Source organism: Astatotilapia calliptera, chromosome 6 (genome assembly GCF_964374335.1).
Source record: "Astatotilapia calliptera chromosome 6, fAstCal68.1, whole genome shotgun sequence".
Lineage (NCBI taxonomy): Eukaryota > Metazoa > Chordata > Actinopteri > Cichliformes > Cichlidae > Astatotilapia > Astatotilapia calliptera.
In genome coordinates this window covers 5,668,891-5,740,979 of record NC_137427.1, presented here as the reverse complement: position 1 = coordinate 5,740,979, position 72,089 = coordinate 5,668,891, and the positions used below count along the sequence as shown (strand labels likewise).

General features: G+C 42.0%; 1 protein-coding gene and 1 long non-coding RNA gene across 5 annotated transcripts; one reads left to right on the top strand and one right to left on the bottom strand.

The window, feature by feature from the left end:
* Nucleotides 1–42,102: 42,102 nt before the first annotated feature.
* LOC113023649 (axin-2-like) lies at nt 42,103–58,657 on the bottom strand. Of its 4 annotated transcripts, none has more exons than XM_026169872.2 (11): nt 58,518–58,657; nt 56,176–57,119; nt 53,503–53,643; nt 50,725–50,827; nt 48,767–48,907; nt 47,741–48,162; nt 47,506–47,655; nt 47,186–47,419; nt 46,946–47,050; nt 46,440–46,565; nt 42,103–43,917 (listed from the first exon to the last, which is right to left on the bottom strand). In XM_026169872.2, the coding sequence occupies exons 2-11, from the start codon at nt 57,006–57,008 to the stop codon at nt 43,791–43,793; spliced, it is 2,382 nt and encodes a 793-aa protein (XP_026025657.1). In that variant the 5' UTR covers nt 57,009–57,119; nt 58,518–58,657; the 3' UTR covers nt 42,103–43,790. The 4 variants fall into 4 exon arrangements, with proteins under 4 accessions (XP_026025657.1, XP_026025658.1, XP_026025656.1 ...); XM_026169873.2 differs by lacking the exon at nt 58,518–58,657 and adding an exon at nt 58,197–58,336; XM_026169871.2 differs by lacking the exon at nt 58,518–58,657 and adding an exon at nt 57,989–58,193.
* A 1,031-nt stretch (nt 58,658–59,688) lies between these two features.
* Nucleotides 59,689–64,712, top strand: LOC145429367 (uncharacterized). The gene is made up of 2 exons (XR_013909596.1): nt 59,689–60,027; nt 64,332–64,712. It is a non-coding gene; the product is annotated as an uncharacterized LOC145429367 (long non-coding RNA).
* The last annotated feature ends 7,377 nt before the right edge of the window (nt 64,713–72,089 follow it).

Here is a 72,089-nt window from a genome sequence, read left to right as displayed (position 1 = left end):
TGTTGGGACCGTCCATGGTAACCTGGGAAATCAAAGCTCCCTTTTATCTCCCAGTACCACCCCAGTGGTGAAGCCTGAACAACTGGTAGCACTACTGTCAGCACCTCGCTTTATTTGCCATGGACTGCTCAGTTCAGCTCAGCCTTGTGGCAAACATAGCACAGATTAGCATGCCAGCAGTTCTCTTCCCAAACATCTCTGACAGCATTAGCACATGCTCAGTGTAGGGCGTACGTGAGAGCCAGCTGTCAAGTGGAGGGAATTCCTAGTGCTTCAATGAAGGTCGCTCCCACCATTCAAAGTAATGGTGCTCTGCCAGGACTCCCACGCAAGGTGTTAACTTGGTATTGCTCACAGTTTAGCTTGGACGTCCTGGCATTTCTAAGAGAGACTTAATTGCTGCTTTACATTTACACAGCAGGGCTACAGTGTGCGATCGGCACCTGTCGCACCACACAGGGGGGTCGCAGCAATGGCATCTGCAGCTTTATTTAAGGAAAAGCAGCAAACACTAAAAGGTAGATTTAAAAAAATAAATCAGCTAAGTGCTGATGAATAAATATTACTCCCAATAACCCATATGGAAAAGAAATAGTAAAAACGTATATGATTTACTCATGAAAGTGACCACTTTCTCAATACTTTCATATATTGTTTTAGTAAGTATCCACAACATACAAGTTTCATTATATAATTTTTCAAGGGATCTTATATCTGTTTTCACTCTTGTATGCTTTTCATACAAGTTTCACACAAGACAGATACAAACTTTATAAGATTTATATATATCTTTTCCATATGGGAACAAAGCACAACTGAGAGCATCGTCTACACAAAACAGCAGACACTGCTGAATCTTTAACCTGCCTCCGTTAGTTTTTTGAAACACTAGCTACCCTGGATTAGTGTTGGGTTGTGTTGATTTGTCCAATATATCACTGAGGATAAAATTGCTAATCACAAATGTGTCTTTTGTTGGATTCTGTACTTTCAAAGGTGACAATCTTTACTTTGCATGCAAATCCAAAAAACAAAGCTCGTGTGGTATGTTAGGGTGTGAATAGAGTGGGGGGGCCTTTGGACAAATTCAACAATTCACGCTGATTTTAATTAAAGCCAACAGGGTACTGCATGCAACATTAAAGGCACAAAACACACAGGGCTACGTTTCAGACAAGTCGTCCTCTCTGTATTTTTCTCCTTTGTCACTCTTTCTAGTCCTCCCACCCTTGGTTGCCCCCTCCTTCACTTTAATCCAGTGGCAGAATTTCACTCGACAAGTGATCAAAGACCAGTAGCACGATGCCAGGTGCGGCTGTAGCTTCAACTGTTGACAACCACCAAGCAATTTTTCCCCCCTTCCTTTTTCTCTTCTCAGAAACCTAAACAAAGCTGGGCGAACTGCTGTGTGTGTTTGAGTCTGAGAAAAACAGTTTCTCCTTTTTTTAAGACTTTATTCGATTTTTTTTCCAGAAGGAGAAGTAGAAATGTTTTTTTTTCTTTCTTTTTGACGGTGATCTGTATTACCTAGTCTCCTGTCCCCCTCAGTGCACGGTGTGGTGGCCGGTTTGAGGAGTTCTGTGACAGTAAATTACAGCACTCTTGAGACAGACGAGCAGCAGGAGTTGAGGTACAGAGAGAGGATGCACGGCGGGGATTAGGCTTTATTAAGACTCAGCCACCACTCATAGGCACAACAACACAACATGCAGGTGTGTGTGTGAGCGAATAAGTGAAGGATATACAGCTCAAAGCATCTTTCTCAACCTATAGGTGGTCGGCAGTGAAAAAAGATACACATCAGCTCTAATAGGGATCTCATGTCTGAAAGTGTTCACTACTTTCTTGAAGAATGTTTCCAAACTGTACTGTTACATTGCTCACCAACATATACTGACAGTATATATGGAGTATATGGTGATTTCTCATTATGTTTAGGCCTGTAAAGGATTTGTGTGTTCTGTTAGCAATTTTTACTTTTATTTTGTTTAAGTCTCATAATATTTAAAATTGTGATACATACCTATTTTTATTTAAATAGCAGAACATGAAAAAACATTGTGAGGCCTCTAACACTTTGAGCAATGCTTTATTAATGCCATTTGGAGTGTATTGTTAACAAAGGAAAAGCTTCGTTTTAAATTACTTTATACAGTACAAGTGAAAAATGTACAAACACTCCAAGCAAAGTATGACAGGTTTCATGGACAACAAGAAAATAACCTAATTGGCTTCTTAAAGTCACCTCATCTGCCCTAACAAAGAAAAGAAAAAGAAAATTACGAGTTTTCATAAACACAAAGCAATAATTGTGACTGAAGTAACTACTGTAAATATAAACTCTATTGTTTTACATTTTACTCATTAAACAGAAATAATGGGAAATTTTCACAAAATCAAATTACTTAAAGTCAGTATTTTGAGCATAAATATTATTTTTGAGTGTATAAGACACAACACCATCACAGATGGGAGCCAATAATGCAACAATCCCATATGAGAAAAAAAAATCAATATAAGCACAAACATCTGTTGGCTGTCAAATCTGTCTGTGATAAAATGCTGTTGGTGCAAACGGTGTAACATTATTACAGCAATACTGTACTGCAATAAGAAATATTCTAACTAGAATGGATGGAAGAAGCCTGGCTGACAATCTGGGTGGAGAAAAAGGTTCATCCCAAAGCAACAAAAGGAAAATGCCTCAGACCCTTCATGTGATAACTGCTACGGCCATGAAGATGGTTTGGGATGAACTGTGATGCACGAGTATAAAACATTTGCACTTTTTCAGCAACGCTGCAAAGACTTTTCCAAACAATGTTTCATTTTCTTGATGAAAAAAGAGTACTGCACGGTGCTGCTGGATGATTCCTTTTGATTAAATTTAGATTTTGAAATTCTACAATTCCTTTTTTAAAAACTTCTTCAAATTCAACCACACAAAGGTAACCCACTCTGTAACAACATTAAAAAACTGCTGATGTGTATCACAAAGTCTGCTCTTAATCTGCTGTTAACATGCTTTGTGATTTATAGAGAACCTTTGTATGCAGAAATGAAAAGTATTTTTAGGTGCTGCATATATTGTGGAAAAGAAATGCTGAAGAGGATCTCTTATCTGAACGTCCTGTTTTGAGCTCAAATTTACAAGAATTTCACTGAGACGTACATGGTGGGTATACAAATTAGAGTCTCCCAGGAGAGACTACAGCTTGGATATGGACACAATTTGCAAGTCCAAAACCCATACTTGAAATAACTCTGTTATAACTTGACTCTGATGAAGCTCTGAGTTGCCCTTTGCCCTTTGTGATCAATATGCATACGTTTGTGAATGAGCCAACACTGCATATATTTTCATATTAAAACTTTCTTCATGTGCATGTGGGTGGATATGGGGACTTACTGACAGGTGGGAAAGCAAGTGAAGCAATGTCAGGCTCCAGCTGTCGTGAAACGCCTCCCAAACACTCTTTAACACATCCACATCATCCACCCCCTTCCCCCATCTTTGCTCTCATGCCTTAACTATCCTCTCTTGTCCGAGCACCGCTGCGTCCAGCTGGAAGCTTTGAACTGGTCCAAACACACACACACACACACACACACACACACACACACACACACACACACACACACACACACACACACACACACACACACACAGATGGATTGAAAAAACAGTAGTAGAGATCTGTTCAGACTGATCAAAAGATCAAAAGAGTGACTAAAGAAGACATTTATTTCAAAGCCTATTCCACTATTTCATGAACAGTAAGAGAGTTGTAGACAGAGATTTGTATCTGTGATGATTAGAACTGTCATTTAGTGGTCTGGGGTAAATCTCAGCATTTGCTTCTTAGTCACCACCATGTAGATTTTTTTTTTTGAACTAGTAGTGACCATATTTAGATGAATGAGTGGACTCCCCGAGCTTGATTAGCAAGCTGTTTCCATGTTTTATAAGATTGTCCCGATGCCTGCAAATTAGCCCCAATTAATGGAGGGCTGCTACATTCACATCCACCTACCAGTCAACGCAGTGTTATGTTAAAACTCTATAAAGTTTAAAAGTGAAGGAGTTACAAATAATAAACCTCCTGTGTAGTTGTTAAAAACAAGGCAATAGTTTATACTCAATCAAACTCAATCAAACAAATACAGCTGAACCTAGCATTCCTGATGACTGACACAATTTGCACAGTGAGTTTCACTTTCTTCATCCTGGACAAACGTTTCTGGTACCAAAGTGCAAAGCAAAGAGGTTTAAAAACAGCTTTGCTCCAGCATCCATCACGCCGATGAACAATTTATGTCTATATTGTTTTATCGGTAACATGATGATGTGCTTTCATGTGAGGTTGGTTGATTCATGACTGCAGAACAAATCAATTGATCTGATCGAGAAATCGAATACAGACCAGGTTGTAATGTTTATTTTTTTTTGCCTAAGTTTTTAGGGATTTACTCTCTGTCGGAACTAACCTCAAGTGGCCATTAGTACAATAGCAATTTTTTCTGTGTTGGCTTCACTTTTCAGCCCCAAGTGTTGCAGTTTGAGTGGCAAGGATTAGCTGTGACAGAGGCGTCTTCATTAAAAGTCACAAGTTTGCAGCTCCTCTTGACGCCATCTCTTTTCTTGAAAAATGAAGGGTGGACTACTTCCAGCAGAGCAACTGTTGGTGCTGGAAATAAATTGTCTGTTCCTGCATCGTCTAGTATGAGCATATATAATTACTACAGACACAGAGATGGTCAGCATGTAGGCTTACCACAACACAGGCCTTAGAATGAGCCTCATCATTTTTAAATATCTTTGCTGACTGACAATTTAATGGAGGCTGCCAGAGCTGTTTGACCCAGTAAAAATAGGGTTGAAAGAAACCCGGAAACTTATTTTCGGAGCAGTTGAAGAAGTCTCGTGCCGCATATGAAAGAAAAGGTTACCCGAGTTGGTTTAAAGTGAAAGAAAAGGCGATACGCAAGTACTGAAGGTTCTGTTGTCCTTTTGAGAAAATCACTTGTTTTCTCCCTTTGAAGAATTGGTTATGAGAGTAAATCTGACAGAAAATTATCTGACTAAAACAATATAACTCCAACACGCTGAGCGACTGGAACAGTGATGATCACATTAAAGAAAATCAAGCAAAAATATTCAGCCAATTCCTTTCAAGTTGATATGAAAATGGATTGTTGCGAAAAAGAAAAAAGGGGGCCAAAGAAGTCTTTTCTGGCTGTTAAATTGGATGTGCATATGACAAATTTCAAAGGCTGTCAAAATAAAAAAAATGGAGGGGGGGAGAAGAAGAAAGGGCTGGAAAAAAATACATTTACATCATAAATGCACAGGTTCCCTTTCAATAGGCCTCTTCAAAACTCTGTCAGGCTTTTAATGGTAGGCAAGTTCAAAGTGGCACTAGACTCCCACTGCTTCCACAGATAGAAGTAGAACAGTGTGTGTGAGTCCGGATCCCTATGTGGACACACACACACAGTGTAGCATGTGAACTATTACCTCTTCTGTCCGAAGTCCTCACACCAAACCCTATTGTGTGTGTGTTTGTGCATGCACTTGAGTGTACAAGCGTGCGTGTGACTGACAGGTGTATACGGAGAACTGATAGCGGGAATTCTTCCTCTTCCTCCGCTCTACCTCTTTGATCCACCCATCTCCCTTTCTGCTTTCTTCCATCCACTTTTCTTTCTCTTTTTCTGCATTTCTTCCGCTTCGCTCCTGGTTTGTCCTAAACTGTTGGCGAGAGATTGCTCGAAATGGTATCTCGGGGAGCATTGCAGACATTCTGAAAGCGCTCCGGATCCCGGTACCAGCCAGCCCCAGCCAACCAGCCATGCCCCACGGTGATATCCCTGCATCAAAGCCACAAATCTTCCCCTCTTTCTTTGCCTCCCTCCCCTTTTCTCTGTCTCTTTTTCTACGGTGGCACTTCCAGCAGCTTCGAATGTTTAAACTTCATATATCAGCCTCATTACGGAGCCTCAAAGCCTTCCATCGATTCTAAAGGCGCTCATTTGAATTTTTAATCACACGTATGTACGAGTGCTGCGCTCAGCAACTATCCGACGCAAGCATGCACATACACACCCTCGCGCTCTCATCTCCGCTCCTTCAGCTCTTTCAAAGTGCTCTGCCTCTGAAGTTTTGGAGTTCAAACTTCCACTTAGAAAAAGTCTCAGTTAATATTGCTCCGATGAGTTTGAATTTAGAGCGATAACTGTGGGCACACAGTTCAGGCTCCATTGTGGGCACGGTCGCATTGCTTGTGGGCGGCAGGGTGCTTGACTTGAGTTAACACAGGTGCTTCTTTAGACTTACTTTCCTCTTTGATGTCAAATATGTAGTTCGAGCGTAGAGAATATTATATAAAAAATATACAGTTATACATCACTCGGTCCTCTTGGTGCACATACTGTAGCTATGTAGGGCCTTCTCACGCTCAGTTACAATGTGCATACAAAGTCCTGGCTAAGCTACAGAGAGACTTTGTCACTCAAGCAATAACAGGGAAAGGGAGAAAGAATCCTTTAGATCTTCCTGCAAGAAGTACACCTTTGAATCTGAATTTCCTTGCAGAAAAAAGCACTTTGAAAATCTAATGCATAAACATTATCTTCTTTCCCCCCACTTCCACCCCTCTTCTACTTCTTCCTCCCTCCATTCCCTCCCTTCACCTAAAGCGCACAAGCTTCTGAGCGACTTTGGAATAACTTCCCTTTTTTTTAGAGTCCTCAGTAACTTAAATAAGAGGCGGTCGGGGATTTGGATATTGTTACGTCTCATCAAAGGCAGAGATCTTCAGCTATCCTCCCTTGCCTGTTCGCTTGTTATCTGTCAACGCCCAGTCTTCAAGAAAGATGCTTCTCCTCAAGACTGATGTACTGTAATTTGATATATCCCCACCCCCACTCCCCACTCCACCTCCCCTACTTTTTTGAAAAAAATCTTTGTTAGGGCACAAACTAGCTCAGGGGAGCACAGACGAAGACGTTAGCACTGGTTCAATCAGTTAGTTATCGTTTTTTTAATGACAAAAGTAACTAAAAAACACAAAAACCCCTGCAGTTGGTTTCTTTACCTGCTGAATACTCTCACAAACGTGGTCTGTTTTCACAAAAATATGAAATTATTTTGTTTAAAGGTTAAATATCTAATTTCCACGTGCCTTAAAAGGTTCAAAGCCATATTTCAGAACCAAATTGTAGAGCTTCATGCTTTGCAGAAAGGCAAAAGCAGAGAGAAATGGGACTTTTGTGGCTACATGGTTCACATATTTCAAGCAACATGGAAGATTTATGGCATGTGATTCAACAAAAAAAAGACTGCACTTACAATCTTCAGCTAGGTCAAAAGATATTTCTTGATGTGCCTTTTGACAGCCAGTCGCTGCTATCTGCGCTGTTTACCTTCACACAGCGGGCAGCAGACAGCAAAGCGTGTGCCTTCCTGCTGTCGGCGGTGTCGGCTCGAATGCCGCTCGCAGTCCGGAGCGTCATCAGAAGTTCAATGGATCATAATGAAAAGCTTCACGCTAGCACAAAATCAAACAGGGATTCTATTTATTGAAACCCATGTGGGGACTCCGTCTCATTGGCTTATAAGCAGTGAGTATGATTTAGTGAATGCTACCCATATGTTACCCCCCCCTACCCACGAACCCATCACATGCTCTTTTTTCCATTCCACAAAACCCCTGAACCCCCCCTCCCCATCACTTCTACCCCCTTCCTTTCTCCCCTTGCACCTGCTGCTGTGAACAGCAGGATCCCAGTGTGTGATTCTGTTCATCCCTCGCTTTTCTCCCCTGCGCTCACCACTCCATCCCTCCATCCCTTTCTTTCATGTGTGCTTTGCTGTCAAGCCCAGCTGGATCAGGCCTGCCAGTCTAGTCAGATGCAGTCTTTGTTGGTGTTGAAACAGGCAGTGCTAAACCCATGTCTTGCAAGGCCTTTTATGTCTGTAGCATTTATGTAAGATATTAGCATTTATGTTAAAATGATACTCACAGGGTGCATAATAGACACATTTTCATTTCTTTTTTATTTATGATAAATGGCAAGTTTGGACTGAGAAAAAAATCTTTCTGTACAGTCTTTAAGGGAAGTATCACACAGGTCAGTGTTTTTGCTGAATCAAATTTCCTGAGTCGCGCAACTAACAGAAACTTTTTATTCAAAGCTGCTTTAGTGCGCTGTAGACATGTAGGTCAGCAACACCTAGCTGTGAAAAGTTTTAGGGACTATTTTCCACGAAACTACATCCATCTGTTGTATCATTGTGTGTAAGGAAGTCGGTGCCTACCCATGAGGAAATCATGGCAACCACAGTATACTTTGTTTTTTGGATGATAAAAAAAGGTACAGTCAGTTGTTTGTTCAGTTTATTCAAAGAGAAAAGTGTATTCCTGAATATACAATTGGTTAATGTGTAATTAGATTTTCCAGTTTGTGGAAACCGCTGTGTTGCCCCACCATCTTAAATACAGTGACCGTGATGGACACCTCATCTCATTTTGTGTATGTGGCTAGAGCCATAAAACATCATCCTGTTCCTTTTTGACTCGTCTCTTAATCTGAAGTCAGGGTTCCAACACACACAAAAATCTGCATAAGAATGCTTATTTGTTTCTGATATTGTCACATAGTGGCAGCAGATGAGACATGCGACCCTTCCATTTTCAGATAACGAGTTAGCTTATAACCAGCAGTTTAGCTAACACTATGCCAGCAAATGTTAGCTGCTATTTAGTGTCCTAAAAATCCCACTTTCTCTTTGATAAACAGTTTGATTACATTCTCTCATCATATAAGAGTTTATTCCCGAAATGTCCAACTATGTTAGATGTGCTTCACTAATACTGGGTAACAGCAGCTAACAATGGTAACAACAGCAATGCTTACCAACAGAATAGTTCAGGATATCCTCAACAACTCACCTTAGTACATATCTATCATCAGCCAGAACTGAGATTCACTGATTTATCAAGTTGTATCAGATTTCTTTTTACAAAGTTTTACAGCCTCCTCCTGAGATGTGGATACTTCTCACCCAGCATATTGACAACTGAGGTAAACAGCCTACACTAACAGGGAAAAACTCAGATCCAATCTGGACACACCTCTGGGTACACTCACCTAGGTGAATGGTGGACAGATTGTTTGAAAGGCGACCGGGATACAAGCTTAAAATACCATAAAATATTTGATTTACATATATCTGTAATTTATTCCAAAGTTATTGCTAAGTGTTGATATTATTAACATATGTTACAAAACAGTGTGTACAAATTTTGTACATAAACAGAAGTAGAAACACACTGGCTGGTCGCGGCTGTTATGAGGTTATGATCTTGGCTGGTTAAAACATTGTTTGTCATATAGCGGCCGCGGTAGCTAAGAGGATACACTTGAAAGTTGACCAAAATCTGCAATCTGCTGACATCTAGTGGTGACATTTAAACACTGTAACTTCAGGGTTACCGTTCTGTAAGCAGCCAAGATTTTAAAGATTCTCCATCAATGTGTTTTTCCATCTATTCCTACTGTAAACGGAATGCTGCATAAACCGTCCAAGAATTCTATGCTCCAGTTTTTGGTGAGTAAAATCTTAGTAGGTGATTTTTCTTACGTATCACTATAGGTATCTGTGATATTGCGTTGCATTCATATAGTCAGGAATAGCTGATAATTTAACACATTAACCTCATGTCCAAATACGGTAACTTCAGGCTGCTGAAAAACCAAGATGGCAGCAATGCATCGCAGTGGTTAGTCCATCGTTTATATACAGTCTCTGGATGTTCCGTCTTTAACACACTTTCCCACCTGATTTAAAAACTTTACACTCATACATGCACGTTAGTAGATGCTTACACACACACACACAATCCCCTTTCAAACTTTGTCTTAATTCCTTGAAAACACCTGCCACTTTCTTGATGTTAAATTAACATGGGGGGAAAAAGGAGAAAAAAAAACATCAAAGATGAACACTTCAGCAATCAGCTATCACTCAATTAGTGCTCAACAATTTTTTGTCTAATGCACTGCAGAAGGAACGCGTGGAGAATGTTGAAGAGAGGAAGAAACCTCTTTGAAAAATCATATTTTTTCCTTTATTGCTTCATCTCATAGCAAAACAATTTCTTCCTATTATCCTCCCAGTAGGTGGTCCACTGTCCTGTAAAGGGGTATGGTAATGCTTTATAGGCAGAGAGGAGAAGATTCCTTTTTTCTTTGCACCTTGTACCCTGGATACATTAAACAGAATCAAAGACGACATTTACATACCATTTGTGTTTCATGTTTGAGGAGTTTAGACAGAAACAGCTCTCATCCTGTGTGAAAGTAGGGATGTTTTGACTTTCTGAACTTTTTGCAGAGAGATAGAGAGAGGCGGGAGGGATGATTGAAGGACAGAGGAGGAGGAAGGGAGATGAAGAGTGAAATAACTCTCAAAGTTTTTCGCTACAATTTTCTTTTGTCATCTTGTCACCGCTTCTCCTCCCTCTTATCCAACTTTAGAGTGAACATGTCATAAATTAGTGACAAAAGCCTTTGAATGTGATTTTCTCTTTTTCTTTCTAATCATTTGTAATCTAACAGAGCTGAGCATTCTTCATGTCTAGTATAGTCACATTAGCAGTATCTTTATCTGACTAATGTCTGAGTTGGCGTTAACAATTACAGGAAGCCTACAAAATTAGAGCAGCATGCAACTGAGCTTTGACCTCAGTATATGCATGTGATTAGTCTGCGCTAGTGTCTGGTCATATTACCAGTGACCTGCAGCGTCATCCAGCTGCACATGAAGCTCTTTTTTGGATTCATTTTGATCAAACAAAATTGACAGGAGAAGATTTCTAGGTTTCCTCATGAATCTCGATTTCTCTCTTGTGACGTGCTCACTCCTCATCTTGCTTTGCACCTAAGCTGCTCTGGTGTTGTTTCAAAGCCTGCCATTTATGAGCTGGCGCTGTACATTCTCCATATGGAGTGACTGTTCTGCTTATATCCCTCCAGCTGTTTGGGGATGGACTTTCATCAACAGACAGTCGCAAAGGAGATCCCTTTAGTCCATAAGTGACCTGCTATACAGTTGAAAGCGCGGTGCCGCAGTGTTTCATCTTTAAATGTTCACTTGACAGATGAGGTGGTGGTATTGTACCCTCCTCCCATACATACATGCGTTTTTTTTAATGTCTGCATTATTCACAAAGTGACGTTTAGAAGATAGTAATGATGATAGCAGCTCTGTAACATTCTGTTTTATTTCTTTACAGATATAGTGATTTCAACCTTATTTGAAGTCACTGTTAATATTTATACTATTAATACTGGGAATATGTTACTAAATGGTACTACTAAGTAGTACCAAGGGGGCAATTTTCACTAGCTGACTGACCAGGTTTCCACCCTTGGTGTGTCTCAAGATGTGCAAAAAAGCCCCTTAACCCAAACTCAACCCTCAGAGGAAGTCTGACATTTTGAATGTAAGATGTACTTTTGGTAGTGTTTTCAAAATCAAAAATTCTGATTTGCTGTCATTCATACTTTTGTCTATCTACACAAAACTTTACATGCTTCATCAGAATCAGAATCTGGAGATATCTACTGTATATGCGGGGAAATCAGCAACAGGCAATAAACAGTGTGTAATCTACATGAAATTTTCATTCATGTTTTACACAATAAAATGACATATATTTAGTTTATGTTCTAATAAACCATCCACGGGGCACAAGATGTCATGAGCAACTTGTTTGTGCAATAGCCAAATGAGAATTGAGGGTATAAGACATCTCATTGACTGCATGAAATGCCTCGAACGCACCACGCCCGACCCTCAGCACACTTTCACCGCAGCATGCCTCAACATGTGCCGAGACGCGAGGGCCCAATCATCGTTACTTGCAGCTTTAATTACACTTGCAATGACATCTCAAAATGTCAGTACATTGGAATTAATTGACTGAAATAAGCCTGGATAAGAACAGAAAGCTGGTTTACAGTCTTATGGTTAAGTTAAAACTTAACAAATGCGACTGTTGCTCACATCCAAATTGTTGTTTGGTGTTGTGGTTATTTCAGTCTGTGCTGTGGAGCTATGGTGTAGTTTACAGTGTTTATGTGGCAGTGTTAAAGTTTAGTTAGTAGTGAATGAGCAGCTACAAGTGTACAAATACATACATACACACACCATGGTATAATCAGGTTAATGAGACAACCCCTCGGCAGGTTGTGAGACTGAGTCAAATTCCAGTGCTGCTTTTATATCCTGGTCTGTCCATGGCCATATCTGTTGACATATGCACACAGGACTACTTTCTTCTTCTAGAAAATAAATGGAGGCAACTGCCTGCCATGTGAACTTGCACCTGCTGTGCATCCACTGTAACCTTGTCTCCTCTGTCCTCATATTGTTACATTAGTTTTCATTCATCATTGAGCTCACTACAAGCTCCTTTTCCACTCGCCACATTCCCCTCATTCGTTTCTCCCCCCACGTTCCCTTTCTCCTCCACGTTCCTGCACCTTTTTATCTTTTCCTCCCTCCATCCCTCCATTGCCCCCTCACGTTTAATGAAGTCTGCTCTTGTGTAATCTTACAGTGATCGGGCCCTCTCACCTCCCCTCTGTGACTCAGGTGTGTTCTCCAACAGAGAGCCATTGTTCTCAGGATCCTCTGCTGAAGCCTGCCTGGCACAAGCACACACCTGCAACCAACAATGATACCTTTATTCGCCTCACACACACACACACACACACACACACACACACACACACACACACACACACACACACACACACACACACACACACACACACACACGTATGAACTCTCAGACAACATGCCGACATGCAGAAGAACAAGCTCTCCCGCAACATATGAATGTTGAGGGTTTGAAATCACCTCTGGTTATCTACGGTGAAGGAATGAGGAAGAAAAAGTAGCTGGGTGAGGAGGGGTGAAGGAGGGGGAGAAAGAGAGAGAGAGAGGGGAGGAAAATGGCACAGATTACATAGCCAAGTTGTTGTTTGCACAAGCTGGTGTCATATTTGATTACATCGGACAGAGGATCAGCTGTGTTGGTGTACAGAAGAGGGGGGGAGGCAGGATCAGCGGTGCATGCTGGAGACATTGCACCCCACGGCGATGGGCAGTTAATGTTTAGTGCACAGTGACGGAAACATAACTCTATTTGCATTCACATGCTCTCAGGCGATGCGTCTCAAAAATCAAAGGTGATCTCTGCTGCACAAAGGCACGGACGGGGTATTTCCAATACACCTGCTGCAGTTTATGTTTAGGGAAATGGCCAACTAATCCTTTTATTTCCCTGCAACTGCCACTGAAACCTGAAGTCACCTCTTGCCTTAGGGTGGAAAGAAGGGAAGGGAAGATCACAAGCAGAAAGGAAAGTAGAAGGGACAGAGTCAGGAAAGGGGGAAATATGGCTGAGATAAGGCAAGAAAAAATGTGACTATAATAGAAACAGAGAAAGGAGAGCTGGGGAAGACCTCTGTGGCTTGTAGATGAGATGTCATGCTAGAATCACCTGTTAACGGGTGCAGGCCTGCAGGCAGGCCTCTCAAGGTCTCAGATATCAGTGTTTGTATGCATGTTTGTGAGAGAAAGACGGAGTCAACTATCATTGCGATAGGATTTCAACTTACCGTGTACAGTAAATACGCCATCTTGCCCAAGGATCACACGCACAAACCAAGTAAACTCTGTCCACCCATCCCTTGGGTTAGATGGAGACTGTGTGAGCTGCAGGTTTCCTGTTATAGCTGCACATATTTACAATAACAGAATCAAAGTTGAGGGTGGGGGATTCAAGATGACAAATCCTTCCCATAACACAGTTATCATGTGTACACAGTGTGTGGCACAGTGGAGCTACAGTAGTTTCCAGTATGTGGGAATGTCTTGGTTTAAATTGGGAGATGTGCTTCATGCTTCAAACCAAAAGAGGTTCACAACCTCAGCTTTCCAGTTCCAGTTCTTTGCCTGAACTCCAATTTGCGGCAGCAAGACTGTAAAGTTGTGAAGTATTTTGAGAATAATCTAAGTGGGTTATATGCCTCTGTGACGTTGGAACATGGGGAAAGGGGTGGAATATGAGTGAAGGGGAGGTGTACGGGTTGGGGGGGGGGGTGGAGGGGTATAGGAGGCCTTTTGTAATTTTACATGTGACAGGAGCGAAGCGAGGGATGGAAATAGAACAATGGAAGAAATGCTGAGCTTCTGAGAAGGCCCTCAAAGACTTCCAACTCAGAGGCTGATAAAAGCCCTTCTACTTCATATCCCAGCACCCCCTTTTCTGTCTCTCAGACACACACGCACACACACACTTCTCTCTGAAGAGAATATCTTCAAGCTTTGTGCGCGTGCAGCTGAGCGACAGATCGCCAGGGTGTGACAACGATGACGGTTTCAAGCTGAGGAGACGTCTTGAAACAGAGTCACGGCAGTGTCACATCCTGATCGTGGTGTGATGAAAGTAGAGTAAACATGGTAAACATGCCAGGAAATTTTGGTCAAAACTCTGAAAGCGAGCAATACAATGGGTGGACGTGAGCGTCTGAAAAGTGAAACAGTCTCTATCCACAGTCAGAATGACAGTGTCAGTGACACTGTATCTCAGGAGGAGTCTGCGGGTAAATAGGAATGTGATGTTTTTTGAAAATCATGTACAGTGACACAAACAATGTTCTGTAATTACAGAAGAGGCAACAATAGCTACTCTTTACTTTATTATATTTCAATAATTTTTTACCTGTACTATTTTTTATAGAGAGTTTTAAAATGCACATAATTTACTTGCAAAACTAAAATTTAGATCAACAAATATCACATGAGAATTATATGGTAGCAAGTAGAAACAGGCAGTAGATCAGGGATTAAACTTGTGTTTTTAGTCAATGGGGGTTTAGTGCAAAACTTACATTTGGGGCTTCTGTGAATGTTCCTCATGTTTTTCTTCACTGAAGAAGAGAAGAATTTGACATATTTTTCATATAAAATGTGCTCAAATTTCGTTATTTTTAGGTTAAGTGAAGTGGTGAAATGTTAAAGACTTGACTGGCTTTGGAGAAAAATCTTTTACTACACTGAATATGAACTTGTTTTTTTCAGTTCTTTAGTATTGGCCTATATTAAAAGCAGACCTTAACAGAGCACTTTTGTTGTGCGGTGGTTAAATCACTAATGTAATAGTTGGTGAGATGGTGAGGTAGCGACCCTTAAAGGGAGCAGCTGAAAGAAGACTTTTGTTTTAAGCTTTTGGGTTTAACCTGCCTAAAAGCTATTACAAGGAAGTCTTAAACTTGGAAGGCTTCTTAGCAATGTATTTTAAAAGCCACTGTCCAAATGATTAAAAAAAAAAAGACATAGCTATCGAAACTTTTTTTCAGATTTTTTTTACAATAATTTAAAAACTTTTAGTCCTGTTTGCGTGGGACTGCTATAGCCAGTAACTCTATGTAATTTAGAAATTTCTCATGTGTTTTTCCTGTGGTCCGTTTTACTAAAATTTGAATCGAAGACTACAGACCTAACATAAATGCTAGTATGCTGACAGATTATGCATGCACTCACAATAAAACAATAAAAGAGACAGATCACTAAGTTTTCAATTCACACAGACTAAAATAATCACATGTTGGGTAGTTGGTAATTTGCCATTTCTGCTTTACAAGTTACAGAGCTGGCTGCTTATTATTATTATTTTAGAATTATTAGGAGTCCAGACATAATGCTAGTCCTGAAAGAAGAGTGCTTTCCCCCAAATATGTTTAAAACTATGTGTTTCTACCTTTCCTGTTGAGCATAGTGTTGATGTGACCATTGTGACTGGCCTTAAAAGTGCAAACTCACGTTATAGTTTCATAACAATTTAATGGGATAATCTGCATCTTTGACATTGTATTTAGGAACCACGTGTCTGCCTTATAATGTCTCTGATATATTAACTTTCTGATTGCTCACAGGTATGTATTTACTCTCAATAGCTAGCTTTTTGCATGTAGCTTTAATAGCATTTAGCTCATCATCTCAGCTGAGAGCGTGTAGATAACTGGTTTCTAAAAGGAACATTTGTTCTCTTTTAGAAATATTTTGTACTAATGCTCCCATTTATTCTCAAACATCTGATTGTTGTGTGATAGAGTGATAGTGTGTTTCATGTTTGCGCTGCCTGTGAGTGTATTTAATGTTTGCACTTCACACCAATGCTGAAGAACTTTCTTCATATCTTTCTTAGTTCCCTCCCTTCTGAACCATGTTGAGAGAGGGAAGCTAATTAGAGTTGCGCAGCCTTGGAAGTTGAGGAGTAGGGGGGATAGTTAGCTGGCGGACTCATGGCGGCTCCCTGTGACATGATTGATTTGGACTGTCACAGCTCTCAGCTGGGTGTCACTGCATGGCGACAAATAAAGGATTACATCGTCTCATGGTAACATCCCCCCCGCCAGTGCCGCCACCATTGTTCGTCCTACATCAAAGCACAAAAGAGGCACATTAGCATTTTTAATCAGGGGAGAGGCTGGACGCTGTGCAGGCACCCAGCACTGGATTGTTACTTTAATCTCTGGGCGCCCCCTCTTCTCCCCTTAAAATGATCTCATCGAACACACACACAGACCATCGCTACATTTAGACAAACACACATATTCGCTGGCTTAAAAGCCCATGTCTAAGGTTACAGAGTGGCCCAGTGGTGGAAAATTAACAAGACCCATCTGCAGTCACACTTCAATTAGCACTCGAGAGTTTGCCCTCATTTCACTGGACAAAAAGTCTCTCCTTTCGAAATCTTTTTTTTGTTTTTTACAACTCAGTAAACGAGAGCCACCAGAAGGGCCGGAATACAATTGTCCTCCTCTGTCTTGCGTATAGCCTCCCTTGGAACATGCAGATGGATAATTAGGGCTACACTCCTGGTGAGAGTACAAAGATGATGCTAATTCCATTCATGAAGGGGTCTTCCGCTAATTACGTACAGAGTTGCTCTCTCTACTGAGTGAACAATTGCACAGCTGAGTGGTTAAGGTTAAAGGGAGCAGCGTTCATGTTTGGAATCAAACGAGATTAGCTCTGATTGGTGTGTCCCTTCAGCCCTCTCAGGAATAATTTACCTAATAAAGTACCTGAATTACTGCTTTCTTTTCTCGGAGTCAGGCTGAAAGGAGGAGGGGGGGATGAAGGCAAATTCTCTTTTGCAATTCAGATGCTTTCCAAACTTGGATTTAAGCAAAATGGCTTAAAGTGAAGGATTTTATTTCTAATTTGGCGCAAAGTAAAAAGCTCACAGTCTTTGTTTTGTCAGTGTTTATGTCTAAATAACGAGTGACTTGATATCATCAGGAGTTGGGAGAATAAAAGGGAGGAACACAGCAAAAGAGAGACAAAGGAGGAACTGAGACGGGAAATGTTTAAACAGTCCCTCTCTTTTTCTAAACTGTGGTTTTGAATCTACAAACCATTAACCACAAATGGTGTACACTGTGTATTAATGCTGACTGCTTTCCAAGACGTGTTGCTGGACTAATTTGGTGGGGAATCAGCTCATTCGTTTTACCACAGAGTGAAAATGTCCTTTCAAATCCTGAAATAAGCAGCATGTCTCATGCTGTGTGTGTTTGTGTCTGTGTGTAATATGACTGCAAACATAGGATTTTGTACCAATTCGTCTTAGTGATACATTCAAGTACGCTCTGACATTACAAGCCCTCCTTTATTAGCAAGCATTTAAGCTATTCAAAGTATACAAGAATAAGTTCATCTTGTGTTGCTGTGCGTTGTTCAGAAGCTGACTCCGAGATCTGGTTTAGAGGCACTGATAAGGACTTTTTTTTTTAAAGTTCTAGTTTGTTCCTCTGTTAGACAGGACAGGTGCTAGGAACAAATAAAACCAGTGCAAATTTGATGTAACCTTATTTAAGGCCGTATTAGACGACTTATATTTCCAGGTTTCTTTCCTTGCTTTGTTTCTTCTTTTGCTTAATTTCTTTTGCTGGATAGTTATAGATACAGTTACAGATATAGATATATTTACTGATGAATGCAGCTTCTAGACCTGAAACTGAGGCCAGAGCAGAAGTGCATTACACCCTCCAGCAGTGCGCAAAACCTTTGGTTTCAAAACAACACTCGGTTGTATAAAAGTCTATAGAAAATGTCTATTAGTCTACTTTTTCTGTGGCCTCAGTAAATAGCCGATGACTTTATGGTCTAAGCCACTTTTAAGTCTTACTGAATACATTATGTTAATTTCATTATTATGGTCAAATTAGGGTAAAGAAGGAAGACCGGTAACAAAATATTCAGCATGTGCTTTCACATTGGGATTTCACCTCCAAATCTTTTATACACAGTCTGTGGCTGCTACCTGAACTTAGTATCGTTGATTCCGTATCGATAAGTAATATAAATGAAATGGCTTGCTGTGCGATTAATAGTATCACTATAGAATTGGGATGCACTCATACACCTTATGGATGCAGCGTGGTAACCAGCCTTGCTAGCGTTAGCTGATAGCTAAGCACTCTGTCCTGCCTTCCAAATGTGGTCATTCCATGGCTCCAATAAGCAAACTGGCAGTAACTTTTCTTGTTGTGTGTTTGCAGCTTAAGCAGTGCTTTGTTATTGATGGCCTACAGTGACTTTCAGACTTTCTTTGGGTATATATAAAGTATCGCTGCTTTGGCTCATCGACACCTCGAAGAGAGGCAAAAATGAAAATTCCTTAACAATAAAAGCAAAGAAGTTTAGCAGGGCGGCTGCAAGAAACAGGCCCTAATCTGCATGATCATCACTATGGCACGCGCTAGTGATCAAATACTGAGGGGGCTAAATAATAGATCACAATGGGGCTGTCACTGTCTTTTGTTCTGATGTGTGCACTGTGATGAGCCAGAGAATGTGCCTTGCAGTTTAACTTACAGACTACTGCTCATCTACAGTAGTGTGGCACATTTGCCCTATCACCCGCCGCACATGACTCGATTTGGGAAGAGGAAGGAGCGGGATAAGAAAGAGCTGTCACACAGAGAGACGATGCAATCTCGTACTAAAATTAGATAGTGGCAAGATTTTCTGGAGAGAGAGCCTGAATGAAAGTGAACGCACTGAGGCAAAGGTTGTCTCACCCCATCGCAACTGGTAAGATGACTTTGAAACAGTGACTATGATGTGTGCTCAAATGAAAGAGACAAAAATACAGGAGGGAGCAAACGGGTGCTGATTACAATGATGAGGAAGAAAGAGAGAGGAGGGGAGGGGAGAAAACAAACCCAAGTCATCACAGCTAATCGTGTTATCATACTTTGATGTGTCAGTGGCGTACATAATGTACTTCTATCATTTATGACTTTTAGTGAACACATGATGGCAGAGGATTACATTTGTCAGTGGGGGAGGTGGTGGGGGGCTTTGAAAGAGATATGCTAATTTAGCCAAGGAGCAAAAGAACAACATCAAATATGTACCAATGAATAGCCAAGGGACTTTCAAGTCTTAATATCCTTCAGAAGTGCTTTATCTTCACACCACAACCTGCATTTACAGCACAAACAGGAAAAGAGCCAGTAGTGGCTTCAAAGCGCCGCTGGTCTGTGAGTTTAATTCCAGATCAGGCTTAATAAAGGTTATCAGCCAGACCACTAATGAAACAAAGGCGAGTGCACATATGCAAGCGGTGTTAGCATGTTTCGCATCGCCCCCTCTTTCTCTTCTCCCCTCTCTCCCTCTTCTCCTTTTCCTCTTTCCTTCTTTTATGGCAGACGTTTGATTTTTTTTTTTTTGCCAGCGTTTTAAGTTCTGCATCAAAGTGACTGGAAACAATATGCGACCCGCCTGACTCTGACTCTCTTCTCGCTCTCCCGCAGTCAGCGTTTGGAATCATAGCAGGGTGGTGCTTGTTTGATAGCTTGATAGTCATTTGTTTTGATCTGCGACTCCTTTGTCTCTGTTTGGGTCTGAAACAATGAGAGATTAGAACCCTCGACTGAGGGTGCAAGCACAGAGAAAGAACAAATGCTTTCTTTGTTGTTTTCCTTTCAAGTTTGCTTCTTTTTTACCACAAATCTTGCAAATCTTTTTTTGTTTTTTGCCTCCTAGTGACTCGCTGTGCTCTTAAAGCCCCCCAAAAAGCCTCTCTCAGAGGGTTGTTATGAGCCCGGGCACTAATGATTTTGAGCTGTTGCATACACAAAAAGGTCGCCTTGCTAACTTTTTAGCGCACACTGACAACGGGCAAAATTGGCTCCTGCCGTTCAGTGATGGCATCCCAATTATGAAACCATGAAGACAGGGAGAAAGGATGCATGATGTGAGAATCACAGAGAGGAGAGTGGTAATCGAATGGGGACCATATTAAAGGTCTTTTCCCCTCCGTCTTCTCCATCAAACATCAAGTCAAGAGACAAAGAAGAACAGGAAAGGAGAAAGTGCCGTCTTCCACTGTAAGCCTTGACTGAAGATGAAAGCTTTCGATTAATCAAAGAAGTCCCATCACTCATTATACCTTTACCTTGGTGGGCATGCTTCAGTCCAGATTCACTGCAGTCATGGTGCCGAATGCCACGCTAGGTGGACAGAGGATTCCAGGTGGAGGTCAAAAATTATTGAAATCTGTCAAAGACAAAGAGGGCATCTCAAATATTATGCCTTTAGGTACTAAAATTCAGAGAATTTTAGCCTTGCTAGACTGGAAAGTGGCTAAAAAATACCCAGAAACCTCCGGGCTGAAAGACAAGCCATGTGTGTAAATATCAAAAACTGTAGTTCTTCAAATGGCCACTCGAGGTTCCCTCCAAAAAGAGTCCCGCAGACTTCCGTGTCAGAATGGAAATGTGTCACACTTCAAATATTAAATTACATATTTACAGCATAGGACAAAAACAGTTTTGGTGCCTATAGCTAAATTCCCTGCTCTTTTAAATGCAATCAAACCTTAAAGTTATGCATCATTATGGACACGGTCACTCTGACAGCCAGGTTCTTACATAGGCAGCTGAAGATGATGGGTATCTTATTTCAGTACACTGATTGCTCAGCTGGTTTGGTTGCATTTCTGTCTTTTGATCATTTTTGATACAATTTTCTGACAAATATCTGTGTTGTTAATTGTGTCAATAGTATACATGTGATTAATGAGTGAAATTCTATTATTTTATGTGTACTTTACTGAGCACTTATTGGCAGCTATCTGCGTCTGTGTGTTATACCTACCCAGTAAGCTCTACCCTTTGCTCATTAGAAAAGAATGGGGAAAACATAATGTATCATAAAGCCACAGCATGATGGCTACTTCCATTTTTAATATGCCATCTAGGAAAATGTTAGAACGAGTTTGACAAATTGACAGTATAGGTAAGATAATGACTTACTTCTGTCTCTTTGCTCAGGGAGAAGGATGAGGCTGTAAAGAGAGACGGAGAGGTACAGCGAAGGCAACAGGAGTGTTGGCAAGAAGGTCAGCGCTTTTAATAAGCAGGGTACACAATCTGATAAGGATGCAACTCCACATTGACGCACTCACACAGTCTCTCGGGCGATGTTATGCTCGTCCTGGACAGTCACCTACCCTCCCTCATTTCCTCCCATCATGCACCCCCCCCCCCCCTCAACACACACACACACACATACACACCACCCCACCACGTCCCTCCCATCCCTCTGTTGTTTCGTTTTATCTCTGTGAAAAATAATGAAAGCAAGCACTTGCAACCGTGGCTCCATTGATGTTCGAATACACAACCAGCAAATTCAAAAACACATTCTGGGATCAAAGTAAAAAGGGGAGGGTGGGGGTGTGTGGAGGGGGTGGGGGGGAATCTTCTTCTTTCCAATGAAATTAGGAGCGCAGTGGAGTCTGGGGTGCAGAGCTCATTTGCTAAGACTGTGAGGCAAATAGTCGTTAAAGAATGGCCTATAAGTAGGCATTAAATGGAAATGCCTGCGATTCCTGTGGATTAGCATAAGAACCTTTTCTTGCCAGGCCAGCTAATAATATTCATTTAAAATAAATACATGGGAAACGAATCTGTTTGAAAAGCGGGGCGATTGCACATATTTACTGAAGGGGCCGTCGAAATGAAAGAATGGAGATTCACAGAGTGCTCAGAGGGATGTGGACTTGCGAATCGTCAGTTCTTTGAAGTTCCAGAAACTGGAAAATTAAAGTCTTTACAAAAAATTAGAGGAGGAGAAAGGTTTTATGATTCAGTGGGCTGGCGAAGGAACACAAAGCTGAAGATGTCAAGTACTTACAGTTATGTTGGATGAATTTATTCATCTTGTTTGTCATAATCGTGCTGTATAGCAGATGATAACCTTTGATCTTTCACCTATGGCAGCAGAGCTAAACTATGGGGGCTTAGATATGCTGCCACGGGTTTTTGTCCCTGATTCAGCATGATTCAACGCTAACAAGAGATGTGAAACTTTTATTTTGTTGGCAAAGTCTTAAATCTCTGACATGAAAAAGTGAGTTCTCAGTTGTCCAAACACATCAGGCCTCTGTTGCTCATAGGTTCTTTGATGCTCGTAAGTTCGTAGGCCAAGCCAATTAAAGTGACCCCCCTACCCCCCTAAAAACAAACACACTCGCACATACATACGTCCACGGGGCCTTGTTTATACACCCTGTCTCAGCAAATGTGTCAATGTGTGTCCTATGTGCGGCAGCTTCTAATGATGCTGGCCCATCACGATAGCCCAGTCAGACACTGACAGCCAAGCGCTAAAGTGGAGGAACTCCAGCCGTTTCTATAGCTACTGTGGAGTTCAAAGGCGGCCATCTTTTTCTAAGCATAACAAGAAAAGAAAGAGGCCATCACAAAGCAGGAGACCAAAACGACCTCCGGGGCTACACGTCAAACCTAGCCCCCTTGACCCAGAGACCCTCGCGGATCCCCCCCCTGCCTCCTCCCGTACCTCATGGTGTGAAGGCATTGTCCCGAGATGTGCGGCTGGGCTGTCAGAAGCTTCAGACGGGGTCAGCAGAGCCAGGTAAAGATTCTCCTATCAGTATTATATTAGCCCACTTTCTTAAAGCGCAGGCTTTGAAGTGACACCAAAGTCTGTTGCAAGTATCTCTCATCTTATGTCCTTTTTTCTAAAACACTGCAGTGTCGACATTTCAAGCATCTTTCTGCGTTTAATGTTGAGCCTTTGATTTTTTTTTAAGACACTAATTTTAACATCTTCAAGAGAGAAGTGAAGTCTCTGCGTTTGGGTCTTTTGTCTGCTGTCTTCTGCCCTTTCTCTCTCTTTATGATATGAAACAAGCTTAAAAGCAGAACTTGTTAAAAGGCGGATCTCCATCAAAAGTAACGCAGAAAGCGCTTTTTGGTGACATTTTTGCTACTTGGCCATTTTAACATGATGCCTGTCATCCCAGGGCTACTTTTTCTCCTCTCAAAAGGGAATTTTTACAAAGCGTACAGACAAACACTGCATTTCAAGAGGCAAACAAACTTAGATTGGGAAATCTTTGATATATTATCATGCAAAGTTGAACAGCAACCGCTACAGACAAAGGCCGTAAAAAACCTTAAATGCACTGTGAAATTTTAGGTATTCAGCATGGAGTGTTGAGACATCTGCCGCACATTTGCTAGAGAAATCATCTCAGTATCAGAGGAAAATATGGATGTTGAAACAGAGAAAGTCACATCAAACTTTCAGTCAAGTTTCCATAACTCTATCTAACCACAATGTGAAGACTGAATGCTCACACAATAGATGTAGATGTATTATAATCTTTTATGTAGGCTGAAAAATCAGACTTTTCTCCTTAATAGCAGTACAGAGATTAATCTCTCATTTTAAACCCAGTGAGGTCCAACTTGTAATAGGCAGCAACTCTAATCCAGTACTTTGGAGAATGTGAAAACTGTGACTTTTTGGCTTTTTTAAAAACAAAATGTGAGTAGTTTTTATCTTACCTAGAATCATTGTACTTGTTCCTTGATTTCCAGGATTTGGGAGAACTGTTGAAGAAGAAAACTACATAGGGTTCGAAACAGGGTTAAGCCTGGAGTCGTTACCGGTGTCAATGTAGATCTCAGAGGCGTCTAGAGCTTGGATGACCTGGATGACTGAGAACCTCCACAGACACGATAGATCTCAGAGGGTTTCTCCATTTTTAGGAACAATGGGACATCATTTCAGTCTATGATTTGTGCAACAGACTACTCCAATGATGCATCATGGACATCACCATTCACATATATTGAACAAATATTAATGGCATATATGCAAATGTGTGTTCCTGGTTCTTAAGGACAACACGGTATTTTTCTCTATAGCGAAAAGTCATGGTGATCAAATGATAGAAATTTTTTCCAGATTTATTAAATGCTGTGTTTTCTTTTTAGTTTATTGAAAAACTGACTTTTTACTGTCTGAAAAACCTTCATACTCATAGATCTGTTGTTCAAGCTGGAGTTCATTTATCACAGTAAATTGTTTTATTGACTGGTGAAGCTACAAAACTCCCCAGCAATGAATTCTTCTGGATTGTTTTGGGCTGTTTGTGGAGAACAGGGTACCTTTCACTTCCTTTCCCCTTTCCTTTTTAAGTCACAGTGTTTCCTTACAAAGCCACGGAGTGGGAGCAAACTTCCTGCTCGGTCACTGGATGGGGAGGTCATCGATAAAGCTCACAAAGTCTTGCAGCTGCCTGATCTGAACAAAGCAAAGCATTTGTATTCAGCTATTTTACAGTATAATTTCATTAGTAAAGGAATATTTCAAGGCCCATATGGAGATGACAAATGATTATAGTGATTAGTAATTCTTTCAACATATGTGACTGTTGGTGGGGGAGGAGCAGAGCTTTCCCTCTAAATCGTATTTGCCTTCTACTCTTGGCTCAGCAACACTCTGTAACAGGTGTGGTGCAGCTATAATGTCAGACCTGTCTTGTCTTTCCATCTTCCTTTCCCCTCTCTGCTCCTTTTCTCACTCTTTTCCAGCCAAGGATACCAGTTTGTATCTATGTATGAAATCATCAAACAAAAGTGAGCTTCACATCACATCAGATAAAGAAGGCATGCCTGGGCACTTCTAACAGCCTCCCAAAGATGCCTGTTTCAAGTCCTCACAAGAAGGCTGCCTCTCACTGAAGTTCAAATGGATAGCTCTTGGGCACAAGCTTTCCAGGGGGGAGGGAGGGAAGCGTGCTCACCTCTGTACCATACTCACACATCCTACCAGGGAGCTACGTGAGGGGGAAAAAATTAAAAGCGCAGCTCATGGGCAAACCAACTGATTCCCTCTTTTCTGTCTCTCAAGTAGCCCCCCTCCATCTCCTTTTATCACCCAGCTGCCCCACGCCACCCCCATGCCCTTGAGCTGCTACTGCAGTGTCAACAAAATTGAGTTTGAGAATATGGCCGTCTGATGAAAATCAGCTTTGCTCCATGAGATCTCTCTTTATGAGCCCCATCTATCACGAAACTGAACTAATCGCCTGGTTATTGGCCGCGTTATCCACAGTTTGCCCCTTCTGAATGGTCTTTTGCCACGAGGACATGCCATTGAATGAAGACAATTAAACTACAAAGGGCTCGATTACAACTGTACCACTTTGATGAGGGAACAATAATTCTGCCAATACGCATCCTTATGAGTTCCTCCGGGTTAAACATTTTGGGAAAACAGTGTTAAGCTGTATCAAATTAAGTCAGAAGGGGGAAGTTCATTTAATAGCTTGGAACTCCAGACTCAAGATTAAATATCTTTTCCCATGAGCCTTTGCCCACTGTGCCCCTCCTCCCTCCCTACAGTGAGGCCTAATTTTCCTGTTTTCAGCAGGAAGATTTCACGGTTCACAAGATCAAAAGCTCGCATAAGCTCTGTGTTTGTTTACATCAGCCTACACCCAGGCAAATAAAGCACTGCTGAATATCTTTCCTGGCTTGCGCTCGTCCGCCATCGCATATGACCGCCCACCTCTGTTCGCTGCACATGCTCTCATTCACTTTCATTTTGCACTTCTAACAATCCCAAGCGATAGATAGAATCTCAACTCGGTCCATATTCATGAAGGGATCCCAAAGAGTTTACAGCTAAGGCTAATGCTAAACTTGGATCCTCTGAAAATGCCGTCTCTATCCACGAGAGCGACTGACAACTTCTTCCCTGTCTCCACATGGTGCATTTTGACACAGCCCAAATGAGGTCCTTTGACATTTGAAATGGAAGTGTGACAAGAGGGACAAAAACAAGCACCAAATCAACACATGAATAAATAATCTGTTTGCCTTTTCAGCGTCCCATTTCGACAAACCGCAGGCCATCCCTCCTGAAAGATGCCTGTGACTCATTTGGTGCTGAACTGTTTTGAATGAACACGTCTCTTTGATGTTCGGCTGAGTTTTGACATGCCTTTATAGTTCTATTGTTTTATACAGTAATTTTCCAGTGACTGGAGTCATTTAAACAATAACAACCAGACAAGCAAGCATCTTGAACAAACTTGTTGAATATTACATATTGCAATAACTGAAGTTACTCACTTTTGCACATTTCGGTCCTCATGTGTATATGTAGTTGCTAGTCAAGCCACTTTTTTAACTATGGAAACTTAAGAAATTAAGTGAATCACAAAGAAATGTCTCAGGCTGCAGTAACATCTTCCCACAGTGCAGGTTAGAGCAATAAGTAAGTAAGTTAAAGACAACTTTTCAGTTTGCAAGACAAATTCTATTTAAATGCCTGTACGTCTGAGAACAGGGCAGCTAGTCCTGACTAGAGGACAAGCAGCTCTGCTGAGTTACAGCTGAACCACCTAACAAACACAGGAGGACAGGCATGATTACTTAACTCATTTCAAAGGTAGATATCAAGCAACACCTATGAAACAGTCCAATTTTACCTGCCGCAGAATAACACCTCCCGGTGGAGAAGGACTTCCAGCTAGCAGGAGACTAGGAGGTAAAAGGCAGACATGCTGTAGAGATTAAGTCTCTTGGATGACTTGGGATTTCTAAATAGGCCCTACAGCATATCAACACACTTGGGCTTGCTTTGCAGCCACAGCCATTGACTATGAACTCAGTATCAAAGTATAACAGGATATCATGCAACAAGATAATTATCCCATAGACACCACCAAAAGTACAACAGAATGGCTTAAAATGAAAGGAAACAAGGTGTTGCAATGACCCAGTCAAAGTCCAGACCTAAACTTGAAATCCTCTGGCATGGGCTGTAAATAGGTGAATGCCCACAAACCTCAATGAACTGAAACAATGTAGTAAAGAAGAGTTGGTCAAAATTCCTGCACAATAACGTAAGAGTGATGAAATAATAACCTGAAGTTGTTGCTGCTGAAGGTGGTTCCACTCGCTGCTAAATCACAGGATGCACTTACTTTTTAAATTCTATTTTTTCACATCACTGTTTGAGGATTTATTACTTTTTTCTTTCAGTCTCTCAAATTGATTTTAAATAATCCCAATTGTAGTTCAAATAAAGTATTATTTTGGACATGTACTTTTATTTGATTTATAAATTTATTTAAAGCAGTATAATACTTCCCAAATTTTGGTGTTTCAGTCATAATAATGACTTAATACTCTTGACCAAACTATCTCACTTATATTCAGGCTATGTAATCCTGGAGGCCTTGTCATCTCATGCAGCCCTCAATACTCTGCTTCTTACACAAATAGCCGTTACAGAGCTTTGAGATGTGATTTAGTGCTGGAAAACTAATGATGGTCCCATTAAGCTCAGACTAGATGGGATTGTGCATCCCTAAGCGGTGCTGTGGAAGCCATACTAGTTAAATGCTGCCTTAAATTGGCCTTAACCAACAGTCACAGCTCCTCCTCTACATATTCTACATATTCAAACGTTAACCTTCACCACTTCTCACAAAGACGCAGCATCTGTAACATGAAATCTCAAATTAGACCAAAAGACCAAAGTGCATGTTTCCCCGGCACAGATGTCCACTCCAGTTTCTTTGTTCTTCCTCAGCAGTGGTGTCTTTGCAGCAGTATCAGCCATGAAGGCCCGATCCGTGTAGTCTCCTCTGAACAGTTAATGTGTCGACTAACTGTGGAAAGCTGATTTGGGCTGTAATCTGAGGTGTTTACTTCTCATCAGAGGTAACACTTGTCCTTCTAGTTGTGGCCCTTGAGCCAGCTTCATCGCACTGTTTTATTCTTTTCTGACACTCAACTTGAGGAAACTTTGAAAGTTCTTGAAATTTTCTGTATCAGCTCTGTTAAAGTAATGGAAGAGATATTTGCTATTAACCAACACTACATGAATTTTCACAACTTTAATTCAAACAAGGCAAAGGCATTCACCTGTTATCAGTAAGAAGCTCAAAATTCTTCTTCTTTTTTCCCCCTTTTACATCTGTTGGTACCACATTTGTTAGCCTGACATGTCATCATCTGTTTTCAATCATCATGGATCTTTCTGCATGCAAACGTTCTTTCAGCTGTGAGCACGGAGATGTTTAACCCTGCCAGATTCCCCGAAAACAATCATTAGAAACAGCAGAATAAGCATTGCATGTGCATGGATGAAAATCACTGTTCACAAATGACTGATTGCACTGTGGTCTTTGCATTTCTGGTGTTTGTTTTGATTTGTGAATGTGTCAAAATGAGGAGAATCATCTCATGCTGCAAATTTAGTGAAATAGGTCCCAGGTTGGTTCCATATCAGGTCCAAAAGATTTTACTGTCATTGCCAAAAACTGAAACTTTGACAAGTTGAAATGATTGCAGATTTAGAGCTTAACTGAGTGTAGACTGATTGTAGACTGTACATCATTTTCAAATTACGGTAAGTATTTTACACCTGGAAACAATGTACTGTTAATTGGCAATGACCTATTAGGGCTTTTCCCACAATAGTCAGCCAAAGACTGTATATAAAGGATGGATGTAGATGTGCATTGCACAAATACCTGCTAATTAGTAAAAATGAATAAAATTAAAAGAGGCCACCTGCTGGTCATTAAAGATAACACAGAAACCTTTCAGTCTCTAGGAGTAATTTTATACTGTCTAAATTTTGAAGCCAAAATGAAATACTTGCTTAAAAGAACTATATTTTTTAGCAGGTGTGAAATCTGTGTTTTATTCTCATTTCAAATTAGAAGTTTTGCAGTAATTTCATGCATACAGTTCTGACAAATGTGACTGCAACTTTGCCATGCATCATACAGCTTTTGCTTCTCATCAATATCTTAAAAATAAACATATGCCTTTTTGTGAGTGTGTTAGCCCTCTTTTGAACAAGCTTTACTAACAAAGGCAACAAAGACAGGCGTAGCCATACGTGCCAGAACAAGCCCATCACCACTTCTCTCAAGAAAGAGACTCTCCTGAAACAGTAAATATACCACATTTGTTTTTTAGTTCTCCCGACACACTGATGGATATATTAATGATTTCTTAATCACAAACACTTTCTCTTGCCTAGGTCCAAAAACATATTTCCACTTCATCTGAAAGCCACTTGTACAAATAAAAGCTTTTCAGACATCAAAACCATGTGTAGTGAAATTATTTAGTGTCAGTCCCACATAATCAAGAACGGATGACTTTTGTTGACTGTTATTTGTGCTTTGATGTCTAACAATGATAAAGTGAGAACTCAATAAAAACCAATAAAAGTATTGATTTTGATAAATGATGCAAAACAGCCACACGGTTAAGAGGTTATGACTTAAAAAGGAAATCTGGTTTGATTTAAGGATCTTGAACTTTGAATCATAAACTGCTACAGGTGAAGTGCAGTAGGTAAAGGGTAAATTACGCAGCTTTCCAAACACTTTTGCAACACTAACACCTGGAATGCTCAAGGCTGCACTTCCGAATGAAACCAGGCATCCAAGATCTTTACCTCCCACAATCGATTTAAAGGATCTCATTGCATGTAAAGTCTGGTCCTCGGCAGATTACAAGCCAATTGCACAAAGGAAGAAAGCAATGCCTCCCACGCCCCGACTCTCACTACCTCTCCTACAAGGCAACTGGACCACCACCGACTGGTGTGGATACACCTCAGACACAGGAGAGGAAGAAGGAGAGGAGAAAAGTGTGTGGTTCTCATGAAGGCTCCTTAATGGCAAGGCCAGTGCCAGCAATTTGAGGTGCCCAAGGCAAGTGAAAGGATTACAGCAGGGGAGTGTGAACCGCTGAACTTGAGCCAGAGAGCGAAAAAGAGACACTGAAGCAATCAGAGTTCATGATAAGAAAACATGTTGACTTCACAATAAAACTAAAATATGTCTTTCAACAGTGACAACCTAAATTTTGGGTGCTTTCAACAAGATATACATACATGTATATGATCTAATCCAAATATCCCACATTAAGGACGACTCTATCAATTGCCAGGGGAAAAGTCAGATTTGAAGATGATTAGGCCAACGTACTTCCCTCTGCTCATCGCAGGAAACAAACAGTCCGGCTCTGAATTTAATTCAACAAACAAGAACCATATGCCTGTCTTTCTTCTTCCGTCATCCTCTTCCACCGCCCTCTTTTCCATGAGAAACATGTAAATACTAAGACCTAGAAACACATGTGGTTAGTCATAAAGCTGGAAATGCAGCCCCCGCTCCCACCCCTTCTCTGTTTTCCACCCCCCAGCCTCGACCTCCTCACCCAACAAAACCAACCCGCAAGAAAGCGGGCGAGAGAGAATAAACTTAAAGGAATCGGACAAAAACAAGAACAAAGAATGTTGGTAGAGCAATCACAGCATTGGGAAACTGACTTAACTGCCTGTGTGTGAAAAGCAAAGGAGAAGAGGGACAAAGTGGCGACAGAGAGGAGAGAAAAAAATAAATAAATAAAAAAATCACACAGGGCTGCTCTGGGCTCCTGCTGACTCTAGATCCATTTCCTCACTATGGTGGACTCTCGTTAAACTAAGGAGTCCATGCTGGTCCATCAGTAAGTTACGCGAGAGACGAGGAACATAAACCAGAAAAGACAGCGCCACTGCAATCCTCATTAAAAGACTGTTGTCTAGTTTGGACAAAGAAAGATTCCTTCAGAGACAGCCATTTTGTTCACACAACTTTCTACCTTCTCATCTAACTTAGTCCCTTCCCATCATCAGGGCCGATTAGCCTAATCGTTTGTGCTTCAGGGGTAGTTATCTTCTTGGGTGTTAGATGAAAATGGCTTGCAGCTGGGTTGTGTAGAATTCAATCTCTAACAGGTGCTGGGCTCTGTGGGTAAAGAGTAAACAATGGTGGCTAAGCCCTGAGCTTTGCCAGGCAGAGTGTTTAGGGTGGGAAACAGTCAGGCTTGAGGGCTCGCAACGCAGGTGGCTTTCAGAGGTTCATTTAGGCATGTGTAAACTCTTAGTGTGGCTTAACTTGTTTTGGATGATGAAAATCAGTGATAAAATAAATTTAAAAGGTAAGTTTAGATATTTTACAAGTTAAATCTTAAGTGTGAGGCAAAAGACAGAAGATGAAAGTGTCATGGAACTGTTAAACAAGGATCAAATCTGTGTGTGCTAGAATTTCTTGTAGATTATAATATTAAGGAAGTTGATGAAAATCACTTGTTGCCCGGTCTTTCCCCTCTTCGCTGGACTCTAGTTCCGCAAGAATCACATGACTGCATCACATGACAGAGGTTTTTTTTTTTTTAATCCCTGTGGTTTCTGGGAGGCTTCCAAACCTAGAGTGGCCTCACCACATTTCCCACAGCCGTCTAGGGAATGGACTGCGGACCTGAAGGTATGTGTGAGGCACAACACTGAAGGACTATGGCTGTCTTAGGATGAAAGCAGAGAAATTCCCCAGTTTCTAAAAACAAGCGCAGTTCAATATTTTCTGAGGCAGCCACACCCAAGCAAGACAACATGTACGGACAACAACGTTTGGTCGCTGCTGCAGATTCTTTCTCAGGATCTTGGAACACAAAGTTTTTTGACTTGTAAATCTAGAACGTGACCGCATCAGTGTTTAGTTCTTCTATGCTACTTATCAACAGTGTTCAAGGGAGGTGTTACTGCAGTAACATGCATTGTACTAAATTTAGTACTCATATTCTAGTTACTAATCGATGAGTTGTGTTCTTCTGTCTTCTACATGATGGATCAATAGAAAAAACCAACAACCAACAACCTTGTTTTGTTCTGTGTACACTGATGCAGCCATTGCTTGACCTTACGGCATGTAAGAGATGACAAAAATGACAGTCATCTACAACTTCAATCATTTTTGCATGTATGACTATGCCAAGGTTTGCTTGGGCCTGTGGGACATAAATTTTCCTCATCAGATGGTGCTTACTAATTTCTACGACCGTGAGGACTCATCCACAGAGGCTCCAAATATATGTCCTTCATGTGGACTTCAAAGAACAATAACAGGAATGACTTCTCGTCCATGGTGACTGCAGCTGTCTTTGTCCATGCCCCCAACCGAGTATATAATCCTCGTCTTGGGGAGAGAGACAATTACTGTTAATTTTTTGTGCAAAGGGGCAAGAACATGACATTAAAGAGCAAACTGTGCTCAGTCGACGAACAGCAATCCACCGCTGTGGATACAACATCAAAGCTCTAAGAGCAAAAGCATTATGGTAACCTCCTTTATGTGCAACTGATAAATAACACAACCACATGGTGGTAAGTTGTGTTGCCGGTTTGAATCCACAGGCGGGCTGGGACTCTTCTGTGTCAAGTTTGCATGTTCTTGTTGTGTTGGTGTGGGTTCTCTGTGGGTACTGTGGCCTCCTCCCACAGTCCAAAGACATGTATGTTAGATTAAGTGGTGATTCTAAACAAGCCATAGGTATGAATGGTTGTCTGTCTGTGTATGTTAGCCCAACAATAAAACCGTTCCCTCAAAGCAAGAAGGTCTTGAGTTCAAATCCACCAACACTGTGTGGCGTTTGGATGTTCTCCCTGCATTTGTGTGGGTTCTCACTGGGTACTCTGGCTTCCTCCCACAGTCTAAGGTTAGGTACATTCATAATTCTAGATACCCATAGATGTGAGTGTGAATGGTTGTTTGTTTCTCTTTGTTAGTCCGGCCATACACTTGCAACCAGTCCAGCGAGTACCCTGCCTCTCCCCCTATAGCAGCTGGGACAGGCTCCTCATGACCCTGAATTGGATAAGCGGAAGAGAACGGATGGATGAAAACAAAATCCACCAACACATGAAGGGGCATTAACTGTTGGTAATTCAGAAGTAACTCCAATGAGTTACTTTCTCAGTTGGTAACAATGTAACAGATTATTTTCAGCTCTCAGAACTGTTACCATGTAACAAGTTACCTTTTAAAAGTAACTTTAGCCAACACCACTTACCATCCTGAACAGCTCAACAAAACAGAAACAGTGACAGGTAGTACAACCAATGTGTGAGTATACATATGCGAAGAACAAGCTGTTTTATTGTGTGCTTTTTGCACTTTTGATAAAGGTAAGCAAAACCATAGTAGTAATGTGATGATAGCAGAAGAAAACCAGTTTGCACTGCCATATCTATAGAGAAGTGGAAGAGTCCACATCTTTGACCTCTTTTCTCTCATGCAAGTGAAACATAATATATGGGTTTTCATTTTATTGTTTTCAGCCATACACGTCTCTCACACCTCCTCTGCCTTGAAGCACTTTTCTCAAGCTGTTAACATTTTTCTTTCAGATTTATCAAGTAAGTCTGGTGCTTTTCGGGTAAGAAAGTTTGGGTTTTATGGCTATTGACAGATTTGCTCCATGAGCTGAAGATATTCTACAAACTTGTTTCCACTTGTGATTCATTTATTTCCTCTGTGGCTATAAAAGATGAAAAATCTTTAATGACACCAGTGCTCTGACCATAATTGTCAACATGTTTCTATCTAGTGCTGAAATGCAAGACCACCCCAGTTTTTTCAAACATAATAACCAGGAAAATAAAGAAAAGAAAAAAATCTTATGAGCAAGATGGCAACAGCCAAGATGATCATTTCAAGCAGGTCATCAAACCAGTGGGCTGTGTCCATCTTTTTTATACAGTCTATTGTTTGTACAAAAGAGCAATAGAAACAAAAAGAAGAAAAAGACATTGTGAGTTGTCTGCAAGACAAACAAAACAACAACCACAACGGCAACAATGTAGCGAGTCTTGTCCAAGAGACCGCAGTTTTATTGTTGCTAAAGTTTAATGGCTTCTTGACAAGTGAATGAGTGTCACAGACATCTGAGTCAGCTTTTCTGCTAAACTTACAGCAAAGACAATTTTCTACAAGTGATTACTTGTCAATTACTTGTCAACCAAAAACGCTGCTAGGATCACAGAAGCAGCTTTTATCCGTAAAGGATTGACATTTTCCTTCTTGTCTACACCACCAATTCATGACCAGACTTCATAGGCGACAGACTGGTACTGGTTTATGGGTCGCATCCATCCCAAATATGTCTTTATTGTAAGAATATGTTTAGCTTCAAAGCCTTTTCTGACCCCAAACTCCAAACCAGTTCTCTGTTTGCATACCAATCTGCCCACTGTGTAATGTAGGCCAATGTGATAACAAGACTCTGGGTTGCCATGTATTGACACATTAACATACTTTGTATATGTACAGCGTCCCTAAGGGAGTTTGAGTCAAGCGTTCATGTGAAAAACCACAATACCTTAATCAATGTATTTTTAGAAAAGTGCCTCCCAATATTCAGGACGGTACAAGAAAAGAGTCCAACGGATTCAAAATACACCACACACCCTCCAAACTGAGGCCACAGGCGAAGCCTTTCGAGGGACTGCATTCCTCGGTCACTGAGGAATGTGGACAACGTTACGTGCCATGACTAACTTGTGTTATCGGATCATTTGGCCATTCTGAACTTCTAAACAATGGCGGTCCAAGCAGCGGTCAGAGTAGACCAACTTTGGGCCGCATGGCATAATTCTATCTGTTTCTGCTTTTGAGATCTGAGAAAGATACCGTCCTGTGGTGTTTACTGACGAAAGAACATTGCTAAATGGAGCTGTGGCTCACCAATCTGTAAATATGGCCCTAGCCAGCCAAATTGTTCCCCTTGTTGACAGTGGTTTTGGCCCGAAGCTGTATCTTGCCCAAAGAACACAGGCTTCCCTTGGGGGTGGTTGAGACCCAACAGGGGATAGTTAGACAAAATAGACAATGCCTATCCACCGCTGACACAGAGTTGGCACAGGTAGAGAGAAAGGGAAAGAGACGGATGGATGAGCCCAAAATAAATGAACGAATGCCATCCAAAAAGAATGCTCTTAAATCCGAGCCGAGTGGGCCGGAAAGCTGCTATACACTTCTTTGAGTTTGTGATTACTGTAGGCACAGAAAGAGATAATTAATGCCATCAAAAGAATTCTGGAGAATTTTTGTAATTGCATTTAAGGTTCAGGCTTCCAGAAATTCCAAGAAAAGAAATATATCAAGTTCCTCTTACAAGGACAAAAAGTTCATACTTGTATCTTTTCCAGTAGTGAATAAAGGATATCCTTTGAGGCCCAAACTTTCAGAAAAGTTGGTTAGTAGCTATTTTGGTCCATCAAGCTACTAATCATCTGCTGTTTTGTAAAACTGTTGAATCAGCTTTTTATTTTTCTTAGATCAGAATACGACTTTCTGGACAGCAAATTTGTCTGACAAAATGTTTTATCTCATGCACTCCTGAACTTTTCTGGGACTTATCTGACAGAGGTGCATGTAAAATGTCAGCAGCTCTTTTTCTCTGGCCGGGGGATGTCAGTTTGTTGCAAAGAGTGAGTGGGGCAGCTAATATTGTAGTGCATTCACTACTAGCAATTGGGGATTGTGTGCATGCTTTATTCTGGCAGCATCCTGGCATGAAGCACAAAGAGTATTCCCAGTTGTGCATCTAAAGTTATTATTTCCTGCTTTGTGCGCCACGTGAGTAGAGCAACTATGTGAAATAATATCAAAAGTTCATTATCCCTTTAATTAGATAGATTATTTAGAAATGGGGTTGGCTGTACCAATGAAGCACATCAGCACAGTTGAAGTGGACTCTGACACCTCCACCTTGCTTACAGATTGCGTTAAGGCTTCTGTATTTTCCTGAAAATGTATTTGCTTGCAGGTAGTTAATGAACTATAAATCCGGGTGTCATTGGACTACCAGTTTATTATTTAACTAGAAAAAAAGGATTGTATCAACAGTCAAGAAAAATTCCCTTTCGTTCTAGCCTCCTGTCTTTCTCACATCATTGTACATACCAGGATTTATTTTTGGGTCTGGTTAAGTCAGTAAATAAAGTAGGGCTATGTACTTGCTCAGCAGGCATACTTGCTAGTCAAGGTTATGTTGAATCTAAATATTCCCTCCAGATAACAGAAACACCCTCATCACCCACATACACATCACCCTCATAGTAGAATGACAGAGAAACAAGATAGTTCAGGGAAGCTGGGAAGATAAGCAAACCTGACAACACAAGAGAAAAGAGGAGAGTGGGTGAGAGAGACAGACAGACAGACTGGAAGAGAGACAGAGAGAGATCTCCGACAGTGCCAGCCAAAAGAGGATCAAGGTGGTCTTGGATGAATTTCAGAGGTAAGCTGCAGTTAAAGCTGCTAGCTTGGACCGTTCACACGCAAAAGCCAAGTCCCACCGCACACATCATGAAACACGAGACAGCATTCAGGTGTTTGGTGACAGCAGCGAGAACAGCTTCCACTGTTTGGGGTGTTTCACGAATGCAAATGTTGCATTGTTAAGTCCTGCAGAGGAAGTAGTCTCATATTTTTCTCCACTGACTTGATGCCAAAATCTTCCTACTTTCATATCATTTCCAGTGTGTAAATGTTGCCAGCTGTAGAAACAAAAATCCCCAAATCGTATTTGTTTATTTTGATTGCTTTTTCTAAATGAGTAAAGCAAGATTTTAAATCTGTTGCTGCTGCACAGTCGGTGGTTTCTTACATGCTTTCACAATTCACCCACTTTTTCAGCCGTCAGCAGTAAAGCATAGAAAAATTGTAGCTTATTTAATGCAAACTTCTCCAAAAGGTATAGTTTTAAACAGGTGACACATGGAGTTTTTGAGAAATTACTAGTTTACTAAAGTTCACTAAAGTTAATTAAAACCATAAAACCAAAATGAAATTTAAAAAAAAAAATACAAACCTTTAACTTAGCTGTACAGTAAGCAGATTTCAGTCCAATTGAGCACCTTTGGATGCAGTGGAATGGAAGATTGCCATCATGGATGCGCAGCTGACAACTGTGAGACAATATTAAAGTCATTATGGTGCAACACACCTTTCTGTGCCATGAATTAAGGTTGTTCTGAAGGATATAAGAGGGCCTTGTATATTCTAGGTAGCTGTGATGGTCAGCAGTGAGTGCACATAAGTGGCTGCTGCTCATTTGACTTTTTTGAAATCAGGTGTAATGTCAAATACTTAAAGAAAGAGATTAATACTCTAATCTAAAAATGCCAGAACTGTTTTAACCCTATTAGGTTACAGTTTGCAGCTGTAGCTGTTATTACATACCAGCCCTAACACCAGTGGAACACAATTACAGTCGCTTACAAGGCAAACTAGCTGACATTCCTGGACTTATGTTTGTGTCAGTGTGGCTTTGCAGCTGACTGAAGTTAGGAGGCACAAGTGTAGTCTCCTCTGCAACAGGTGTGCAACATTTTTGCCATACCGGATCCTTCTGAATTATACTCTACTGCATTTTATATACATACACCTACATCTACTTTTACATTAGCTGTGATATTGACTAAGATGCTGAGCTTGTCTTGAGAAAATCAAGCGACTGACGTTTTCTGTCAACCCTGCTGAACTGAAAACACACTTGTGAGTTTTAAAACAAAAGCACAGTGAAAAGCCAAAAAATTATTCAGGGCTATTTTAAATGTAAGCATTGTCATGATAGGCACTGCAGTGCCTAAAACCTGACTGACAGGTTGCTGTGGGAGTGACTTGTCAATCACAATGTAACAACACCCCAAAGCATGCTCTGTTTATCCAGTTTAGTCTAAATGGGAACAATCTTTACACATCAAACTGTGTTGCAGAAGACTTTAGCTTCCTGAAATTAGCACTCAACTCTACAGAAAATCTTTACTGTGGCAATTAATCTAGTAGCAGGAAGGGCAATATGCTCTCTTTCTGTACAGACGTCTTTTTGCAATCAGAGATTCTCTTCCTGAGAATTTAAAGGATGCAGGTGGAAAGCAGTACACACTGGCTTCACTCTTCATACCTGCGGGCTACGTCCACTTCTTTGATTGCAGTCTATTGAAGTTCTAAAATGTGGATCAAACAGTTAAAGTGCTCCCTTAGAAGATTCCCTGCATTTATGGATTTGCAAAATCAGTGCACGGGAAAAGAAAAAGCGAGGACATTAGTTAGCTGTGGGATGAAACACAACCCAATGTATTGTTCTTTTGGGTCCTTGTGACTTGTGATAAGTGAGCAGACGCTGATTTGAATCTTCTGGTCTTTTGACCTAAAGGTTTAATGTGCTGACAGTCTCCTAATCACCTCCAATCAGTCCATTTGACCCACCTCTTCTTCATTACTTGCCCTTCAGTCATTACAGGAAATGAAAGTGAAAGTGAACAAGCCAACTGGCTTCTCTCACTTTCTTTCTCTCTGTTCAACCCCTTCTATCTGGCACCGGGTTTCAGTGTTTATGCATTTACTGAGATGGCTGGCGGGATTGTCAGAGAAAAAGGAGGGTTTATTTTTTCTTCTCTCTCTTTCTTTTTTTTTCTCTGCAATCTCTTGCCTTCAGAAACCATTAATGCCCATTCAACATCAACATCAAGGCACGGCTTTGATGTCTATTCTGGCAACAGACCCCTTTTCTTTCTCCGCTGCCTGCTGCTCTCTCTCTCACTCTGTCTCTCGCCTTCTCTCTATCCCCCTTTATCCCTTCCACTTCCCTTCGCTCACTCTTTACGGTTACTGTACAATCAAATAATTAAACGGATTGTCGACAAAATGATTTTACCTGGCAATTAAATATGCAAAGCGAGTCGGCAGGCGGTGTATGAGAAGGCGATTAAAATGGGGCCCACTGCAAATCTACAAAGGCTTCACCAGCACAATAGGCAGCAGCCCCTGCCTGCTTCACACACTAGCTTAGCCTGGGGAGTGACTGGTGCCTCTTTATACCAGTCTCACACAGGCATGTTTACAATAGCCCCGACCGTGCTATGCCAATTACGACAATGCAAGGAGAAACGAATGCCAGTGTTTGGAGAAAAGACGGAGATGAAGGTAGCAGCGTATGGGACATATAGGGCGTACAGGGTGGCGGGAAAGAAAAGCAGTGCTGCCAACCAAAATCAAAGTTACAACTCAGAAAAGTTTCCCGCTGATGAAAAGATAGAAAGAGTTGCACGCTTCAACGAAATTAAAATTTGAGTTAAAGAAGTCTGAAGCAGCAGAAGAAAGGCGAGTTTCTGTGACAGCCGAAGCTTCAGAGCCCGTATAACCTGCATAGCACTTCAACAAAGCAACTATTAGGACTGGAATGTCATAGAAAGGCTGAGCGAAGATGACAGGGAGGGAAAAGAGAAGCAGGGGCTCCTGATGGGCAGGAGAGGGAATGCGACAGTCAATGTCCATCTATCAGCGCTTCAGTGGGGAAAAATGCAAGCAATTTTCCTGGATAGGTTTCCCTTCAAAGCCGGAGCCCCAAGAAGCTGTAAAAATAGAGTTGGGAAGAGTCGGCGAGGGCGGGGGTAGAAGGGCGGAGGCTTACACCTGCCCCGTTCCAGACAGTTCCTTATTGTGGAGTTTAGAGCATGGAGGAATTGATTTCAAGGTTGGGCGAGTATGCAATGCATTGATTATGTATTGAAGTTTCACAGCTCAGTGCCTTTGATGAGGCTGGAGAATTAATCTGCTATTTGCGGTGTTAAAAATACAAACTGCTCAGCTGCAGAAATGTCGTTTAAAGAAAGGGGCTTTGGGAAAGGAAAAGCAGTGTCTCGCAGATGTGGCGAGCATTGTCTGTTTTCCTTCTGCAGAGGGGGGAAAAAATGAGAAGATCATTTAATGAGAAGTGAAAGCTTGTCAGTAATGACTGTTGTTATCTTTGTTATGTGGCTACCTTTCTGACCATTTCAAGTCTCTGCTTATGTCAACAGTTTCAACTGAGTTGTAACAAGTGAGTGAGTGTGCACATGGCAGACGCGTTCCCCACCATCGAGTTATTCCTGGTATTAAATGATTTCTTTCCTTCCCCCCACTGCTGAAATAACGCCAGTTAATTGAGGCAAACATGACTAGGCCCTCTGATGGGGGATGCAGGGTGCTTCATTAATGTTTGTGTTGACTGTCAGAGAGTAGCGCTGGTTCTCATTGCTCTTTAATAGGACCAATTAGCCCATGCCCTCATTTCCATGCCTAATGTCTTCCATTTAAGTGCTGAATACGGGACCCACACATTTAACCACCGAGGGTCTGCAGCACATCAAAAGGTTACAAGCTTTCAATGATTTCTGTTTGCGCTGTGAATTAGCAGCTGGCATCTGTGAATTTAAAGTTGTATTTTATTTTCAGCACAAAATTGTGTCTTTTAGGTTTTTGAAACTCCTGGAAGTGATGCGTCTGAGAAGAGACTACAAGAATAACTCGTTTATTTTGTTTTACTTTCGGCTCAAATTCAGTCACCTCTCCACCTTCAGTCTGCACCGCGCTATGATCACAGCGCTACGATACTGTACTTCTTTGATGGTGATAACAACATTTTATGTTCTTCATTACTAAGACGTGAAGGTCACAGAGAAGGCAGGTAACTGTCAAGACTCATTTTTGTGAGTATTTAACAACAGGTTCCACACTCTTGGCCTACTTATTGGAATCCTGCCATCATCGTTGTACATCATTTAACTGTACGGTGCTATGAGGTGAGATTTTCTTTTATCCAGCACTGGTTGTTATTTAAGTAACATTTTCTCTATTTCTAGTCAAAGAGCAAAAGCAGGAAGGAAAACTACAAAGACCCGAGTGTGACATTTGACCTGACCTCACATGCAGAGCTATGACACGCAACAAAGGTCTCTGACTAGAATCTGTTACGTGTTAAACTACAAGGTGACCTGAAGGGCGATTTTAAAACCTTGAGCCTAAGGCTACCTTTTGACCTTGTCACCTCAAAAACATCTAGAAACTCAGTTGATGACGGTTTCATGTCTGTGAGGCTAAAATAAAGACCTTTGGGCGTGGGGGAACTTTGAACCGAACGCTGATGTTAACAAGTTCTCACAACTCTCGACTGCAACAATGCTAAAATGTAATTCAACCGAAATGAAGCACAACAAATTCTACACCCGTTTTATTTACAGTAGAACTCTTGGAGTGGTTTCACTTTCTTAACAGTTACTGCCTGGTTTCTGTGAAGGGGTCTCTGGGGTAGAAATGGTAAACTATACGATAATTTAAAAGTGTGAAGGTGCCGAGTTACTCAGTTTTGAGTTTTTCAATGAGCACAGCTTCAAGAAGCCCGGTGTCTAAGCTATGTAAATATGGCCATTTTCATCTCTTTGAGAGATTGCTAAATGTCAATGGGAACGCCTATTACATGTTCTTTGACCTGCCAGCTTTCAGGTACAAAGGCCATGTGAGAATAGAGCAGGTAACTGACTTCTTATCGAACGACAAGGCCCGCAACGTGCTGCCTCCTGCACGTTTTACTTAGGCAGCACACACTGAGAAAAAAACACCAGCAAAACAAAAAAACCACAGAGTATTTCTAGTAGTATACTTGACTAGAAATAGTATAGTCCGCATCAGAAGCAGACGCTCTCCTGCTGTGCGCTACACGTGAGAAAGAGCAACTTGGACAATGTCCCGACCTAATTCCCTTCACACTGTCCGAGGTTCATGTGTAAAAACAGCCCCTGTTTATGCATTACCACATGTCCCAGACCGACTGTAGCACTGTAATTTTCTTTAAGTGGACAAAACACTCCAGTCAACTTGTATCATGTCTAAATAACTGTCTGAAAAATATGGCTACGCTGTGAAAATAAGTCATTTTCACAGCGCAGCAATAAAAATAAGTTATTCTGAGTCAGGAAAGAAGCAGTTCCAAGCACATCAGTTTTCATTTGAAAAATATAAAACTTTAATAAAGGCTACATCTCTCAATAATTACAATAATTATAGGTCCATGTAAATCTTTAAATGAAACTCTTTATATAATGTATAATTTACAGTTTAGATAGAATGAACCAAAACAAAAAAAAAGGCTGTGGTGTAAAAACAAAACACCAAAACATGATTACAGGATATTAAAAGCATAAAAATATCTTTTCAACATAAAACCCTTCTGAAAACCAAGGGATATATATTAAAACCCTGAAACAGGGTAGCACATGGTATGGCATCCATGTAGGCACAGGTGCTGTACTCATAAAACACCAGCGATCGTGTGTTTGTACGTGTTTTGTTTGTGTATGTGTGCATCACATGTGTCGGTATCCATACTTCAGAATGCATAATTACAATGTATACAGGAGCTCTGCTATATACGGTGTTATTGTAACAACATTCAAAAGATATCGGAGCCATAATTCTTCAACGTTCACTTTTTTTTGTCTTTTTTTTGTCTTTTTTGACACGCTAGCTGAACTCCTCAAAGAAGTCGTTCTCGGTGACCCAAACTGGTTCTCGTTAGCACAAGTCATTTTGGTGTGGGGGCTGTAAACACTGCCATTATTAGGTGGTGCAACTTGTGCTCCGGGTCTCGTCTCTGTGTGTAATCTACAACGGTTTCTACCCCCCATCCCTGTGCAATGCCTGGTTTACAAACAAAGGCACAACAAAAAAGATTGAACTTTGTCGATCGAGACAAAGCGAAAAGGAGGGGGAGGGAGGGAGGCCGAGAGGACGAGGGAGAGGAAATGCTAGTGTGAAAAACTTGCTTATTATAAACTATCAGCAGCATATAAGACTGGGATTGACCATTAAAAGAGTGGAGGGAGTGCGCCTCGGACAAGACCACCGCTAAGAGACGTGGCTACAAGGCTATAAGAAGTGCTAGGCTAGCGTCACGTCCTCTGTGTAACTTAGAACACTAAACTATATCACCACAGTATTCTCCCAATATTCAAAGCAGCTTACCCATTGGCTGTAAAAAAAGGGAGGGCGAGGAACACAGGTTTAAGAAGACTCGGGGGAGGGGACAACAGGGGGAAGGTCATTTTCAATAAATACTTAATAAAAACTTTCAACTCATGACAAAAAGCATCTATATATATAATACATGTATATATACATATATGCATGTATGTATATGCACACGTATGGACGTTTTTGTAACGATGTTGGAGTGTAATGTTAAGAGCAGGTCGGTGGCGCTGCGCATTCACCTCCTGCAAGTCCATCAGTCTGTCACACATCACAAGACAACAGTCATCTACATCTTCAGTGGTTATATTCAAGAAGAGGCGGGGTCTCGCGCCCGCCACTGGCCTCCGGTCATCGTCGTCATCCTTGGATTGGTCTGTCATTCCCTTGTGTTTCTAAGGCTGATTGGCTGAGAAAGTCGGGGAGGGGCAGCGCCTCCTCTGTGTTCGGCATACTTCATTGGCTCGTCTTCCTTCAATCGCTCCTCTTGTGCTGGATATATTAACTCTGTTTAGCTTAATATTAAGAAAAAGAAACAAACAAAGAAACCAAAAAAAAAGGAGTCCAGAGTGTTCTTGTAAATTACAGTCTCTTGCTCAAGTGATTTAGCTTTTGGTTGGGTGGGGGGAAGGGCATTAGTTGGTTGGCACAAAGTGGCCTTTAGTCCATCCTCTCCACCTTGCCCAGGACCTTGCCCTCATACATGGGCAACACAGTGGCATCCTCCCACACCTCCTCGAACACTGCACCGCACTCAAACTCATCACTCGCCTTCTTGAAGTAGTACCTGAGAAGGGAAAAACAAAAAAGAGAGGTTTGTGATTAGAAAACGTGGAGCGTAGGTGAGAACTCAAACAAAACCTGACAGAGTGGCAGCAGGATGCATCTGATGTATTTCATCGCGTTTTAAAGCGCTTTGAGGCACCTACACGACTACTTACATATACACGCTCGCGCACAACTCCCTTTAGTCCAAATCAAACACAGACACACACACTCTGAGAGCCAGAAATGGATCCTGCTCAAAACAACTTAGTCATAGCCTTCAATGCCATCCCTGCTCACTTCAAAGGTAGAGCCTGACTCCACATCACACCGCTGCGCAAACAGAGTTGAACCCTCCGTTTACACACTCCCTGTGATAATTCAAGCTGCTAGAAAAAGCCTGTTTGTGTGCGTGTTCATCTATGTGTGCTCATCCACTTGTTCATCCTGACTGCTAGCCATTCTGCAAATGCCTTTCTGTCCTGTAAGGCCTTATTAAAGTTGAAGGGTTAATTAGACGCTGTCTTAAGCCCCCCCCCCCTAGCCTCTCTCTCTCTCTTTTTCTCTCTTCTTCAGTGCCTTTCCTCCCTCTCTGTGTCTCCATGGCTTATAATTGGGCTGGCTGTCAAATGAAGGGCATTTCTGTCACACAGGTTGACATTTCAGGTGCCCGAGAGTCTGCTTGTGACTGCAAGACTGCGCTCTGCTGTCTGCACGTAAACACACACGTACTATGTTTCCCTGTTACGCACATGCACACACACTTCGGGCAGCTTTCCGATCACCAGCCGAGAACAGAGGAAAAAAGAGGCAACAGGAAGGGAAGAAAGCAGGGGGAAGCAGAGCAGAGGCCTTCCCTGGCTCGGTGAGTGGGTGTGATGGGTTGGATGCGTGCCGAGACTGAGGGGCTTTACCCTAGAAGGGGGAGGGACAGTGGCGACTGCTCAGACGGGCTCCTGGAGGTCAAGGGGTCACCTAGCTAACCCACTCTTCTTCTTCTCTCAAGCAGAGATAACTCACAGGGTATAGCTTGGTTCCAGTGACTGTGAAGTCTCCTGGAGCTCCTAATGATTTCTCCTCTCTACTTTAAACCCAGCAAAAGATCAGCAGGAGGGGATATAATGATAAGCTTTGTAATGGAAAAATGCCTCATTTTGCCCATGTGTGCCTGTGTTCAGAATATAAAAAAGGAGAAAAAAGGGGGAAACGGCTCACTGTTTTATGAGCTCAGCTTAGAGTCATTCAAACAACACATGTACAGAGGGGCGTACAAAAATGTACACATGCAGCCCTACTTTCCATGTTGATTGTTACACACAAATAAAAGAGAGAGGGGCCCGCTTTATCACAGCTGCAAAACTTAAAACTGTACTACAGCGTGCAGAGGTGCGACAGCAGCGATAGTTTTCTTTAATCATCTGACATTTATGCACACGTTTCCTCTGTTGATTTAACTTTCTGGTTTAATTCATTGTTTCATTCCTAGCTCTCGAAGCGTGTTACCCTTTTTAAAAATTATTAATAGAAGAAAACGCTACATTTTCACTCACAAATAGTTCAAAGTCATCACTTTGTTGCAGAGAGTGAGACAGAGAGACACAGGAGTCTTTCCATTGGAACATGTTTTATGTGGCAGGATTTTTCTCTCTTCACAACATCTGGCACCAATATCGTCTGGCAGAGCTGCGGCGTACTGTTCTCAGCTGTACTGCTGCCATGTCCAAATTAACCAACTCCACACATTCTGCTGCCATTGAAGCCAGACGCTTCATCCCCACCTCCCCCCCTTTTCACTCGCTCGCTGAAGAGTTATGGGATAGCAGGGGTGCAACGACTTGTGTTTTGCAGGCCTTTTTCTTCTTCTGTCTTGCCTAACAAGCAGATGTGACTAAAACCTGATGTTGATGTCACGGGCATGCAAGGCTACATTTGTTTTCAGAGGCACTGGAACAACTTTTTTGATAAATTAAGGTTGAACTTCCTGGACTGTGGAACCCCTGATTCAGAATTTTCTTTAAAACTGTCTATTACTTTTGAAACTACCTTAAGTCTTCACTATGTGAAGGAATTTCCCCTCATCATTTCAAACAGGAGGTATTTCTCCTGCATTAACTGTCATTAGAAGAAGAAGGTGCCTCCAGCATTTGATTCTAATGCCTGATGCAATAGTGTGGAGGAGGAATTTGAGGGCCTTGCAATGGTCTTTGTGCACAAAATAAAATGGCCCAGGCTTCAAAGCCATATTTATTAAGGCTGCCTAAGCATGGAAATCAGTACCAGATGTGAGAAAAAAAATTGCTGCAGAATATCCCCTCTGCTCCCCTCCCCGATTTTTGTAAGCTTCGAATACAGCGGATCAGCCCAGTTTCTTTTCAACTATCAGGCTCCAGTATTTCACACTCCCACTTAGCAGACAAGCACATAAAAGCACAATAACAAATGCCCATCCAAACACAGATGACTAGCCCTGTCGTGACGCTAAACACATCCGAGCATGTATCTGCAAGTGTGATCTGTGCGCACTTTCCAGTGGCGCATGCTTACCGGTAGTTGCCTTTCTTGCTAAGCTGTTCCTTGAAGTGGCCCAGGGTGAGGCAGTGGGTCTTCATCATGCTGCGATAAGGAATTTCCTCTCCACAGAAAAAGTAGGTGACCACCAGCTCCTTAGACCTGAACATGCAAAATCAAAATTGTAAGATTTAAAACTTGGTTGTTTTCAGTTGGCTTTAAAAATCCACCACATTCACTGACATATATATGAAGGGGGCTGATTATTTTGAAGAACCAGGGGCTATTGGGCAATGTGGGAGAGAGGTAGAATGTCACATCTAATCCTATTTTTCTTTAAGAAAGGAGTTCAAAGACAAAGCAAAGCTGACTCTCTAAGAAGAGAGGAGAATGAAAATCTGAGGGTGAAAACTCATAAATGACAGAATTACAAAATAAGTGAGTAATGGTGTTTGGAAAACTAGAAAGTAATTGTGAAAGTAATAAAGACTGAGCTTTAGAAACAAAGGATTTAGCAAAAGTACAAATAAAAGAGCTCTTACTCGTCTGCTTGGACTCCAGGGCTGGCTAAAGAGTTGCTTCCCGTGGGGAAGACAGCTGCCGGGTGGTTCCTGTCTCTCTGAAGGTTGCTGGCTCCAGTTGAATGTCTGTGAAAATCACAAGATTAATGACAAATCAATATTCTTCGTATAAATACAAAGAAAAGAAACTGGACTTCATTTATAGAGTGTTGTGTTGTAGCAAATCAAGTGCACAACTGTTTTGTCTACAAGGTTTCCTACCTTTGTTTTGGTGGCTTGGAAACCTCTTCTAGTCTGCGACAGGCTTCTTCTAGCTGTGCCAGGGTGTTGGGAGGGGGTAGGGGTGGCATTGCTGGGTCCTGAATGAAAGGGTGGCCTGGGTGATGGCCACGGAGGTGAGCCCCGTTGCCAATGCCACCACCACCCCAAGATGAGGAGGTTCGACCAGGCAGGGTCTTGGAGTCGAGCGGGTTGGACTTCTTCAGGCCTTGAGTGCTGTTAAAACAAATAAAGGGTCAGCCTCTTGAGCTGAGAACTCAGTGCACTTTTCTAAAGATCATTTCGTGCAAACAGACACTTACCTGTGTGGCTTGTGCTTTCCCTGCCTCTCACTCTCTAGGATCCACTGCCAAACATTCTGAGAGCGGTCGGTGGCAACTAGAGGAAGGCGTGGTGAAGACACGCCCTCATCAGAGGCCTTCACTGGCCGTTTGGACAAAGTGCTGCAGCGACTGGAGGAAGAAGGCAAATTAGCATCAGAGGAAGAGCAGCTCATCACAGGAAACATTTAAGGGACAGCTTATAAGTAAAACTCACGCAGGTGTGAAGTCGGAGTAATTGGCGCCCCCTTGAGGGCAGAGGCACTGCACACGCTGAGCCGCCTCGGCCTCGATTTGCTCCTTGGTCTTTGGCCCAGCGTGGTGATGGTGAATGTAGTGGTGGTGGATGTGCTTTGTAGACTGCCTGCCTGTCATCAGCACCTTAGAAGCCCCAGGATAAGCACCAAAGAAGGGCCCGTGGCCAGATGACACCACAGCACCAGTCCGGTCTGGCGAGCGTGAGCGTGGAGAGTGGCGAACCACTCCTGGTGACTGGCAGCCAGGTGTCTTGAGGACACGTGAAAGGTGCTCGTCTAGGATAGCTTGAGGATCTTCCTCACACTGGCTCGCAGACGGGAGCAGGGGGTGTTGGAGGGAGGTGCTGCTTATAAGGTCATTGCCCTCCTCCCTTTCCTCTTCCTGGACAATGAAAAGAGAATTTTTTACAATTTAAAGCAATTGACAAAACATTCATACAGTCACATGTGGGAAATGCAGCCAGCAGAGAAATTCATGTCTCAGCTTACACCAACTTATATCTATCGTTCTCTGAAGTCAGGGAGAGCAAACGCCTGGATAACTTGATTTGAGTTTCCTTTTTGCCGTACTGTTATCTTCGCTAACAGGCTTTGGGTGCGCTTCATCTATAATGCAGAGTGTGCCTGTGCTGCACAAAGAGACTGGCACTACACATATTCAGCAAACGTGCCACTGGAGAGTAACTAAGTACTAACTATTTGAAGGAACTTCAAGTGTGTCTAGAAACATAAGTTTGAAAGTTCCTCCAGATGAAATGGGGGAGGACATGGAGGAAAAGCGAAGTAGCAACTAAACCAAGACAGACTTTAAATCCCTTGGTCTGTACCCCGTTCTTCAACATGCTCAAACTGGAGTAAAGGCTTTTGTAGTGCAGCACAGAACCACTGCCTGAGCTAACTTGGATACAAGATACAATTTCCAAATAGCAGTAAGTGGAAGTAAGTGGAAGTGTCACGACTTAGAACATTTTTGAGAGCATCCATACCTCCTGGATCTGCTGCAGCCTCTCCTCCAGTGAGCTCATAGTCTCCTGCTCTCGCTTTAGCTTCTCCAGCCGGGCGATGAGTTGGGCAGCGAAGGCCGAGGGCTCAACGGGGGTCATCTCTTTAGGCAGCCGGTGTGTCCTCTGCAGGGTACACAAGACAGAGAAGAGGACACTTTAGAGTGTGTGCTAGTGTAACGACTTAGTGTTTCTGATGGATGCAATATGGTGCATTAATCCACTGCCCTTGCCCTAATCCTATCTTGTTCCAAAAATCCTGCTACTATTCCAAAGGCCTAATCCACATGCCCTTGCCCTCGAGCTAACCTGAACCTTCTCCGCTGCCCATCCCTCCCTAGATCTTCTCATGCCCAGTGCCCTTGGCAGTGCCAGGCTGCTGGGTGAGGGGGAGAGAAGGGGGTAGCAATGGCGGGTTAGCAGTTGGTCTCGCTCGGAGGGGAGGCCCCCTGCCTGCACCCTCTGTAGCCCGACCAAGCCATCAGCTAGGCAGCCTCTGAAGTCAGCACACTTCAAAGGGCCCTTGTCAAACATCAAACGCACACTAGGGGTGGGAGGGACATGCAGCTTTAAATCTCCGAATAAAAGCCAGATATCGACAGAGAAGCGAGAGCGAGGAGAGAGGGGAAGAAAAGGGAGAGGGGACAAAATTAACAGTGAGAAAAAAGAAGAGGATTGAGACGTACATTCGTGAAGTGGCAATGGTGGCAGAGAGAGAGAGAGGGAGAGCGCGAGACAGAGAAGGAGGGAAAAGAGGGAGGGAGAGGATAGAGGAGTCAAATACTGGGAAGATCTGAGGGGAAGTAGTAATTTATTTCCCGGCTGCATGCAGGGCAGCTCAGAGGTACTCTAGTCACATTATCCTCCTTTTTCTTTAACTATATGCGCCGGCTTCTCTCTCCCTTTCTTACTTTTTTGTTATTTGGCACACTGGCTTTCTTGATTTTGACTCTTTTTTTGTTGTTCCTCTCATCTCTTTGTAAACACGATGAAGGGAAGAAGAAGAAAGGCAAGCGGAGCTGCTGGCAAAGGAGCGCCAGCCCTGCACGGGGCCCCCGCTGCCTGGGGCTGGTGCATCATGGGAGACAGAGCCATCTCCAAATCAGGAGGGAGACATTAAAGGAGTGCAAGTGGGAAAGGAAAAGAGAGAGACTGAGAGAGAAAAAAGACAGAGAGGAAGAGAGAAAAGTGCGTGTGTGTGCGTGTGTGTGTGTGTGGGGGCGGGGGGGGCATTACTGTCAAATGCATGCACACACACACGCACACACACACACACACACACACACACGCACACACACACACAAACACACACCTGTGTTTGGATATGAAGACAAAAGAATTGAATATTTATTTTCTTGCCTCTGCTAACCTGTGTCAATCTGTTTTGACCCAGTTCCTTAAACCTTTTCACAACTTCAGAAGGTCAAAAAAAATATATCTTGAATTCATCAGCGCACACAACCTGACCCAAATACTGATGGGACAAGATGGGAATACAGCAAAACTGGAACTGAATAGTGATGTGTCTCCTATTCATGTGCTGGAATTTAAATCGTAGTTTCAATAGCCGTACAGTTATTACTATTCCAGAAAACATACAACACTATCAGCTTTGTGACCTACAGTGACAGAGACGTGACAGCATTTACATTAACAGCCCCAGAGAAGTGACTCTAGATGTGGGAAGAAGGGGGATTTGAAACAGCAGAAGAAGAAGCAAAGTAATAGGCAAACCCTGCCGCCTTTAATGTGAAACTAGCGAGGGAACGAAATATAGTATTCTGTCACAACGCGAGCTCTGAAAATAAATACATAAATAAAGTGCAACTCCTTGAGGGGATTAGGACCCAGTTGTCTGTCAGTTGTGTAAAAGTTTGAGTTCACCAGATTACAAAAAAAGAAACACTAAGACAGGAAGCGAAACTTAAGGAAGTAGGACTTACTGGAAAGTGGGGTAGCGTAACCTGGCCATTGATCTTGACGCTGCGGTGCATCTCTCGCTGAAGCTGCTTCTTGGTACCCAGCTTGTAAGGAGGGATTCCATCTCTGTAACACAAAAAGACGGCATACATTTACATTTAACTAATAAAAGACAATGAAGAACACACAAAATATCCTTATTTAGAAGTCGCTGACTACAATCATCCACCCGGTTTTGGATAGTTTGCCGATACTCATCACACATGTCACGCTACCTCTACATTAACCACTGGTGCATTAGCACTATTAGCCCGTCTTTGCGGAGGAGGGCCATTTGGCAGCAGCTCATCATGGAAGTTACTGACACCACCCAGAAATCACTCACTGGGCAAAGTACTGCTAAATCAAAAGGCCAGAGATCCCTTGAAGCCAAGACAAATAAAAAAACACATAACAAAACACACCAGGACAATGGCAGGGATATGCAAAACATCTCACTGTAGGCTTCAAAAGAAGAGCCCCACTGATAAGATTACATTGGCTCGTGTCAGCCCTGACTGTGGTTATTCAAAAAGCAAAACAATTATCACCAAACTGAGCAACTTGTTAAGAGTCAGAAAGTACAACAGACTAAAGCAGCCTAGCAAAAACTGTGATATATTAACATGAAAATAAAGATAGAGCCAGGAATGCTAGAAGTCTCGGGACAATTAGGCATTTATTCTGGGAATCTCATTCTCCGTTTTTCATTCTGTCTGCTTTTCCAGTCAGTTGCCACTTAAGCTGGGCCAATTATCTTGGCCGTTTTGGCTGCTCAGAAGTGCCTGACCTAGCCCAAACGCTACTTTTTCTGCTGCCTCTTTGAAATCTCACACTCATGCACATATGCACCCGCTGCCATCTTCGTTTGGCAAGCGCTCTGCTGTGAGCCTCTGATCTCAGCAACATCAAAAGGCTGGTTTGTAAGATAAGGTAATGTTTGAAGTTGGTGCTGCAGCATTCCCCAGCGTCCAAGTAAATCCATAAATAAGATATAAGCAAAAAGAGAAGAAAAAAATCCCCCTCCCACCCCATCTTCCACCCCCTTCCAAATCCTTCTCTTCTTGTTCTTTATCTGGGAAATGAGATTCAAATTTGCAGTGTCTTTTAACCACTATAAAAGGACACACAATCAAATTGTTCCCTCGAATGAGAGCCGGAGAGAGACAAGAGCTCAGGACAAGAACCAGAAAGATCTCTATGTCAAAGACTTTGTAAAGAACTGTTAAAAGGAGATGACTTTGACACATATCCTTGTTCAACAATTAGACATTTTTTGCATTTCTGTGCAAGATTTTCAGTGTGACATTGTCAAGAAGAGTCAGACAGTGAAGCCAGGCTGCCGATATCACCTGTGTTCCAGCGAACTTCTTGTAAGAGGGGCCTGCTTCCAAAATCAATGCTTCACAAACTGCACCCTTGAGACTACAAGCCATCATCCCTCAAGGCGCAGGAAGAAACACAGGAAACTCTTCAAAAGTAAAACTCAACAGCCCAGAGGAACTCGTGAGCTAACAAGAACCCCCAAATTAGAGGCAAAACATCCCAAACAAAGCTCGCCAACTTCCCCCTCGCTAACTATGTTTTTAACAATCCAAACTGTCCCCACCCCAGCGAACCATGTGATGGCTGAGCGCTTTGTCCAGGTTGGAGAAGAGAAAACATACTCTTTCATGGTTTCATGGGCCCTTACTTTATGGGGATCTCCTATTCAGTTGTGCAAGTCATTTTCAAAGCAGCCAGCCACCCTCTTATCCCGCTAAGCTCCCCTCACCTAACAATAGGCTGAAAGCGATTCAGTTAAGCCCTTTATACTCCGTGCACTTTATTTTCTCACTCCCTTGCACTTCGAGCCTCACCACTCCTGCTATTGGCTCTGGAGAGTGGAGGAGAGAAGCTGTGAAGCGCTGGGAGGTGATTTTTTTTCAGGGGTGTCCCTGCCTGGCCGTGAGGGGCGGGGGGGTTCCTTATGTCTTGTCCCAAGGTCTAGAAATGAGTAACCCCTGTGAAAGCCTCGCAGACACATGATCTCAGCACGCCACAGAGGCCAGTGGCAGGAAACCGACCCACCATGTGAGTAAGCCTTCTTTCATTTGGTGCCAACATTTTTCAATGAGTTTGTCTTGAGGCCCGAATGGCCATTTCCCTCCCCCCTCTCCTTCAGCTCTTCAAAGGGAAAAAGCGATTAGATAATATAAAAAAACAAGTCTGTTGTGGCAGAAGGGTGGGTGGGATGGATACATATCAACTTTGAGGAAAATGAGGCAACACCCCCACCCACATCAAGACGTTCTCATTTTTTTCCTCTCCTCTCTACAGCCTGTAACACATCAGAATAAACTTCAAAAGGTCTTCAGACATAATGACTTTCCCAGAGTTATCTCCCTGGAGGCCACAGCAACAACTGCACATTAATAGAATTACCTGGAGTCAATCATAGAGGATAATTGAAATAAATTACAGACCATTATTTTGCAACAGTGCAGTCCCCTGGCCCCAAGAAAAGCTGATTCTGTTGAAGTACAAGGCCAAATATTTTTCTTCACACCCCTACACTTTTTCCTGGAAAGTTGATGACTGAAATCTGGACCAGGCACGTTCAGATACTGGTGGAAATAAGAAAATTCCCAGACCTTTGGCCACTGTGAGTTGAAAGGAAATGAGCTTTTTGAAGCTGCTACATCTCCAGAGCCAGCTGGGTTTCAAATGAAACTGAACGGGTTTTGATTCCAATTTTTTTTTTTTTTTATGCAAACACTTACACACTGCTGTCTGTCATCGACATGGAATCATCTGTTGTGGCATCGCTGGAGATCTCGCTGTCATTGGCACTGGTGGCAGGGGCAAAAATGTAGCCAGAGTTCACAAAGTACGGGCTGGCGGGGTCTCCTCGACGGTGGGACCTGTGAATCATCCGGGAAAACATTTGCCTAGAGTTATTGTGATGTCTCTAGATATCAAATCAATACAGTTAAAAGAGGTGACACCCCTGGGGTATGGGGGTTGTGTTTATTTGCTGTTTCCTGCTGTTGTTTGTTATATCATAGTTATAAAAATGATTTGCGTCTGCTTGGACTTTGTCTTGCCGTCTTTCTCTGCAGATATCTCTGAGTCACTTTACTGAGAGTTTGGGGCCTGAGGAATGTGACAACAGTGCAATAGATGGAGCTGTAAGTCCTCTTTTTCTTGCCTCGTCTAGTATCACTCTCTCTTTCATGTTTTGCCTCCCTAAAATACAAGCATTCAGTTTTGGGGGGTGGTTATGGTTGGAGTGGGTGAAATGAGCAGCCGTGCTGTGTGTGAATGAACACCAGCGTTTCCCTTCTTTCTCTCTCCTCTGCTATCCCTCTACTCTTTCGCCATACTCCTGCTCTTTTCCACTTTGAAACTCCACTCTTGTTCCTTGGAGTGTTTTCTCCTCCATACCCTCCCTCTTTTATCTCTCTCTTTCTCTCTCTCGCTATCATCCAGTCTGGGGCCCCTCCTCTACCAACTCTCCCCTGCTTTCCTTTCTAAAGTCTCTCTCTTTCTCTGTCTTTTTACTCTCTCCTGCTGTGTTGCATTCCTGTTCCACTAGTGAAGGGGGTGGACAAGGAAGAAAGAGGGAAGAAGAGGGAGGGGGAACGAGCTTTAGAGGGGGAGTGAGAAGGAGAGAGGGAAAGGGGGAAGGAGGGCCCCTTTCTTTATGAGAATGCCTTCTGCCGGCAGTGCTGAGGAGAACCCCAGCATGACTAAAGCCGTAGGCCCCAAGCACAACCCTGACCTTTGGAAGGTCCACGCAAAGAGTCAGGTATTTAGCACAGCTGGCTCCTCACCCCCCCCCCCCCCCTCTTTCTCCATCTCTTTTCTTTCTTTCATGATCCCCCCCTTCCTGTATTCCCCCCTTTCCCTCGTCTTGTCTCTCCATGTCTCCCTCCAAAGCATGCTTAGTCTCTGTCAGACAGATTTTTCTGTTAAAAGAGGTGAGATAAAAGTGCTGGGCAGAAAAGAAAGAGGAAGGAAAACACTGACACACACAATCTATGGCAGAGTGGGATTGGTGGTTGAAGCTGCGGAACTGAGCTGAGGATGTTTTTGTTGTTGTGTTTCTGTATCACTTTGGAGTTTAGTGTTGGAGGTTTCTCAAAAAGAAGGGGAAAAAAGAATCTGTGCAGTGGCAAAATTAGTTCCACATGTTTGAGATGGAAATTGGTTGACCTAAAGGGATGGTGAGGGGCAGGCAGGGGGAAAGGGGGAGAGTGTGGGTGACGGAAGGGAGAAAGGGGCTCTCTCTCCCCCCTGCTTTTCTTTTAGTGAAAAACAAGAATGCAGGGGATCACACCAGGAGAGCAGGATATGCCCACATGTCAACAAAACCCGTGCTTATTGGTTCCTAACCCAACACGGTCACTTCCAAGCAAATGAGCAACTGTGCTAAGATGTTATCTGACATCTGCTCACATGAAGGCTAAAACCCTCGAGGGAGTCCTTAGGTAGACTTATTGCACTCAATCAATTATTTTTGTACACTGTTATTAAAAAAGTTGGGCTTGAGACAATTTTTATCTCAGCTCATTAAATGTTTAGATAACTTGACAGGAAAAGTATGGATTATCTATAAATTGCACTTTTCCTACCAAACCACAAGACATTGTCAAACCTCTAAGTAATAATTGCCTCCAGATGTGAGGACAAAGTAGTTGAGTGGAAAAAATAAGTACCCTTTGATGGAGGTTCATGCATAAAATCCACTTTTTGAAAATGTTCCTGGCTTGAAAAGATTTCAGCTGTTGGACAATGTGTGGGACGAGCTCTTAAGATAAAAGCACAAATACTTTGCACAAACAGTTCTTTCATCTCTGACCAAGAGAACAATATCTCCGCTTGGCATAAGACTGACTGCACAGTTCTTTTAACTCTCTATTACCATTTCTATGTATAAATGAGATTTTGTGGCAGTATACACCAGCTCTATGGGTTATGGAGCAGAACAAAGAAGGAAAAAAAAGCTGAAAAACTTTACAATAGCACATCATACTGTTTAATGTAGCTGTAACAGTCATGAGGTTTGGTGTCTAAATTCATTCCTGAACCGGAGGAAGGGTTTCAAAGCACAGGAAACTTGAGCAAGCCAGCAGAGGGCTGCCTGCAAGACACCATTTACTTAAAAGGAAGGCTCAGATGCATTGATGTTTTGTACCCACCCCGCCCCTCCACCCCTCCAACCCCTTGACTAACTGCAAGGCAGGAGGGCACAAATATACAGGCATGTTCCTCTGAGACCCTTTGATCAAGTTCCTTTACCTCTCTCGCAGGCATTTGTGAAATACCTGCCACATATTCAGTGTAGTTTAACTAATGAGGGATCATGACCACAGTAAGCAATGCTCAATAAAGCAACAAGCACTGAGAAGTAATTACACAGGCATGCACTTCTAGGTGGGCGCTGCTCTTACCTGCAACTGTTTTCCAGCACTTCAGCTGCTGTCCGGATGGTAGCGGTAGCCCTCAGGTTTTTGGCAGACAGTCCGACCACAGACCCTAACGTTTTTGCCTTCAGGTCGTTACAACTCCATTCCTCTTCTTCCATGAGAGGAGGAAGGTATCCGCACATCAGCTTGAGACTGCCAAGACCGCCGTGGTTCATGTATGCCGCGTTCTCGCAGCCGGTGCGCACGTATTCGAGGTATATGTCAGAGGTCAAAAACATCTGGTATGCATTCTCTTCCATGTTGGACTGAATTTCCGTCTGTGCTTGGTCAAACATGGACGAGTCTATTTGTTGTTTCTTAATACTATCCCTTATGAAGGCCTTGGTGGCCGGTTTCAGTTGCTTGGCGACAATGCTGTTGTTCTCGATGTACCGCTTGAAAATAACTTTGGCAACTCGCAGCGTTTTGGTATCCTTTAAGTCCATTTGCCTGAAGCCGTTGCAGGCGAACCAAAAGTCCAAAGTGTCCACGCAATTCTCCCGCTCCAAAAAGGTCTTAAAGAGGTGAGCGCCGTCTTGGTCGCCCAGGAGAAAATGCAGCGACTTTGTCCACCGGACTAGAGGCGAGTCCGGGGACGCGCTGCCCTCTGGCTCCCCGAGTCCATCCTCGTTCCTCCGCGGTGTGGAGCCGGGAGGAGCGGAGGCGGCGGGGATATCTTTAACCTTGCTCTGGGCTCTCATTTTGGCAGATCTGCTGGGGTTGTAGCATGACGCCTCTCCCTCCTCCCCCGGTACCGGAGGACGAGGAGCATCTTCTCGGAAGCTACTGCTGATGTGCTCCGTAAGCGCCCTGCTCATGGCTCCAGCTCTGGTTGCCGTGTGAGAGTGCCGTCGTGCCTCCACTGAGCTCCAGCCTAATCCTCCTCACTCTCTAAAAGCAGCAGGGGAGCTTCTCAGCTCCTCTTCACTCTGAAACACAAAGTATTGATCTAATCAAAGCCAGATCCTGCTGAACTTCAAAGAAAGACATCAAGTAAACAGTCCCTTTCAAAAAAACCTCGCCGGGTTCACAGAGAAAGGAAATATGAAAGGCTTTCTTCGTTTCATTTATCTATTTATAATCTAAATGAGAGATCAACTGCAGCCTACATTCTCAACGTGCATTGATCTGCCACATCAAAACACATTTTACAAGAATAATCATCTCACACAGCCACACTCTTCACCAAACCGTATTCTCACAACTGTGGCTTACACGTGTTTTCCTAACGAGTCCATGTCACAGGCTTCAACTCCAATTTATTCCCAATCTGTTTCGGACGACCGTACTGTACCCCTTGCCTGCATCACGCACACTCGCACTCACTTCCACACTTGTCCTCACTATCCCAGAAATGAACAGCCAAACTGCACCTGATCTGCACCACAATGACCTTAAAACGCTGTAATGTGCGAGAGGTAAAAAGCCCCGCGGGAGAATCCGGTCGCCCATGCGTAAGTGGAAGCGATCAGTCGCCTAAATATCTAGAAGGTTATTACAGCACATTAATAAAGCCACAGAACCGGTAACGTGTTTAAACTACCAACACGAAAAGAAACACTTAATATTAGGAGGGGGAAAAACAAAATAAAAAAACTGATCCCGTGCCAGAGATTTTAATCGGAGCCTGAGCGTAAAAATGCAGACTACTAAAGCACTGTCACCATAAATGACAAACTTCTAAAAGGCTGTTGCAAGTGCTACACAATCATTTACAGTCTTAACAACCAGTGTATACACCACGGTGAAACCGACACTAAAATCCAATGGATGAATTAACGAGCGTAAAATAACATACCATCGCAGACAGATCCAAACACAGTGAAACCCGTTAAAAAGTTAAACTGTTACTCCATTTTTTAGTTGAGACGAATACACTCCAAAAACTCCCCGAACAGTAATCCAGCACAATAGAGATAAAACGTCGTGCTATTTCAAGTCATGCCACATGTGTCCGCAAAACAAGCGCCGTAGTTTAATGTACCCTGTCCCATTCAACAACTGACCTCAGAGTAGGCAGGCTCAGTCCCTATGTAGATCACTGGGGGTGTCAAAATCTGGAGGTTGAGGGGAGGGGGGCTCCGACTGACGAATGCATCCCACTTTTTCTCCCCAGTCAGAAGACGCACCATCCGACAAATATTCGGTTTTTATCTGGGCTACACATTCATACGCGCGCGCGCACACATAAGCTTCTTATCTATCTCACCGTATTTCTCGCCCACAAACAAGAAACATAGCCCGCATTTCTCAACTTCAAAGCTCAGCAGCAGCACATCAAAGCGGCCAAGAGAGGGGGCCTGTGGAACAGCTTTCCTACAACTTACCATCCATGTACCCGAGTAGCCTCTTCGATTAGAAAACGTGAAAGTAAAGTAGTCCCAACAACAGGCTGCGCATATATACAACCAGCCCCGGCTCTGCTCCTTGTACCGTCACATCGGACAGTTTTTTTTACCCTTAAATGCGAATAAAGGAGAAGAGCTTTTTTCTCTCTACTTTTCTCCCCAGGTAGTGTTTCAAGAAATCATGGCAGGCGGTAGAAATCCTCCGGGCTGTTTCTACACCAACTGGGCTAAAGGTTTAACTGTGGACTTCAAAGTAATGAACCGCTGGCCTGGTCCCGGAAGATACATAAAAACCCAGCGCTCCGGCTTCGCAATATTCAACAAAATAAAAAAAATAAAAGCGAGTAGGAAGACGGATAGTTAAGTGGGATTGTCTGATAATTTTATCGTGTATTTTGTTCTGCTGCTCTTAATCAGCAGACTTTAGCGTTTCGACGTTTATTAAGGTTTATTAAACTTTTCTAGACGGGGACGGGATTTAGTTGTGTGCCAGGACCTTATCAAAGACAAGCAATCTCGAGCCAACTCCCCGAGGCTTTGGAGCTTGAAGTAAGTGATCTGCCGCGCCAATGGCGTTACTCTCACAGTCTGTCTGTTACTACACAAAGTTTCAACAGAAACACAAAGCAAACAAAAGCGATACTTTTGTTGTATGTGGCTCCTTGGAGTGACAGCAGTAGCAGAAGCCATTATAATGAATACTTTTCTGTGCATACTGCTGCAGCCTTTATGTATCACCTGTTGTACAGCAGGATATTTCTTAATTATTCCACCAGTTTGTGGCACTATTATTGTTAAGAGAATTTTTATTTTAGTTAAATCATTAAAGTATAATCAAGTAGAAACAAGTATGCCTTATAATCAAGTGTTTATATATTTTCACACGGTAAAGCTTACTGTTGAAAAGAACACAATGTATTCCTTGCTTAAGTGTGTGAGATGTTTGACAAAGACAGGATATACATGCATTCTTTACTTCAGTGTCTGCGATGTCAGATAAGCATGAATACTGCTGTGTCGTTGTTTTTCAGTTTGTGTGCAGAAGTTAGATAGCTAAGACAATGCCTGAGCTCTCCCCTCTTCAGTTGAAAGAGGAAGTACTATGTAACCCATTTTGCCTTATAAATAAAGCGAGTAAACGGTGCTCGGTGTGTTAGTCTGCTCAGAGACTCTCACCCGTGCGCACGTCTTTGAAACTCTGAGTCGGTCTGCCAGTGTCTCATTTCTCTCTTACTGTGCTTTTACAAATGTCAACCCCTTGACATTTAATTGGTCCTTCGTAGCCGGAGAACTGACTGTTATTTTTAACGTCTAGTTTTCCATAGACGGTCTCCATCGGATCCTGACGTCGTGACGCCTGCGCTGGAAGAAATCTGATCAGTAAAACGAAAAACCCGGACACGTGAATTCGATCTCCGGTCAGCGTTCGGCCTTCACGACTCCAGGACCCGATGAGCACCGGATCCAAAAACGCAGCGCCACAGTAGAGGTGAATATGACACGCATTCCACCAAGCGCTAAAATACGTTGATATTGAGATTTTCCTTTAAGTAGTGTGTAAACCTAGGTACGCCGACAGATCTCAGTGTCCATGCGGGACTAGGAAGACGACAGGCAAGAGCGAAATTCTAGAAAAATCGCTATTAAAAGTTCCGGTCGCTCTGGGAGTGGCTGTAACGGAACAGGTTTCCGGTCACTCAAGAAGAGTGGCTGAAGGTGAAGGTGTTACACAAATAAATAGGCCTACGGAAAATCTCAATAAAAATCATAGAAACGCGCTTTGTTTGTGAGGAGTGAGTTGTTTTTACGACCCAATACGCGGTCAAACCACTTCTCAAACTGTTTTCCTGTGTACACTCACGTATTGGTAAAGGTGGAAAAAAGGGTTGTGCTTCATCACGTAAAATTGATAACCGCTCTCTCAATTAGTGGGAGAGTAGAAGGCTGTTATCGAAAACCCATTCTCACTTTTTCATGCCAAAGAAGGTGTCACAGTTCTGACGTAATTAGTTCAAAATGGGTAACTCTAAAACTAAAGTAAAATTAACAGCAGACGAAGAGTGGTTAGAAAAAACTGTTCAAATGCAGGAATAGTCAGTGCAAAAAGGTGGAGAAATCCACATAAAATATATTGTCCAGCTTGGCAAGGCAAATGCACCCCTGATTCAATAAATGCTTTAAAAACCGCTTTGCAAAAAGAGTTATATGTGGAAAAAAGTCAAAAGCCAAACCAGCAGTTGTAATATATGTGAAAGGTGTGCCGTTAAAAATGTTTTGAGACACAGGAGCTTGTAGAACTGTCTTAACTGTAGAAGTCCCAAATGTAACATTCTCAAAAAACACTATAATTGTGAAATCAGCCTCAGGACATGTGACAAAACAGCATCTAACCGATCCCCTTTTTATGTCACATAGAGATAGTGGCCGTGGCTGCAAAAATCAGTGCATTTATGACCCATCATGCCCAGATTGTATGAAATAAATAAAAGGAAATCATTCATATGAAGACCTTTTCTATAAAAAAGAGAGATGCATAAGGTAGATTAAGGCTGTGTCATTGTTCAGCCAAGGAAAGTGTGTGAAAAGATAAATGTTTCCATCCTGGAGGGTGAGTGAGACTGCAGCTCACTCACGGTCCCTGATGGATACAAAATAAAATATAATAATCTGAAGGTTGGATCTGAGATGAGGCAAACAGAAGACCAGTCTAAAAGTAGGCACAAACCTGTTAAGAGAAAAAAGCAAATCTTGTACAGATTGGATGAACTATAAATTATCTGTTTGCCGAGTAAGATGATCCTAACTATTAAATTGGCTCAGTAATAATATAGTGATATACACTAATAAAATATTGTAATACACTATTGTTATTATATAGAGAGAAAAAGATGATAATAATTAATAAAAATATAATATTAATATTGACAAGAAGTATCTTAGCCAGTATGATGTGAGATGGACAATTGTTATGAAGAAGTCTGCATCAAGCTTAAAGGTTTGCTCAAACTCAGTATAATGACATATGAGATGAAGAAAATAAAAGCAATATCTAAACCAATTAGGTGCATAGAGGCACTTAACCTGCTTGAAAACCTGTCATTTATCCTAGATAAATATTACTGAGATACAGAGCACATCTATAATAACAACTAATAAGCCAAACCCTGTAGATAATAACTAAACCTACAGGATTATGAAGCTGAATTAAATGTGTGGACACCGCTAAGTTGATAAGCATGTTACACATTTTCTTTTATTTTTATTGGTTCTTTTTTTAGAGCAGAGGCTGCATGCTGTTAAAAGCAAACACATACAGCTGTCTGTGAGCTCAGTTTCCCCTCACACTTCTGCTTTGTTTCTGGCAGCATTTTTCTTTGTCTCTTTGTATCCTGACTCATGTACGTTTTTGTTTTGTTTGATTATTTTGTTAGTTTGGAAACAAATTTGTGCCAATACTTGTGGATTATGGTGACACATAGTGATTAGACATATGATTTACAAATGCCCAGTTTTAGAACTGTGAGCTATGAACAATGCAAAGTTTAGGAAATAATATATATACAAAACAAAAAACTTCAAAGTTTGAAATATGTAAGATGTGTGAATTCTTTGAAAAACTAGAAGGTATCTAAAATTGCCTCAAGTGAAAATGAAATTCTCTAATGACACTCTGATAGTTAGGTCAGCATAAGGGCCAGAAGGCCTGTGAAACCACAATATCCTTTGAGTGCAGAAGCAAAGGAAAGAATTAGGCCAGTAATTGCAGACATGCAGAAAGCAGGTATTCTCGTGAAAACTAATAAAGCCACGTGTAATACACCACTAGCAGTAAAAAAGACAAAGTACAATGGACTCCAGAAGCAGAAAAAGCTTTCGTTGATTTGAAAATAGCACTGCAGACATGTACCGTCTTAGCATTACCAGACTATGGAAAACCTTTCGTTCTCCATGTTGATGGTGCAGGAGGGTATATGAAAGCAGTCTTAACTCAAGCTTTTGGAGAAAAACAACGTCCATTAGCTTTCTACTCATGCAAACTTGACTCTGTAGCTGCTGGATTACCTACCTGTGTTCAGGCATGCGCAGCAGCAGCAGAGGCAGTTAAAAAAGGTGCAGACATTGTTCTAGGACATAAATTGATCATCAAAGTCCCACATGCAGTGACCTCTATTTTGCTCCAAGCGAACCTCTCTTTCCTCACGCATGCAAGACAACTTTCTTATGTGGGGATTCTACTTACACAATCACACATAAAAATAGAGAAGTGTGGCCAGCTAAACCCAAGTACACTTTTGCCGACTTCTCTGGACGGAGAACAACACTGTTGCATTCAAAAATTAGAGGAAGATACAAAACCTCGCACTGATATATACAGCTCCCCCCAGAGCAGTTTCAGTAATGTTTTTGTGGACGGCTCAGCGTCAAAAGACATTCACGGTAGAAATTGTGTGGGTTATGCGGTCACAACTGTTGATAAAGTGATAGAAGCAAAAGCTCTCAGCTCCTCAAACTCTGCTCAAAGCGCAGAACTAACCGCAGTCATCAGAGCATGTACTTTATATAAGGGTCAAAGTGTTAATGTTTACACAGACAGTCAATATGTCTATTCAGCAGTTCATCATTTCGCTAAAATATGGCATAACAGAGGAATGACAACTTCCTCAGGCAACACAGTTCAACATGCAAACCTTCTAAAAAAGCTATTAGAAGTAATAACGTTGCCAAAAGAATTAGCACTATGCAAATGTGCAGCTCATCAAAAGGATGACACAGAAATTACGAGAGGAAATAACTTTGCTGACAAAGCAGCAAAAGCAGCTGCAGAAAAACAAATTGATGTTTTAACAACAGAAACCATAGATCTAATACCTTTAGAAATACTAGCAGATGCACAGAAAACAGCATCGCTGAGTGAACAAAAATCTTGGGTGAAAGATGGAGCAGAATTAAAAGACAACCTCATGATGTGTAATGGCAAACCAGTGCTTCCAAAATCTTTGCATAGAACTGCTGCTTTAGTGACACATGGGAAAACTCATGTGTCATCAGGAGGGATGATTAATATTCTTAATAAACAATTCTATACAAAAAATTTTGAAAGTTCAGCACAAGAGTTTATCAGAACATGTATGATTTGCCAAAGACACAACGCACAGGGAAATCTACGTCCAAAGCGAGGGCATTTCCCTATACCACCGCATCCATTTCACACTGTCCACATGGATTTCATAGAATTAAATGAATCACAATCCTCCAAATATGCACTTGTGATAATTGATGTATTTTCCAAGTGGCCAGAAATATACCCAGTGAAAAAAGCAGATGCAATATCAGTAGCAAAATGTCTATGTAATCATTTTATTCCAACGTACGGTATTCCATCTCTGATAAGATCAGACAATGGCACACATTTTGTAAATGAAGTAATAAGTAAAGTTTCTGAAGCTTTAGGCTTCAGCATAAAACATCACTGTTCTTATCATCCACAAAGTGCAGGATTAGTCGAGAGAACTAACGGCACAATTAAACAAAGGTTGAGGAAATGTATGGAAGAGACTAAAAAACCTTGGCCTGAATGTCTAAGCTTGGTTAAATTATGGATGAGAATAACTCAAGGAACAGGTGGTCTAACGCCATTTGAAATCGTACATGGCAGACATTTTCCACTCCCCATAATGAGTGAGCCAATTAATAAATCTATTGCAGAAACAACAATGGCAGAATGGATGACAAAACTATTTGAGAATAAAGAAGTGAGATTAAGCAATCAACTGCCGAGTGACTTTTCTTCAGTTTCTTGCAGGTTGAACCCCGGTGATTGGATTCTGATTAAAGTCCTCCAGCGGAAAAACTGGAGTGCTCCAAAGTGGGAAGGTCCCTTCCAGGTGCTACTTACCACACCCACAGCGTGTAAGATAGCCGAACGAGTTTCGTGGATTCATCAATCCCACGTGAAGAAAGTGTTTGCACCACAATAAGACGCCGGTTCCCCTGACTCTTACGTGAACCCCTGCTGGAGGACAGGGCTGAACGGGTTTCCCGCCCTGTGCTTCCTCGGCAGTGCTACTCACGTGGGAGCTCGGGTGTGCCTGGTCGCCCTGAAGATCAGACTGACCTATCCCACCGAAGAGCAGAACCAATAATAACACCAGGGACGCCTGAATAAAATCTCAACAAGATGACTGAGGAAAACAACCTGATAAATCCAGAAGAAGAACCAGCTTCAGAATCAATGCTAGCACCAGTTCCAGCCCCAAAGCTGTTGTGCTTGGGCGCTTGTGACATCAAACGAAAACTACTCATGTGCTACATATTCTGTCTAATGGCTATCCTCCTGATGACGACACTCTTTTGGTTGATGCCCAGTGGAACCCACAAGACAGTACCAATTATTCTCCGACCTAAGAGGTGGACCCACAACAACTCGCACCTGAAGGAGATAGACAAAGAACACAACCACCCGTGGCTGAACAATGCATGGTACCGGTATGTCCATGACAGAGTGCACAGAGAAGACAATGCCACAAACTGCTATGTCTGCTCACATATGCCCACGACAGCACTCCATGCCACAGTGTATGGAAAACCCCCAACCAAGGCTGAAGCACTCTGCATATATGACAAAGCCATTACCGGGACCTGCTCAACACCAGGAAAACCTGTGATGGTGATAGGTGGATCCATAAAGGACCAAAACAGCAACACATGCCACAACACTACACAATATATAGTCCCACAGAGTGTAAAGTCTCTAATCTACAACACCCAGTGTGCTTTAACTTCACAGGAGCAACCGGACAAACAGGTACGCCCCAGGGTCTGAAGAAATTAGGACAAAACCGAAACTGCTCCATGATCCTGGCGGCACCAGATTGGGATGGCATCGGCTCATCAACAGGTACATACTGGGTACAGGGCGCAGCTTGGGCGTGTGGCCTGAAAGTCTATTTCATGCTGCCACCAAACAGCACCGGACTCTGTGCCCCTGTTCTGGTATCTGACCACACCTTTAAGATGTCAGTGAACAGCAACACCAGAGCTAAACGTAACACAGGCCTCAAGCCCCATGATCCATATCTTGGTTCTGATGTACCAGATGACTTCAAACTCTGGACCAAGAGCCAGAAGGTAATACACGCTTTGTTTCCATGGATAGGAGTAGGGAAACACGCACTACAGATAGAAACCCTGGACTATCGTTTTGGATTATTTTTAAATGCTTCAACCCGCATTAATCAAGGACAGAATGAAGAAATTGATGCAATTCGCATCACTGTCATGCAGCACCGAGTGGCTTTAGACATCATTCTCGCAGAGAAAGGTGGTCTCTGCGTATTGTTTAACACTACATGTTGTACCTACATACCTGATAACATCCATTCATTAAACATGACAAATGCTTTGAATGTTTTGAAACAACTGAGAGACGCTCAGCAGCAGGACTACGTTACCGATACTCAAGGTTGGTGGGACTGGCTGCTGAGCGGCTCTTGGAAATCTCTACTGATTAAAGGCCTGTTGGCCCTTTTCAGTGTGATGTTACTATTTTGCCTTTTCATTGCTTGTATTATCCCATGTCTGAGAAGCATAATGACAAACATGTTCAAGCGTATGTTAGGAAACCATGTCTTGGCTCAGTCAGTTATGGAGGATCCCTATCGTCAGTATGATATGCTGAGTGTGGGAGAGAGAGAAGAAAATCTCTATGACAATCTTGACAAGCTTGTTGTTTAATTATTTCACTGAATGACGTGCAAGTTGAAAATGTGACTAACAAGTGACTATGCATTGAGTAAAACATGTGAAATATATTAACATCAGGAGGGAATGTTAAGAGAATTTTTATTTTAGTTAAATCATTAAAGTATAATCAAGTAGAAACAAGTATGCCTTATAATCAAGTGTTTATATATTTTCACACGGTAAAGCTTACTGTTGAAAAGAACACAATGTATTCCTTGCTTAAGTGTGTGAGATGTTTGACAAAGACAGGATATACATGCATTCTTTACTTCAGTGTCTGCGATGTCAGATAAGCATGAATACTGCTGTGTCGTTGTTTTTCAGTTTGTGTGCAGAAGTTAGATAGCTAAGACAATGCCTGAGCTCTCCCCTCTTCAGTTGAAAGAGGAAGTACTATGTAACCCATTTTGCCTTATAAATAAAGCGAGTAAACGGTGCTCGGTGTGTTAGTCTGCTCAGAGACTCTCACCCGTGCGCACGTCTTTGAAACTCTGAGTCGGTCTGCCAGTGTCTCATTTTTCTCTTACTGTGCTTTTACAAATGTCAACCCCTTGACAATTATACTCCCAGTTTTTCCCATATTCCGTCTAAATGACAGATTCCCCAGAGTACAGGGAATGACAGTAAATAAGTTATGCTTAAATATGACTTCAAACAATGTCCACGATGATTTAAAACTTATTCTTTTGGGTTATAGCACTGCTTTGATAATCCCATGGAGTGTAACTGTCAAATAATTTACATATTAGTCACAGGATTTTAGCCACAAAGATGTCAACCTAACTCACTTGCCAGTTCCACATTCAGCTAAAATGGCACAGCATGACATTTTGATTGAAATTGGACACAGAGCAAAGGCAAGAGCTGTTCTCTAGTCTTTTAATTCACATGACTTCCCTAATGTCATTGTGACAGAATCTTAAAGAGTGGGTTAGACAGTGATCCAATCCCATGGTACTTCAAAGGCTATATTGTCCCTTTGATGTTGGAAATCAACTTTAAAGGAGAATATAATTATATAAGTCAGAGGATTCAAATTCACAAAACTCTCATGATGGTACAGGACAAGAGAAGTAATGAAATCCAACTTCTCTGAGGTCCCCAAGTGGTGATTAATTCATGTCATACATCGGGAAATAAGCATGCTTTGTACCAGATCCCATGTGGATTCACCGTTGTGTCTGCATGTCTTTTGTATTTACATTCATTTATGTTCCCAGTTGGCATTACTAATTGCTGAGTAAGATCAGCAACCATAAACCCAAGACAACATATGTATAGATATGTATATGTGTGACAATCAAGACATCACCTGCTGGTTTCTGGATGTACAAACCCAATTCCCAAAAAGTTGGGACTTTGTGTAAAATAGAATGCAATGATTTGCAAATCTCACAAACCCAGATTTTTTTCACAATAGAACATAGAAAACATATCAAATGCTTAAACTGATACATTATAATACTTGTGAAAATTGTAGCTCATTTTGAATCTGATGGTATTTAATGTCTCAGAAAAGTTGGGATAGGTGCAACAAAATGCAGAATAAAGTAAAAAAGAAACAGACATTTCCTGAACACAGAACCTTTTGAAATTAATTAGCACAGTTACCAACAGGTCATTAACATGATTGGGTATAAAAAGAGCATCTTAGGGACAGAGTTTCTCAGAAGTACAGATGGGCAGCAGTTCACCAATCTGCAAAAACCTTCAAACTGGGAAATTCTGAATAATATTGCTGAGTGTAAGACTGCAAAGCCTTTGAATATCTCGTCAACTACAGTAAATAATATCACAAATATTTGGAGAAATCTCTGTGCGCAAGGGACAAGACCAAAAATCAATACCTGATGCTCCTGATCTCCAGGCCTTTAGGCAGTTCTACATAAAAAAAAAACAGTCATTTAAATCACTGGATGAATTCAGGAACACTTACAGAAATCACCGTCTGTGAACACAGTTCACTGTGTCACAAAGGTTAAAGCTCTATCATGCAAAGAAGAGGTATGGGGAAACACTGTAATCTTGTTTAAAATGGACTGGGGAAAAGTGGAAAATTGGAAAGACAACATTTTAAAATCCTTTTGGAAAACATGAATATTGTGTTCTCTGGACAAAATAACAGAGGGACCCTCCGGTTCGTTATCAGCACTCAGTTCAAAAGCTTGCATCTCTGCAAGCTGAATGGGCGCGCATTAGTGTCTATGGAATTGGCAGTTGCACATCTGGGGAAATCCCATAATTGCTGGAAGGTATAAATTAGTTTTAATGCAAGATTTTCTCATTTTTTTCAGGGGTGACTTTGCATATTTTTGCAAGACAATACCAAACTAAACCATATAGTGCATTTATTACAGCAGCATGGCTGTAATATGGAGTGAAGAAGAAAATGGGTGAAAAATGGCAAACGGGAGAAGTAATTATTTTAAATGACACATTTTTAATATCATAGGTTATATCATAAATGATTTTTTTGTCGTGTGTTGAGTATTGCAAAATCACTGTATCATAATTCCATTCATCCATCTGCAGTAGTATAAGATCGTACTGTTTCTGTTATACTTGCTCCCTGCAACGATATTTTGTTTCTGACATATTGTGTTGTGTATTTTTGAAATAGTTCAGCTTTCTACAGAAAACTAGTACTTTCTTTTTTTTTCTTTACAGCAATGGAGTCCAGCTGATTACATTGACATCCTGCCAACCACTTCCTGAATGTTGCATGTTTTTAGGAAATTTTCACTGGTGTTATCAGAAAGCTGCATGACAGCAGACAGCAGAGTCTCTCTCTTTTGTGTGTGTGTGTGTGTGTGTGTTTGTTTGTGGGTGTGTGTGTGTGAGTGTGTCTGTGTGTGAGAGAGAGACAGTTTGAATATGAAGAGGTCATTCATCATTGCTTTTAGTTTACTACTGGATGATTCTGTAAATGGAACATTGCACAAATCCAAACAATCCAGCACCCAAAATGCTCCATAAGTGCCTCAGTCTGCGAGATGGAACGCGAAATAGGTCAGCAGCATTGGCACTATGACGTTCAAGTGACATTTGGCTGATCGTGAGGTCCAAATTAAAGCCATGAAATATGTAGCCGTAGTGTTATCTGCACACTGACATCTTTAAAGTCAGCTTTGAAAGGAGAATTGTGATATAGAGGGGTTATAAAATGTAATTTTTGAAGTGCAGGACAATCTTAAAAGTAGGATATTTCACATTTTGGATAAGATGCTATCTTCACTCAAATTAAATTAGGCCGCACATATCACTGGGAAATGGAGAAAAAATGAAAAAATGAATTTTTGCTGACAGGCCGAGAGCCTGCTCGTGCTTTGCTAAGTCTACTTTTAATGACGTGTAATGTTAGGCTATTGAAGATTTGTTTGTTTTTAATCCGTTTTCTATGAGTCAGACTGCTGTGATCAACAAAGATGGAAGAAAAACTGCAAGCTGCTGCCTACTTTAATTCATTTGACAAGTGTCATGAGATTCTAAGCCCATGAGACCACACCTGCTGACCTTATGAATGTGCGCTCTTCTGCTTAGCAGTGTCAAGAGAGAGAGGGTGCTGTAAAGTGGCCGCAAGAAGCCCCTTTTTGAAGTTGACCCTGCCCTGACCCTTTTGTTGAGGCCCTAACCATTTCACAGGAAGATCCAAATGCTTTAAAAGCACAATACAGGACGAGAGTGCTGCCACTGACTTGCTATAAAGCCCCAATAAAACAGGGTGACCTGGAGGCTAATTGGGAGCTCGTGGTTCCGAAGAAATTAAAGGCATCTGGTGCATCAGCATAGAACATAGATGAAGATCATCTTAAATTGTAGCTCATATTAAAGGCAGAGACAAGGTATGTATTTTCACAGGAAAAAGGACATAAATTTATGACAGTGAAAATTAAGGAATGATTTTTCTAAAACAACATTATTTTAGCTTTTCATTGCATTAATTGCATCACTCAGACAGTAGGCCTCTATACCCACTTTTTGTCGCTTTTTCATAAGAAACTTTGGATTTGCATCACATCACAGCGAACAATAAATTCTATACAGCTCATTTTTAGTCCTCCTTCCTCTACTCAAAATCCTACACTTGAGCTAAAATAGCACAGAAGCAAAAAAAAAAAAAAAAAAAAACAGTACAGAGGGAGGATAATTGCAAATAACCCAATATTTGGGAGTTCAAAGGCTGTGGTGGGTTTGAGTGATAATTTTGGCTGAAGCATCACTATAAACACTAATAAAATTAAGTGCGTCGGAGGAAAGAGGGGGCGTGGCCAGGCGTCCCTTTGAACAGACCCTGTGATCAGTTCCCCCTCTCAATTAGCGTATTGTCCACTTCTCCTTTCAGCTGGGAGGGAGGGGGCAGTCTCCCCCTCAGCTTCCCTTTGAAGTGATTATCCCTTTATCTCAAGCCTGAGCGAGGAATATCTTGGGGGACAATGGCAAATTAAAGCCCATATGGAGAGAAGCGTGAATGTCTGTTTGTAGGCTCAGAGAGAAATACCAAAAAAAAAAAGAATAAAGAAAGAAAGTGGCAGTAGAGAAATAAATAGAGCGGATGAGCGGGAGGCAAATAGCATCATTCAGTGTGAATGAGCTGATGACTGAGTGGTAGATGTCAACACTCATCCAAAAAAAGTAATTTGGGGCTCGTGCTTGAGTTGACACTTGTAGCAAGGAGACTTTGGAAGAGCTGGAAGTGGGGGGTTGCAAAGTTGTATCTGCCATGACAGATGGAGAAAGACGGAGAGAAGAGTGCAGCGATAGAAGGATGAGCATGAAGAAGAGAGAAGAGTGTAGTTGTCAGCAGAATCAGATGGCGGTCAGGCAGACAGGCTTGAAGAAGATACAATTAAAGTGTGGAGTTAAGACGGGCTTTGAAGTCGGACATGGTGCATAACACCCTTAAAGTTTGAGAAGGCAGCCATTCATCTGCTTGTTATGGCTTGTTAAGACCATTCCTTTAAAAAGAACCAATTTGAGAAAATAAACTTTAATTTCAACTTCGGGAAGAGTCTAAATAAATCAAGGGTGACAACAATCAGGTTAGGCTTCCAACAAGGTAAAAAATAAGAAATAAAACTTGAATGGTCATCTTTTGAAAGCTGAGTGAGGGATTTGCTATAGAAGCTGTGGGGTGCATGTGAGTGCTGAGGATGAATAATTACTTTCTCTTCCCACTCTCCCCGTTTTTTTTCTTACAATCCTGTTTTTCGGTGGCTTAAAAGTTTAATAATGTATAGAAACAATGCTTGTGATGCTTGGCCTAATCCGTTTTGGCTTGGCAAACCTTTGTGGTAACCCAAACTCTATCTGATGTGAGCAAATGTTTGCCAAGCCAGTCTGTACAGACGGACAGAGTGTGCGACAGTTTGTGTTTCTTTCATTCTTCCTAAGGTGGAAGACAGTTTGCACAGCTAGAAAAACAATCTGCTTGCTGGATTGCTTTGTTATAAATCTCTACAGAACTATAAAAAAATTACCCTGCTAAAAAAAAAAACCCCAAAACAATAATAAATAATAATGAAGGGACAGTTTGAAATCACATCAGATCTCAGTTTGTGGAAAGAAGTCATATCTATACTGATATGAACTGGGAACTGAAAGATGCCACATAGTTTAATGGAAATTAATTTATCAATCTATAGAGGGGTGAATTCAAAGGTACCCCAAAAAACAATGTGAAAGAATGATGTGGCATGCTACTTCATTGCAGCACAGAGAAATGCAAAAGTAATGTAACAAGTAGCATAACAAATTACTTTCTCCTGGGAGTAATTAAATAATGTACTGCATTACTTTTGAGAAAAATGT

Excerpts from the sequence above, each read along its gene's own strand:
- LOC113023649 (XM_026169872.2), bottom strand. The coding sequence starts at position 57,008 with ATGAGCAGGGCGCTTACGGAGCACATCAGCAGTAGCTTCCGAGAAGAT. Across the intron at positions 47,420-47,505 it reads GGAAAGCACAAGCCACACAG|CACTCAAGGCCTGAAGAAGT; the intron begins GTAAGTGTCTGT and ends TTGTTTTAACAG. Across the intron at positions 47,051-47,185 it reads TCCAAGCCACCAAAACAAAG|ACATTCAACTGGAGCCAGCA; the intron begins GTAGGAAACCTT and ends TGATTTTCACAG.